Source organism: Idiotropiscis lumnitzeri, chromosome 2 (assembly GCF_059441095.1).
Source record: "Idiotropiscis lumnitzeri isolate Australia: NSW breed Sydney's pygmy pipehorse chromosome 2, RoL_Ilum_1.0, whole genome shotgun sequence".
Taxonomy (NCBI): domain Eukaryota; kingdom Metazoa; phylum Chordata; class Actinopteri; order Syngnathiformes; family Syngnathidae; genus Idiotropiscis; species Idiotropiscis lumnitzeri.
The window spans coordinates 13,042,552-13,105,946 of record NC_142392.1 but is presented as its reverse complement, the minus strand read 5'-3'; the positions used below and the strand labels follow the sequence as shown (position 1 = coordinate 13,105,946).

General features: G+C 43.1%; 1 protein-coding gene and 1 long non-coding RNA gene across 2 annotated transcripts; both read left to right on the top strand.

The window, feature by feature from the left end:
* The first annotated feature begins 15,119 nt into the window (after positions 1-15,119).
* On the top strand, positions 15,120-17,657 carry LOC148341739 (uncharacterized). Its single transcript, XR_015842375.1, has 2 exons — positions 15,120-15,270; positions 16,970-17,657. It is a non-coding gene; the product is annotated as an uncharacterized LOC148341739 (long non-coding RNA).
* Positions 17,658-25,555: 7,898 nt separating this feature from the next.
* LOC148341738 (general transcription factor II-I repeat domain-containing protein 2B-like) lies at positions 25,556-26,539 on the top strand. Its single transcript, XM_088287937.1, has 2 exons — positions 25,556-26,407; positions 26,487-26,539. Exons 1-2 carry the CDS (start codon positions 25,663-25,665, stop codon positions 26,537-26,539), a joined length of 798 nt encoding a protein of 265 aa, XP_088144063.1. The 5' UTR covers positions 25,556-25,662.
* Positions 26,540-63,395: the final 36,856 nt, after the last annotated feature.

Sequence of the window (63,395 nt, the reverse complement as noted above, 5' to 3'; positions counted from 1 at the left end):
CACAATGGAGAAAAACCTTTTTCCTGCTCAGTTTGTGGTAAAAGCTTCTCCCAAAATTCTCATTTAACAAGGCACGCAAGAACACACAGTGGAGAAAAACCTTTTTCCTGCTCGGTTTGCGGTAAATCTTTCTCTGTAAAGTCAAATTTACGAATCCACACAAGAACGCACAGTGGAGACAAGACATTCAGTTGCAGCGTTTGTGCTAAAAAATTCGCCACTAAACAGAGTGCTCAGAAACACGATTGTGCTGGTGAGAATTGCAGCGATCTGAAGCTTAAAAAAAGGACAAAAAAACTGAAGGAACCGACTCTTTGTGGTTTTGTGATTTTGAATAAAATATAATAAATTGAAATTTGCAAAGCTTTTTTATTGACACGAAGCCAATGTGATCATTGCCAGAAGAACCATTGTGTCTGAGTGATGATGATTTTTTTTGTTTTTATACTACACCCTGAACTGGTCACCAGCCAGTCACAGGGCAGACATAGACACCGTCACTGAGTGGGAACTGAACCCACACTGCCTGCACACAACTTGGGCAAGTGTACCACTACACCATCAGTGGCTTTATATCAAACATAAATAAAATTAATTGCCTTTGCTTGGAAGAACATTTGTTAACGTTATGCTTTTCAGTTGTCTTTTTAATCGTACCTAATGGAAAAGGTGTGAGAAGAAACGGTGCTTATGAAATCGGTGCCTTCCACCATCATCAATAAAATCACTTGTTCCACTTGCTCAACTGGCCTTCATTACGCTGTAAAAAACTGAACTAGAAGTTGAACTTTAAATAGAAAATGAAAGATAAATGCAAGTAGTCTCAGTTTCTCTCAAAGATTTTGGAATGTCAAGAGTGTAGCTACACCGGTCCAGCGAAAAGGCCACGATTCAGACTGATGTCCAGATTTTCTTTTTTTATTTCTCTTCCTTTGATGGCGTTAGGAAATCACGTGACAGTGAAAACTACAAATACATACACGCCGAATGAGTCCTTGAGGCTAATGCAAACAATGTACATTAATAAACAAAGTAAAAATGAAGAAAGGCACAAATATCGTGTGCGCCTCCTGAACACAGTGTATTTATCGCTCTGCTGATGCACGGTTTGTTCCTGCTTTCGTAAATCTTCCCGCTTCTTTTTTTTCGTCACCACGGAGGAGAGGATCCGCATTACGCAGTTCGTTGCTGCGCGTCTGAATTGCAAAAGTGAATCACCGTAATTTAATGAATACTGAAACGAATAATTAAATATTTAAGTACCTAAATAAATACAGAAATATTTTTTAACACTCTAACATTTACATAATAAAACAGCGACATATTTCAATTTAAAATTCACAACCACATACTGAGTTAATTAAATTCATAATAAATATAGAAACATTTAATAAATATTGAACGAATTTTGAAAGATAAAAAATAATGAATGAAATTTTAAGTATTAATTATTGCAATAAATAAATAAAATAATTGCACTCATATTTAAATGAACAAATATGTTGACAAATATTCAAGATTTAAATAAAAATAATTAAAAAATATTGAAATAATTTTTATGTATTAAAGAAAATGAATAAATATTGTAGTATTACATAAGCAAGCTTAAATAATTCCATGAAAATCGAATTAAATACTGATAGAGGTAAAGAATAGTAAAAGAAAAAAATACTTAAATAGTGACGTGCAAATAAATGAAAAACAACAGACAAATCCCGAATGAAAAATACAATTTATCAACATTTGACAAACGACAATGTGAAATGTTGTGCTGAGAGATTTCTTTCTTGCATATTCATATTCTTAAAGAACCTTAATTATTTTTTTCTTTAACTTTTTTAGTTACTTAAGAGCTCAATCCACGTGAAATATCCCCTTGGGAGATAAAAAAATATCTCATGCAAAAAATAAAGAGCGACTAATTGTTTTTGAGGACAATCAAGGCACCATAGCACTGGCAAAAAAGCCTGTAAAAAGGCAAAGGTGCAAATATGTTGACATTAAGAAACACTTTATCACGTCAGCTCCAGCACTCTCCCGCGACCCAGTACAGGAAAAGCGGTGTGGATAATGACATGGCATGACATTTGGAATACTGTCCAACCGACAACATGGTGGCAACAACAAAACCAGAAACAAAAGTTAAGTTTAATTCATCTGTCAAGTTTATGTTTGGGAACTAAAATGTTTGTTCATTTGCATACGGTTTAAATCTTAAGTTTTTCCGATGTTTAGAAGAATATGACAATGATTTGCATCGCAAATGGTGACATCTGTCGGTGAGTTGATGACAGTGCCCCACACGGCCAGCAGCCAATCATATCACAGCGGGGTGTGTCCTGTTCTTCCGCTTTCGTGCCGAACAGACTGCCATTTTCAAGCAGGGGATCCATAGTCCATATAATAGGCGAGTCGCATTACAAGGCGCATCATTTGTTTTGGGAAAGATTTAAGACTTTAAAGTGCGCCTGATGGTCGCGAAAATACGATAACCACGATGAAACTATCTCTAAATGCAAAAAGAAATACTTGTAAACATATTTCGCTTGAAGGATTCCTATTCTATCAATGACATTATGTTGCGATGGCCCCCAGTGGCCCCCATCAATATGTTCGGGTCCCACAACAGGTGTTCCATCAGACGCACACAATAGCTTGTGTGTGCTAACTTCGCTTAGCTTCCAGAAACGTCTGTGACTATGTCAGGAATGTAATCGGCATTAGCCGCAACGTGCTTACTTTTTAAATGCTCGTTTATCACTGTTGTGCTGCTAAAGGGAGGTTTACATGGTTGGACGTAATTTTGTGAAATGCCCCCATGGTCCGGTCCAAGTTGGGGTTGCACACATTGCTCCGTATGCGGCAGGCACAAGTCAAGGTAGCACGGTAGAAACAATATAAGACAAAGTCGCCGCATGAGCTTTGACTTGACCAAACCAAATTTGTCTTTTTGTGTCCTGCAGACGTCTGTGAAAACGATCTCTGTTCTGTGAAAGAGGAGCCAGACTTGACTCACATCAAAAAGGAGGAGGAGGAGATTAACAAGTCACCAGTGAACCTTGTCCCTATAAAGACTGAAGATGCAAACAAGGATGAGAGTGAGAACAACAGAGGGGCGGAGCCTCCAAGCAGCAGCTCAAGTCATCACGTGACAACAGAAGTTGATGAAGACCACTGGGGGCCATCACAAGTACATAATGAGGACACATTATCACGCTCTCCTGATGATGATGATGATGGGCAAGCCAAAGGTGAAAGGGCATGTCACACTGACTCATTAACTTCAAAGTTGTCTTTAAAACCGCACACAAAAACACACAGTGGAGAAAAAACATTTTCTTGCTCGGTTTGTGGCAAGCGTTTCTCTCAAAAGTCGCATTTAACCAACCACACAAGAACACACAGTGGAGAAAAACCATTTTCCTGCTCAATTTGTGGAAAATGCTTCTCTCAAAAGTCACATTTAACAGAACACACACGAACACACAGTGGAGAAAAACCTTTTTCCTGCTCAATTTGTGGAAAATGCTTCTCTCATAAGAAGAGTTTAACAGAACACACAAGAACACACAGTGGAGAAAAACCTTTTTCCTGCTCAGTTTGTGGCAAGAGTTTCTTTCATAAGGCAAGTTTCACAAAACACACAACAGCACACAGTGGTGAAAAACCTTTTTCCTGCTCAGTTTGTGGCAAGAGTTTCTCTCAAAAGTCAAATTTAACAATCCACACAAGAACACACAGTGGAGAAAAACCTTTTTCCTGCTCAGTTTGTGGAAAGAGTTTCTATCATAACTCGCAATTACGACGCCACACAAGAACACACACTGGAGAAAAACCTTTTTCCTGCTCAGTTTGTGGAAGATACTTCTCAACAAAGTCAAATTTACAAATCCACACAAGAACACACAGTGGTGAAAAACCTTTTTCCTGCTCAGTTTGTGGCAAGAGTTTCTTTCATAAGGCAAGTTTCACAAAACACACAACAGCACACAGTGGTGAAAAACCTTTTTCCTGCTCAGTTTGTGGCAAGCGTTTCTCTCAAAAGTCGCATTTGACAATCCACACAAGAACACACAGTGGAGAAAAACCTTTTTCCTGCTCAGTTTGTGGAAAGAGTTTCTATCATAACTCGCAATTACGACGCCACACAAGAACACACAATGGAGAAAAGCCATTCAGTTGCAGCGTTTGTGCTAAAAAATTCTCCACTAAACAGAATGCAGAGAGTCACAATTGTGCTGGTGAGAAAAGCAGCGATCCTTGAAGCTTAAAAAAAGAAAACAAAAAACTGAAGGAACTGACTCTTTGTGGTAAGATGTAAATTTTGATTTTGAATAAAATATGGTATATTGAATTTTACAAAGCTTTTTTATTGACATGAAGCCAATGTGATCCGTGCCAGAAGAAGCAATGTGTCTGAGTGATGATGATTTGTTTTGGTGTTTACATCAAACATGTAAAGAAAATAAATTGCCTTTGCCTGGAATAACATTTTTTAACATTATGCTTTTCAGTTGTCTTTTTAATCGTATTTAATGGAAAAGGTGTGAGAAGAAACAGTGCTTATGAAATCGGTTCCTTCCACAATCATCAATAAAATCACTTGTCCAACTTGCTCAACTGGCCTTCATTATGCTGTGAAAAGGTGAAAAACAGATCTAGAAGTTGAACGATAAAAAGAACCAGACCGAGAAACGCAAATCGTCTCAGTTTCTCTCAAAGGTTTTGGTATGTCAGGAGTTGGCAACTTGATGGCGACTGGAGTCAGCGCTGGTTTTCTCGCTGTGTTTGGCTGGCTCGTATATGAATGGTCCATTGAACAAAACTCAAACTCTTCAAATATCCCCTCACATACATTTAATATTACGCTTTCTGAATAAATTTCTGACTTGCTAAATACACTTTCTAGGTTGAGCTCTATCAAGGGTTTGGCGTTTGTTGCTAAGCAAAATCTCACTTTGGAAAAACTATAATTTTGTCAAATATACCAAATATTTTTTTTCATGCTGTATTATATTTTTTATACATTGCATTATTTATATATTGAAATAGGAAAATATTAAAATTTAAAATTGGAAACCACAAACATACTTAATTCAATTAATAATAAATATAGAAACATTTTATAAATATTGAACTCATTTAGAAGAGTCCTGATCTTGAAATAAATATTGAATGATAAAAAATACTTAAAAAATTAATTCAATAACCCGACCCCGGATTAGCGGCAGAAAATGGCTGGATGGATGTAATAATTTAAATTGCATCCAAATTCAAAAGAACAAATATGTTAAGAAATATTCAAGTGTGAAATAAAAAGGTTTAAATTGTTGAGAATTTTACATACTAAAATAATTGAATAAATATTGTATTATTACATAAGCAAGCTTAAATATAAATTGAAATATCCTCCTGACGACCAGTAGTTCAAATTTGTCCTCTGTAGAGGACATTTTTACACCTAAATATCTCCCACCCAGTGCATCCAATTGCATTAACTCTTTTTGTGCTCTATAGAGGACATTCAGAGCTTTCCAATGATACCAAATTTGTAGGGGTGGGTGGTTTGTTACCTTGACATCACCGTAGATGAAAAATGGCTTCCCTCAGTGCAAGCACTTTTTATGGGAAGAGGAAAAGTAAGTGTTTAATACTTTTTATCAAAGACATTTTGCCTTGAAATGCTGTTGGCATTTTATTTATAAGACTCTTATGAACATGTTAAGGTGTTGTTTGAGTTATTTTAAGTCTATTTGAGCCTAGTATTCAAGTGTTTAAAACATGTCCTTTGTAGTGGACGTTTGAAGTTATTTCATCCATTTTGCTCTTTTTTTCCAAATGACAAGAAAGGGTCATTCCCAGAAGCAGAGGAAATTTTACTGCAGATTTTTGGGAAATTCTATTGACATGGGCAGTCTAGGATAGCCAAACATTCAAATGTATTGCGCTTCAAGTACGAGAGTGAAAATTGTGGCGGAAACCATGACCAGAAATCGGTTTTTCAAATTGAGAAACTCCATCAAGCTCGTCAACGACTTTGATGTTTTAGATGAAGAAAAAACAAGTGATCTCTTGTGGAGAATCAGGTCCCTCTTGAGCAAAGTAAGGCAAGGATGTCTGAGTCTGCCAAGAACAGGAAAATTGCGCATTGACGAGCAAGTAGTTCCTTTGACTGGTCGATAACCAGTGCACCAGTATGTACCGGGCAAACCAAACCCAACTGGACCGAAGGCATTTGTCTTGGCGGCTGCACCAACTGGTCTAGTTTTGGATTTTGTGGTCTACCAAGGCAAGACAACTTTCACAGCTACAGGAGGGTCGGGCTTCAGGGAACAAACTGTTCTTCAATTGACAGAGTCTGATCCCCAAGGTACACACCTGTTCTTTGACTGGTACTTTCCGACAATCAGCCTCCTTGACACCCTGATGACAAAAGGACTGACAGCAACTGGAACCCTCATGAATAACAGGGTTCCAAACAACTGCAAGATCATAGGTGAAAAGCTCTTCAAATGGAAAGAAAGAGGGTCATCAGAGATGGTGGTGAGAAGACGCACACCTGAACTTGCTGTCATAAAATGGTTGGAAAACTAGACAAGTGACAGTGCGTGCAGTTTTCCACTTTTTTGACCTGGCAATCACCAACTCATGGCTTCAGTATAAGCGTGACTGCCAGTGTCTGGGGAAGAAACCCGAGAAGATCCTTGATGATCCTCAATTTGCTCCTTGGTGCAGAGTTGATTGCTCGAGCCCAAGTAGGACGTGCAGGACGTGCAGCAAGTGATAGCGAAGATGACTTCACTTCCCCACGTCAAAAATGGAAACCACAGTCAAATGCAGCTCTGAGACACTATGATGAAGTCACTGATGGTGTAGTGGTACACTCGCCCGAGTTGTGTGCAGGCAACGTGGGTTCAGTTCCCACTCAGTGAGGGTGTCCATGTCTGCCCTGTGACTGGCTGGCGACCAGTTCAGGGTGTAGTGCGCCTTTCGCCCGTGGTCAGCTGGGATAGGCTCCAGCACCCTCCCGCGACCCTGTACAGGATAAGCGGTGTGGATAATGACATGACATGATGAGACTTTGATGCTGTGCATCTTCCAGAAATGGTGGATGAAACACATGCATCAGGGTGTCGCCAATCTGGCTGCAACAGTGAAACATTTATGTGCTCCCAGTGCAAAATTTTCCTTTGTATTTCCAAGAAAGGGAATTGCTATTTGAAGTATCATATCAAATAAGCATAATAGAAGCAAAAGTGAAATAAAAGAAAAGAGATGATGGACTGTAATATTTATGTTGAACACTTTGTCAAATAGACTTTTTGATGTTTTTGTTGGACTAACTGTTTCACAATGAAGTTCCGTTTTCCCCTGTATTGAGTTCCGATGTCCACTGTAGAAGACACATCATAGCTTCAAAACAAAAATAAAAATTTCAAAAATTTCTTTTGCAATATTCTAATTACTTCACATAGATTGGGGAATTTCAAAATAAATGTGATTGGAGAACATTTTTTTCCCTGGTAGTCAGGAGGATAAATGAAAAAAAAAGTCGTGTATTTTTAAATGGCCTAATATAGATATGGGAAGTAATTCTCTTTATGAAACTATGAAGGGACTGGAGCTCACAGAAGTGACCAGTCTTGGTTCTGAAGTTCCGATGTAACCAGATACTGCCCTGAGAGAAAATAGGCCTGAGCATTGTTTATGGTGGGGGCAATTCTCTCGCCAGGTCAGTGACCTTCCAGCATATGAGAGTAATTTAAGGTGCCTTCAGTGAAGTCCTACTCTGTCCTACTTGAATGAATCCGCATCAAAATACCATAATTTATGACACCACAGCTGGACAAATAATATCCAGAAACACACTTACGCACCACTGAGTGAGTGTTGGACGATATAGCTTCTCTTGAAAGGTCCGACTTGAAAATGTCCTTTCAAGTGTATCTGAAATTAAGTCCACACTTTTCCCTCCTTCGGCCATTGTGGTTTAAAAAAAGCAAGAATATATTTTAGATTTTCGAACGGTCGCCAGTTACGACTTTTTGGTGTGTTGATTCGGCATAGCGCCGCCCCCTCACGAGTGAGTATCCAATCACAAAACGCGTTCCTCACCCTCAGCATAAGGCCAGCGAGAAGGCTCACTGTAACCAACTCGTGATCTGATTGGCTATCGCAACCGTCTAACAAATATGAAAGCTCATTGACTTTGACAGAAGAGATGCTCGCACAATTGCATCTTAAGGCGTCGGAACGAACAATGCGCGCTCCTCCTATTGTGAAACCTGCCCTGCAACACGAGCTAGCAGAATTCCGATTGGATTCAAAACTCTCACCTAAAAACACAACGCTCAGCTATAATATTGTCATGATCCGCGTCGGGCATGACAGGGGTTTTTGTCATTGTTTTCGTCTGCATGTGCTTTTGTTATTGTTTTTGTCACTTTCCTACCATGTGCACTTTTGTTTATGTTTGTCAGCTGAGTAGGGCGTTTCCCCCCAGCACTCTGTCTCACCAGCCACGCACCTGTTCCCCGTTATCATCAACACACCTGATTCCCATCTGCTCCCCTATTGACTGGACTATTTAAACACCTCACTCCGACAACCCATGGTCGGAACATTACTCCTGCTACTCCGTTTGGACTGTCACGACCGCTCCCTGATCTCCTTCACGGCCATGTTCTTGCTCTCGCTCCCTCTCATGTCCCTGGTTTTTGTCACTGTCTTGTTCCTCGGCTTTTGTTCTGTTTAGTCACGTTTAGTTCGTCTTAGTCTTTTTGCACCCTGCCACGTTTGTTTGTCCACGCCATGTTGTTTGTCCTCATTTGATTAATTTAATAAATTCCCTTTAGTTTACCCTTTTCCCTGCTTCCTCGCACCTTTGGGTCCACCTCCTCCTCGCCTACCGGCGAACCTGACAAATATGACATCAATGTGAAGATTATGATCTTTTTTTTCTTGATTATGTTTGGCCAACAGAGATGTAACAATGGGATTGTTAGTTGGTGGTTGGGTGTTCCCAGGGGGACTGTGTTAGTTGACGCACACCGCGCCAGCAGGGCAGAAGTGGAGTGTATGAGAGCCGTGCAGTTGATGTTACAATAAAGATTCAGTGAGCAAATGAAAGAGCTCTAACCGTCCATTCTGTATAGTCATATGACAGAACAGAACGAAACATGGTGGCAGCGGTCTAGTCGCTAGTGGGGACGCGGGAGAGGATCGACAACAACCGTGTGTACGTGCTGCCGACGAGCTGAGTGAACGGAACGGCGCGGCAGCAGGTGTACTGAACGGACAGAGGACGTCGCGATGGAAGGACTGAACCCTCAGTCGATGTTGTTGTTGGACTCCGGCGACCTAGCCAAGACATGGAAATGCTGGAAGGAGGAATTTACACTCTACACGGACCTCACCATGCCCGGCGCAGAGGAAGGAGCGAAGGCGAAGCTGTTCTATTACCTCGTCGGCGCGAGTGGGAGGTAGCTTTTGGCCACACTGGCGGGTGACGACTCGTCGGCAAGGAGGTCAGTGAGTGCAATGATAAGGTTGCTGGATGAACATTGCACACCGAAAGTGAATGAGACTGTCGAGAGATACAAGTTTTTTGTGCGAAACCAAGGCACGGATGAAACCATTGACAAATATTTTACGGACCTGAGAGTGCTAGCCAATGGATGCAACTTTGGAGACATAAAAGACTCGCTAATTAGAGATCGCATTGTGTGTGGCACCAATAGCTCAGCCATGAGAGAGAGACTCCTCAGGGAAGATAGACTGACACTGGAGAAATGCCTACTAATATGTAGAGCTGCTGAACTGTCAAAAGAAAACAGCAGGACACTGGAAGGACACACTGTGGAGGAAATACATACAATGAAACAAGATACAAGGGAAGGCAACAGTGATGTAGTCGATTGTAGGTTTTGTGGACGAAAGCATGAGCGAAGTAAGACAAAATGCCCAGCTTTTGGAAGGAAATGTAAAAAGTGTGGGAAAGAAAATCATTTCGCTGTGAAGTGCAAATCGAAAATAGGACAAGGAGGGGAATGTAAACCAGTGAATGCTGTCACGGAAGAGGATGGAGAAACATATGAGGATATAATGACAATTGCTGTGATAAATGGCAAGGGGAAAAATGAAATAGTTCACCAAGTGAATGAGCGACTCAACAAGGGACAGCAACTCTTTGCAAGGATGCTGGTAAACGGTACACATGTGAACTTTCAGATTGATTGTGGGGCGACCTGTAACATAATCCCAATAAACCTCCTAAACTCAGACACACAACTGGAGCACACAGAGAAAGTGCTGGTCATGTATAATAAATCCAGGTTGTGTCCGTTGGGGAAATGTAGGGTTAAAGTGAGAAACCCTCGAAACAACAAATTGTACAGGTTGGAGTTTCTCGTGGTGGACCAAGTGGACAAAATCCCCATATTGGGCCGGAAGGCCAGTGAGGCCATGAAACTAATTAAAGTACACTACGAGAACATCCTTACCATTGATGACATTGTGAAAAAAGAATTGGAACAGGTCAAAGAAGAAGGACAACAGGATTGCATAACGTTGGAGAAAATAAAGACTGAGTTTGGCGATGTGTTCACTGGTGATGGCTGTTTGGAGGGCGAGTGTAACATTGAAATAAACAGTGAAGTGCCGCCTGTTAAACTGGCGAAACGCAGAGTACCCGTTTCACTGATGTCTCCACTGAAAGAGGAATTAAAAGATCTTGAGAGAAGAGGCATTATCGCACCGGTTGAGTGTAGCACTGACTGGATAAGTAGCATGGTGACAGTGATGAAACGCAATGGAAAACCGAGAATCTGCATAGACCCAAAACCACTCAATCGAGCGCTGAAAAGAAGCCACTTCCCTCTTCCGACGATTGAGGATATACTTCCGGAAATGGCAAAGGCGAAAATGTTCACAGTGTGTGATGTGAAGCATGGCTTCTGGCATGTTAAATTGGGGGAGGAGTCAAGCTACCTCACCACGTTTGCCACTCCTTTTGGTCGGTACCGTTGGCTGAGAATGCCGATGGGAATAAGTCCAGCGCCGGAAGTATTCCAAAGAAGACTCATACAAGCGCTAGAAGGAATACCGGGAATATACATCATCGCTGATGATGTGTTGATCACGGGTGAAGGGACATCGCTGGAAGAAGCAAGTAGAGACCACGACAACAAACTCAGGTGCTTCCTAAACAGATGTAGAATGCGAAACATCAAATTGAACTTTGAGAAGATAAAACTACGGCGACAGGCCGTGCCGTATATTGGACATTTGTTGACAGCTGAGGGACTGCAGATAGACCCGGAGAAGGTGCGTGCAATCCAAGAGATGCCGAGGCCGACGGATGTCAAGGCAGTACAGAGACTGGTTGGGATGATAAATTACTTGTCCAAGTTTTATGACCACTTGTCTGATGATTGTGAAATATTACGCCAACTTACACACAAAGAGAATGTGTGGGAGTGGACTGACACACAGGAGGAAGCGTTTAATAGACTGAAACACAAAATTGCCAGTGCACCCATTTTGAAGTATTACAATCAAGACGAGGAGTTGACACTTCAATGTGATGCATCAGAGACTGGGCTGGGGGCTGCTCTGACACAAGGAGGTAAGCCTGTAGCATATGGGAGCCGGGCCTTGACACAGACAGAAAGGGGCTATGCCCAGATAGAGAAGGAATGCTTGGCTATAGTCTATGGGATGGAGAAGTTTCACCAATACACATTTGGCAGGCAGGTGACGGTACAGAGTGACCACAAACCGTTGGAAAATATTCACAAGAAGCCACTTTTGAGTGCACCAAAGAGACTACAGAGGATGTTACTCCGATTACAGAAATATAACATGGAAGTGACCTATGTACCAGGCCGTCATATGTTGCTGGCTGACACACTCAGTAGGGCATACTTGCCAGAGGACACTAAAGGGGACATGGAGTCAGAGATAGAAACCGTAAACATGGTAGACTACCTACCTATTTCGCTGGAGAGACTGAGCTCCATTAGGAAGGCTACGTCAGTGGATTGGAAGCTGCAGAGAGTAATTGGCATGATTCTGTCAGGGTGGCCAAAATGCAAAAAGGATATACCCACGGACATTCAACACTATTACTCATTCCAGGAGGAACTTAGCTTCCAAGATGGTATCGTATTCAAGGGAGAGAGAGCTGTGATACCAGATTCACTCAGGACTGACATTACACGCCGTGTACACTCTTCTCATTTAGGAGTGGAAGGTTGTCTAAGGAGAGCAAGGGTGTGCGTGTACTGGCAAGGGATGAATGAGCACATTAAGACCTTTGTCTCCAAGTGTGACATCTGTAGGTCCATGGACCCCAAGCAACAGAAAGAGACACTATGTCCACATGATATGGTGTGTAGACCCTGGGCCAAGGTAGGGATGGACTTGTTTTCCTTTCATGATAGAAACTACCTGATTACAGTGGACTACTACTCCAACTTTTGGGAAGTGGATTACTTGCCCGATACGACAAGCAGCGCTGGGATTAGGAAGGTGAAAGCACATTTTGCAAGGCAGGGCATACCGGACGTGGTAGTGTCAGATAACGGACCACAATTCTCCTCCAAAGAGTTTCGTCTGTTTAGTGAAAAGTGGGAGTTTGAACATAGGACATCGTCGCCAGGATATGCCCAGAGCAACGGGAAGGCCGAGTCAGCAGTGAAAACTGCCAAGCGACTGATGATGAAAGCGGCGGCTGTGAACCAGGATGCATACGTGGCTATATTGGACCACCGAAATACACCGACCCAAGGCTTGGGTACAAGCCCAGCACAGAGACTTCTGAGTAGGCGGACTCGGACGCTTCTTCCAATCAGGGACGCTCTTTTAGAGCCGGAGTTGATCAAAAATGCAGAAGGCCTGTGGAAGAACAGTCAGAGACAGTAGAGATACTACAACCGCACTGCGAAAGACCTGGACATCCTTGAGAAAGGAGACACCGTGAGAGTTCAGCCGTTTCAGCGACATGGAGTCTGGCGGAAGGCGACGGTGCTGAAACCTGCGAGCCACAGGTCGTATGAAGTGGAGATGGAGTCGGGTGGTGTGTTACGGAGGAATCGACGTCACCTCAGGCGTGACCTTTGCCCACCGGCCTCGCCTAAAAAAGCTGAGACTGTGGAGAGTACGGCTGAGGTGGGGTCGGAACTGTGCCGTGCTGGTGACCAAGCGGCTGTGACGACCAGGTCTGGCCGTCGGGTCATTAGACCTCGATATCTGGAGGACTTCACGGAGTGATGTTTGTTTTGGAACTTTGCATGAGTCTAGGGTTGCTTGTCAGTTAAGGACAGAGAAAAAAAAAAAAAAGGAAAAAAAATGTGAGAGTTAATGAGAGTAACGTGTATTCTTTAGTTGTGATTACATTTAAATTCATAATGAGAGTAACGTGTATTCTTTAGTTGTGATTACATTTAAATTCATAGTCTTCGATGCTGTAATATGTTGCTGTCAATTAAAGAAGGTGACTTAAAAGAAAAAAAAGAAAAGATGTAACAATGGGATTGTTAGTTGGTGGTTGGGTGTTCCCAGGGGGACTGTTTTAGTAGACGCACACTGCGCCAGCAAGGCGGAAGTGGAGTGTATGAGAGCCGTGCAGTTGATGTTACAATAAAGATTCAGTGAGCAAATGAAAGAGCTCTAACCGTCCATTCTGTATAGTCATATGACAGAACAGAAAGAAACAAAAGCCACCCAGATATCTGTCTTTGTACTATTTCCTGAACTCCAGAAATGGAAGAAACTAAATATCGGAACTCGAATCAGTTGTTGAGTCTTTATTTGACCCTTTTCTTCTTGAGTACAAAAACCGAACACGCATTGGCGTAAGTTTGGCTTTTAAAAGTTGATTTACTAACTACTTCTCATTTCCACGGTGACTCAACTCCAACAATACTAAAGCTGTTGCTTTATGTTATTCATATAGAATTTTTGTTTAAAATCCCCCTGGCTCTTCTTTTTGTCTTTTCTATATTATGTACGTATTAATAACTGTGTTTGTTAATGTTAATAAAGTTTTTGGCAAAAAACGTATTAGTAAATATTTATCATGTCACTGATGGTGGAGTGGTACACTCGCCTGAGTTGTGTGCAGGCAACGTGGGTTCAGTTCCCTCTCAGTGACGGTGTCTAAGTCTGCCCTGTGACTGGCTGGCGACCAGTTCAGGGTGTAGTGCTCATTTCGCTCGTAGTCAGCTGGAATTGGCTCCAGCACTCTCCCGCGACCCTGCTCAGGATAAGTGGTGTGGATAATGACATGACATGACAAATATTTGTCATCTCATCAATATTTGCACAACAGAGTACTGAGCTTCGAGATCCTCACGATAATAGTTCTCGAAATTATATTTCTTATCAATTTAGTTTAGTTTAGGGATATTTTATTGACAATCTAACATCACTATACAAAGACAGGAAAAAAATGGTGGTGCGGGGCGCGAATCTTTTTCTTCTTGGTAGGGGCGGGCGTGAAATAATTGAGAAGCACTACTAGTATATGCAGACATTATATCCATACAATCTTGCAGCCCGATTTAACCACAGTATTGTTGCAAGTTCGGTAGGAGAAACTTAAACGTCCCACTGCTGATCCAGCAGCGGCTTCTCGGGAAATAGGCGGAAGTGACGTCGGAGCTGAATCGCGAATGCGGCGTGAATGTAGTTATTTTGTTGTTTTTCAACAACCGAATTAAAATATTATATAAAATATATATCAAAACAGAACAGCCAGGGGTAAAAACAAACACAGAGGCAAAGAAATATATTTGAAAAATACGTGCTTAAAGCATGACGTCATTAGCAAGCGCGCAGCTTGCGAAGGGCCTCGACCACATCCACTGACCCGTCCACACCGGAACAAAAACCGTCCACCGCTAAATTCTTCTGATTTAGTGTGGAACTGACTGTAATTTTTTCACAGGATGTCCAGTGCTACTCTAAAGGACGTCGACATAATTCATTAAGTCTTTGTGTCCCGATAATCTCATTTTCGCGCGTTGATGCTTTTCGGCGTAGTTAGCTTAGCTTGTTAGCTAGCTAGCCGCTAACGAAAAGAGGCTCATGACTCATCGCCAAGCAGAGATCAAGTGCGGATTTTTTGGAATTATCATTTGAAAATGTGTGAAAGAACGACACCCAAGTACAAAGAGGAACTTTGTGGAATAAAAGAAGAGAACGAGCAACATCATCAACTGCTGGGCGAAGTTTGCAACCAGCCTCGTGTTGTGCTACACAAAGCAGGTTTGTACCCGTCTGACTCTCATTTGCTTTGTCAAGAACGACTTTCTGTCGTTAAACATATGCATCACAACATTAAGTTGTTTGGGGAAATCGTTCAAGGTTATTGCCGTTTTATTTTTAAATATTGACTTTTACTTGCAGGTCTGCTGAACATTTGTTTATGCCAAATTAAATCAGTGCACAAAATAATTGCCAAAGAATAACCAATAGTGGGGGGTGAACTCCATGTTTTTCCCAGTATAAAATTTGAACTGATTATTTAACATATTACATTTTCTGTTTTTTATATCTTGTTCAAGCAATTCCTTACGGAAGGAATTCTGCTTGAATCTAAAATATGTGCACACTGCGGCGAAAACATCAATGGCGGTTGATCAATTTTAGTGGATAAAACACAAAATACGTTTTTTTTTTTTTAAATCAAGTACGTATTGTTCTTATTTATTTATTAACTTTGTACTGGCTTCGGCGGGTGTAATTCAAGTTTTGTGCACATGTGCGTAGACTCACCTCATCCAAACATTTAAAATACATTTAATGCATCCATCCAGGGTTGCACGGATCTCATCAGTGAACAAGCGCATGCTGCAAGGAATGCATCTGCATCTTTGGCTTACAACGGGCTTAAAAAGGGAGAACGTCACAACCCCCTTTTCTACCAACAAGGCCAGGAACATTTAGTTCCTGGTAATAAAGTTCCTGTGGCCCAGGTGGTTTGGATCTCCACCGCAACTCATAGTTCCTGGTAATTTATCCAAATGGCAATGATGACGTATCAGTGGGAGGTCTTGCGTTACTTTGTTACTCATTACTGACACCCTCTGGCTGTTATGCATCATTGCAGGTACAAAATAATTCAGTGAACTCTAATATTATTATGGTGTATCTTAGTCTAATTTGAATATGTATTGGATAACTTTAATATAAACAGTCATTATTCAAATATGTCAACATTAAAGTCAGAGTGAAAGTGTTGTTGCTTAATGCTTATGTGAAGGGATTTTGTCTCTTCAAACATAATTTTGTTTTAAATTTGATTTAGAAACAGAAATTTTATTTTAAAAAAGGAAAACGGGGAATGTCGGAATGTACTAGCAGGATAAATGTCATTTTGGGTAAAAAAAAAAAACAAAAAACAAACGTAAATCATGCAATAAATAGCCACTCTGATTCCAGGGCCCCTTTAATTCTTTTAGGGATCCAGATTATAATGGAAGCAAAAAGTACCCACGATGAAACTATCTATAAATGCAAAATGAAATACTTGAAAACGTATTTCGCTTGAAGGATTCCTATTTTATCAATGACATTATGTTGCGATGGCCCCCAGTGGTCTGCATCAATATCTTAGGGTCCCACAACAGGTGTTCCATCAGACACACACAATAGCCTGTGTGTGCTAACTTCAGCTCGCTTCCAGAAACGTCTGTGACTAATTCAGGAATGAAATCGGGCATCAGCCGCAACGTGCTTCCTTTTTAAATGCTCGTTTATCACTGTTGTGCTGCTAAAGGGAGGTTTACATCGTAGGACGTAATTTTGTGAAATGGCCCCATGGTCCGGTCCAAATCGAGGTCGCACGTATTGCTCCGTGTGCGGCAGGCACAAGTCAAGGGAGCACGGGAGAAATAATATAAGACAAAGTCGCCGCCTGAACTTTGACTTGACCAAACCAAATTTGTCTTTTTGTGTCCCGCAGACGTCAGTGTATACGATCTCCGTTCTGTGAAAGAGGAGCCAGACTTGGCTCACATCAAAAAGGAGGAGGAGGAGGTCAACAAGTCACCAGTGAACGTTGTCCCTAAAAAGACTGAAGATGAAAACAAGGATGAGAGTGAGGACAACAGAGGTGCGGAGCCGACAAGCAGCAGCTCAAGTCATCACTTGACAACAGAAGGTGATGAAGACCACTGGGGGCCATCACAAGCACAAAATGAGGGCACATCACACGCTCATGATGATGATGATGATACTAATGATGATGATGATGATGATGATGATGGGCAAGCCAAATGTGAAAGGGCATGTCACACTGACTCATTAACTTCAAAGCTGTCGTTAAAACCGCACACGAGAACACACAGTGGAGAAAAACCTTTTTCCTGCTTGGTTTGTGGTAAAAGCTTTTCTCTAAAATCAAATTTAACATACCACACAAGAACACACAGTGGTGAAAAACCCTTTTCGTGCTCAGTTTGTGGTAAAAGCTTCTCTCGAAAGACTCATTTAGTAAGGCACACAAGAACACACAGTGGAGAAAAACCTTTTTCTTGCTCAATTTGTGGCAAGAGTTTCTCTCAAAATTCTCATTTAACAATCCACACAAGAACACACAGTGGTGAAAAACCCTTTTCGTGCTCAGATTGTGGTAAAAGCTTCTCCCATAATTCTAATTTCACAAGGCACGCAAGAACACACAGTGGAGAAAAACCTTTTTCCTGCTCAGTTTGTGCCAAGAGTTTCTCTCAAAAGTTGCATTTAACAAACCACATCAGAAAGCACAGTGGTGAAAAACCTTTTTCCTGCTCAGTTTGTGGCAAAAGCTTTAATGTAAAGTCATTTTTAACAAATCACACAAGAACACACACTGGAGAAAAACCTTTTTCCTGCTCAGTTTGTGCCAAGAGTTTCTCTCAAAAGTCGCATTTCACAAGCCACACAAGAACACACAGTGGAGACAAGCCATTCAGTTGCAGCGTTTGTGCAAAAACATTCTTCACTAAACAGCATGCTGAGAGACACAATTGTGCTGGTGAGAATTGCAGCGATACTTGAAGATTAAAAAAAGAAGAAAAAAAAATGAAAGAACCGACTCTTTGTGGTAAGATGTAAATGTGATTTTCAATATAATATGATGAAATTGAATTTTGCAAAGCTCTTTTATTGACACAAAGCCAATGTGATCAGTGCCAGAAAAAACATTGTGTCTGAGTGATGATGATTTTTTTTGTGTGTTTACATCAAACATAAAATAAAATTAATTGCCTTTGCCTGGAATAACATGTTAACGTTATGCTTTTCAGTTGTCTTTTTAATCGTACTTAATGGAAAAGGTGTGAGAAGAAACTGTGCTTATGAAATCGGTGCCTTCTACGGTCATCAATAAAATGACTTGTTCCACTTGCTCAACTGGCCTTCATTACGCTGTGTGAAAAGGTGAAAAACTGATCTCGAAGTTGAACTATAAAAAGAACAAGAAAGATAAACGCAAATCGTCTCAGTTTCTCTCAAAGGTTTTGGAATGTCAGGAGTTGGCAACTTGATGGCGACTGAAGTCAGTGCTGGTTTTCTCGCTGTGTTTGGCTGGCTCGTACATGTATGGTCCATTGAACAAAACTCAAACTCTTCAAATATCCCCTCACATACATTTAATATTACACTTTCTGAATAAATTTCTGACGAGCTAAAACCACTTTCTAGGTTGAGCTCTATCAAGCGTTTGGGGTTTGTTGCTAAGCAGAATCTCACTTCGGAAAGACTATCATTTTGTCAAATATACCAAATATTTTTGTTCATGCTGTATTATATTTTTTTTTACTTTGGATTGCTTATATAATGAAATCGGGAAATATTAAAATGTAAAATTAGCAACGACATACAGACTTAATGCAATTAATAAGAAATCTAGAAACACTTTATAAATATTGAGCTCATTGAGAAGAGTCCTAATCTTGAAATAAATATTGAAATATAAAAAATACTTATGTATTAAATTCATTCAATAACCCGACCCCGGATGAGCGGCAGAAAATGGCTGGATGGATGGAATAATTTAAATTGCACACATATTCAAATGAACAAATATGTTAAGAAATAATCAAGAGTGAAATAAAAAGGTTTAAATTAATATTGATATAATTTTGCATATTAAAATAATTGAATAAATATTGTATTATTACAGAAGCAAGCTTAAATATAAATTGAAATAAATGAAAAAAAAAGTTGTGTATTTTTAAATGGCCTAATATAGATATGGGAAGTAATTCTCTTTATAAGATAAGATAAGATGTCCTTTATTAGTCCCACAATGGGGAAATTTGAGGTGTTACAGGAGCAAAGATATAGATCACACAGAGTCGGCGGCGTAATGTAGCCGTTAATGTATAACATTAGCAGCAGACATTCATAATAAGCATGCAAATATACACAGTATCAACGTATCTAGTGTAAGGAAACACTCCTAATGTCTGTCCATTATACAGAGGGGGAAAACACTGTAATGATAAAAACTACTGAATGATTGGAAATACTGCAATGATAAAAATATTGCAATGATAAAAGTACTGTAATGGTAAAAGTACTGCAATGATAAAGTATACTGCAATGGTAAAAGTACTGTAATAGTAAAAGTACTGCAATGATAGAAAAATACTGCAATGATAAAAGTACTGTGATAGTAAAAGTACCGCAATGATAAAAGTACTGTAATAGTGAACATCCTGCAATGGTAGAAATGCTGCAGTGATAGAAGTACTGTTATAAGAATACTGTAATGGGAAACAAAATACATCATTGGTCAATATTTAAGTACACCCTTGGCTGAAAGTACAGTAGTAGTTTATATTGCATCCTAGGACTGCACAATTGCACTAATGCCCGCCCGTTTGTAGGCCTGACCCAATGTTCATGTTAAAAAGTCTGACAGCAGTCGGCAGGAAGGAGCGGCGAAATCTATCTTTGGTACAGCGAGGGTGTAACAGTCTATCACTGAAGGAGCTGTGAAGTGTTCTCAGAGTGTCATTGAGTGGGTGGGCTGGGTTGTCCAGCATTGATGACAGTTTTGCCGTCATCCTCCTGCCCCCCACTGAGTCCACAGAGTCCAGGGAGCAGCCCAGGACAGAGCTGGCCCTCCTCACCAGTTTGTCCAGTCTCTTTTTGTCTCGGCCCGAGATGCCTCCTGCCCAGGAGACCACTCCATAGAAGATGACTGATGAAACCACCGAGTCATAGAAGTTCCTGAGGAGTGTTCCCCGAACGCCAAAGGACCTCAGCCTCCTGAGTTGGAAGAGTCTGCTCTGACCCTTCCTATGGAGAGCGTCTGTGTTGTCGCTCCAGTCCAGTTTATTGTTCAGATGAACACCCAGGTACTTGTAAGTTGAGACCCTCTCAACGTCTGTTCCCTGGATATTCACTGGTGCAGGTGGAGAGTGCCGACGCTTGCGGAAATCCACCACCAGCTCTTTGGATTTCCCAGCGTTGATTTGGAGGCGGTTCTGCTGACACCAGTCCACGAACCCCTGCGTAACCCCTCTGTACTCCAGATCGTCATTGTCAGTGATGAGGCCGACAATCGCAGAGTCATCAGAGAACTTCTGCAGGTGACAGGTTGTGGAATTGTATTTGTAGTCCAAGGTGTAGGGGGTGAACAGGAAGGGAGCCAGCACAGTTCCCTGCGGCGCTCCCGTGCTGCAGAGGAGCACGTCAGACACACAGTCCTGTGTTCTCACGTACTGTGGCCGGTTTGTGAGGTAGTCGTAAATCCATGTGATGAGGTGGTGGGCCACTCCCGCCTGCTCCAGCTTGTCTCCCAATAAGGCGGGCTGGATGGTGTTGAAAGCACTTGAGAAATCAAAGAACATGATCCTCACCGTGCCCCCCGCCTTCTCCAGGTGGAAGAGTGAAGTGTGGAGCAGGTAGATGATGGCATCATCCACACTGATGCCAGGCTGGTATGCAAACTGGAGTGGGTCCATTGAGGAGCTGACCAGAGGGCGCAGATGGACGAGGACCAGTCTCTCCAGGGTCTTCATCAGATGAGACGTCAGCGCCACTGGTCTGAAGTTGTTGAGCTCCTTCGGATGGGGGGTCTTTGGAACCGGAACCAGGCAGGATGTTTTCCACAGCTGGGGGACTCTGCCCAGCTTCAAGCTCAGGTTGAACATGTGCTGGACGATTCCACACAGCTGGTCTGCGCAGGATTTGAGGAGCTGGGAGCTGATCCCATCTGGGCCTGCTGCCTTCCTCGCCTTCATCTTCCTCAGCTGGTTCTTCACCTGAGACGTAGTGAGGAACAAGGCTGAGCAGGAGGAAGCGGTGGATGTCTGATGAGGCTGGGAACTGGAGCCTGTGGAGAGAGAGGGTGAAGAGAGGAGAGAGAGGGTCTCGTTCGCAGTGGCAGGAGGGGTTGGTGGGGGCTGCAGCAGGGAAGCCTGAGCAGGGTCAGGCATCTGATCAAACCTATTGAAAAATAGGTTCAACTCATTTGCCCACTGAAGCCCCCCCCACCCTTCTGGGTCTGACCTGGTTGTCCGTGGCCTGAGATGGTCTTCAGGCCCCTCCAGACATCCATGGCATTGTTCCGCTGCAGTTGTTCTTCCATCCGCATCCTGTAGGACTTTTTCCCCTCTCGGATCCTCCTTCTCAGCTGACGCTGCACTCTCTTCAGCTCGTCCTTGTCGCCTGAAACAAAAGCCCTCTTTTTCTCCTTCAGGAGAGCTTTAATGTCCGGTGTGATCCATGGTTTGTTGTTGGAAAAACATCTTACAGTCCTGGTGAGAATGGTGTTCTCCATGCAGAAGTTAATATAGTCTGTAACTGTGTCTGTTAGACCATTAATGTCCTCACCGTGAGCTTTGCTGAATACCTCCCACACAGTTGTGTTGAAACAGTCCTTCAAGGCCTCCTCGGCTTCTCCGGACCATCTCTGTACTGTGCCTGTCACAGCTGGCTGCCTGCGGACGAGAGGTTTGTACACAGGCAGGAGAGCAACCAAGTTGTGGTCAGCTTTGCCCAGCGGGGGGAGGGGCAGTGACGTGTACGCCTCCTGGGTGTTGGCATAGAAGAGGTCCAATATTTTATTGTCTCTGGTTTGGCATGTTACATATTGTGTGAATGAAGGCAGAGAGGAGGAAGGAGAAGCATGATTGAAGTCACCAGAGATAAGGAACAAGGCATTTGGGTGCTGTGTTTGTAGCCTGCTCACAGCTGCATTCAGTACATCACAGGCTGTCTCACCGTTAGCAGAGGGAGGCACGTACGCCGCCACCGCGATCACATGACTGAACTCTCGCGGTAAATAGACCGGACGTATGCTAACAGCTATCATCTCAATGTCCCGACTGCAAAGTTGATCCTTAACAGTTATGTGCCCAGGGTTACACCATCTATCATTAACAAACACATCCAGCCCTCCCCCTTTTCTCTTACCGCTCTCCAGTGTCCTGTCCGCGCGTAGTATTTGGAAGCCGTCCAATTCCACGACGGCGTCCGGCGTTAGCTCTGTTAGCCACTAGCCACGACTCCGTGAACACCAGCAAGCTAGCCTCCCCGACAATCCTCTCGTGCCGGGTTAGCGCTGTTAGCTCGTCCATTTTGTTGGGGAGGGATCGAACATTCCCCATAATAACGGACGGAAGGACGGGGTGATATCGTCTCCTCCTTGCCTGGCGTTTAGCCCCCGCACGACATCCCCGTCTCTTCCTCCTCAGCTCGCGGGGGATATCGGGTCTCGCTCCGGGAGCACACGCGGGGTTAGCACGGAGTGCTAACAGCTGATCTCTTGTGTACACGATCGATCCGTAGCTCCGAGTTTCGTCTCCGGACACGATCGCGCAAAAAACAGCCCCCAACAGTAGTAAAACCACCGCAAGTTGGATGTCCATTGCTGAGGTGAGGTAAAAATAAAATAAAAAAGGGTAAAGGGAAAAAACACACGAAAAAGGCTCAATAGTGAGCCACGCTGCTGTAAACAGGCAGCCACTCGCGCGGCGCCGGAACCGGAATATGAGCTTCAAGGATCGCTGCTATTCTCACCAACACAATTGTGACTCTCAGCACCCTGTTTAGTGAAGATTATTTTAGCACAAACGCTGCAACTGAATGGCTTGTCTCCAGTGTGTGTTCTTGTGTGGCTCGTTAAAAGCGACTTACGAGAGAAACTCTTTCCACAAACTGAGCAGGAAAAGGGTTTTTCGCCACCGTGTGTTCTTCTATGATTGGTTAAAGTTGATTTTTGAGTGAAACCTTTCCTACAAACTGAGCAGAAAAAAGGTTTTTCTCCACTATGTGTTGTTGTGTGTTTTATTAAATGAAACTTTCCAGAGAAGCTTTTGCCACAAACTGAGCAGGAAAAAGGCTTTTCTCCACTGTGTGTTCTTGTGTGGCTTCGTAAATTAGACTTTTGAGAGAAACTTTTGCCACAAACTGAGCATGAAAAAGGGTTTTCTCCACTGTGTGTTCTTGCGTGACTTGTTAAATTAGGCTTTATAGAGAAACATTTGCTACAAACTGAGCAAGAAAAAGGTTTTCTCCACTATGTATTGTTGTGTGTTTTGTTAAATGCGACTTACGATAGGACCTCTTTCCACAAACTGAGCAGGAAAAAGGTTTTTCACCACTGTGTGTTCTTGCGTGACTTGTTAAATTTGCCTTTTGAGAGAAACTTTTTCCGCAAACTGAGCAAGAAAAAGGTTTTTCTCCACTGTGCATTCTTGTGTAGACCGTGAACGTTGACTTATGCAGGAAGCTTTTGCCACAAACCGAGCAAGAAAATGTTTTTTCTCCACTGTGTGTTTTTGTGTGCGGTTTTAAAGTCAACTTTGAAGTGAATGAGTCAGTGTGACATGCCCTTTCACCTTTAGCTTGCCCATTATCATCATCATTAGTATCATCATCATCGTCATGAGCGTCTGATAATGTGTCCTCATTATGTACTTGTGATGGCCCCCAGGGGTCTTCATCACCTTCTGTTGTCACGTGATGACTTGAGCTGCTGCTTGTAGGCTCCGCCCCTCTGTTGTCCTCACTCTCATCCTTGTTTTCATCTTCAGTCTTTATCGGGACAACGTTCACTTGTGACTTGTTGATCTCCTCCTCCTCCTCCTCCTTTTTGACGTGAGTCAAATCTGGCTCCTCTTTCACAGAACAGAGATCATTTTGTCTGACGTCTGTAGGACACAGAAAGGCAAATCTGGTTTGGTCAAGTCAAACCTCAGGCGGCGACTTTGTCTTATATTGTTTCTACCGTGCTACCTTGACTTGTGCCCGCCGCACACGAGCAATGCGTGCAAACCCAACTTTGACCGGACCATGGGGGCATTTCACAAAATTACGTCCTACGATGTAAACCTCCCTATCGCAGCACAACTGTGATAAACGAGCATTTAAAAAGGAAGCACGTTGCGGCTGATGCCCGATTTCATTCCTGACATAGTCACAGACGTTTCTGGAAGCGAGCTGAAGTTAGCACACACAGGCTATTGTGTGCGTCTGATGGAACACCTGTTGCTGGACCCTAACTTATTGATGGGGGCCATCGCAGCATAATGTCATTGATAGAATAGAAATCCTTCAAGTAAAATATGTTTACAAGTATTTTTGGGGGGATTTAGAGATAGAACTAAATGTTCCTGGGCTTGTTGGTGGAAAAGGGCATTGTGACGGTCTCCCTCTTTTAACCCATAGTAAGCTAAAGATGCAGATGCATTCCTTAGAGCAGACCTGGGCATTGCACGGCCCGCGGGCCACATCCGGCCCGCCGGGTGGCACTGACTGGCCCGTATGACAGACCTGGGCATTGTATGGGCCGGGCCACATACCTTTGGTTGACTCTGACCGCGAGTGTAAGGTTAATTGGAAATTTCAAAATAAACATACTTTTTAATTTCACCTCATTCATGGGCTAAAGCTGCACTGCTTTTATTCTGAAATTGTTTTTTTTTAATTCCCGCACAATGTGCGTCGCACATAATGACGTAATGCGTATATCAAGACATGCGCGCGATTGAATCACAACAAGACGACGTTCGCCCTCAAAAATGTCCGCTCAGGCTAAAAAAAGAAAGGTAGATGCCGAATGTAGAATTTTCAACAAAAATTGGACAGCGGAGTATTTATTTACTGAAGTTAGAGGTAAAGATGTGTGTTTAGTTTGCGGGGAGCAGATCGCCGTGTTGAAGGACTACAATTTGAGTCAGCATCACCAGACGAAACATGCAGAGAAATATAAAAACCTAACTGATCCTGAAAGAGCGCAGACATCGGAAGCTTTGCTAGCTAAGCTGCAAACGCAGCAAGGCTTTTTTACCGGGCTTCATGCATCCAGGGATGCAGCAACCAAGACCAGCTTTGTGATATCCCACAAAATAGCCAAAACCAGCAAGCCATTCTCAGAGGGGGAGTTCGTGAAAGAGTGCTTGGTAGACTCGGCAGCACTAATATGCCCTGAAAAAAAAGCGGCATTTGAGCAAGTCCCGCTGTCCAGGCGAACCGTGACGAGAAGGGTCGAGGACATTGCGGGGAATCTGGAGCTACAGCTGCAACGTGAAGTGCCAAGTTTTGATTTTTTTCTCCTTGGCTCTGGACGAGAGTTGTGATGTCCGCGACACAGCCCAGCTACTCGTATTTGTCCGCGGGATAACGCCGGACTTCAGGATTACGGAGGAGCTGGCAGCAATGCGGTCGTTAAAAGGGACGACGACAGGGAGCGATCTCTTCACTGAGGTAAATGCTTGTATGGACACGTTGGGACTGAAATGGGACAGACTGGCAGGTGTCACCACGGACGGTTGTCCAAATCTTACCGGGAAAAATGTCGGACTTTTAAAACGCATGCAGGATAAAGTGACTGAAATGGACCCTGATCAGAAATTAGTATTTTTACATTGTATTTTACACCAACATGTGTTGTGCAAATCAGTGCTAAAAATTAACCATGTTATCGATGTTGTTACTAAAATAGTTAACTTCATCAGGGCGCGGGCACTGAATCACAGACAGTTTGTCACACTTCTGGAGGAGCATGAGATTGAGCACAGTGACATTGGCTACCACACTTCTGTGAGATGGCTCAGCCTGGGCAAAGTGTTAAAAGGAGTCTGGGATCTGAAAGCAGAAATCCAGGAGTTTTGTGAGACAAAAGGCAAGGCCATCCCAGAGTTTGCAGATGAGGTCTGGATGGCAGATTTCGCATTTGCTGTTGATGTGACTGCACTGATGAATGAACTGAACACCAAGCTGCAAGGCAAGGGCCTTTTTGTACATGAAATGCACACCTTGGTGAAGGCTTTCATGAGAAAGATACAGTTTCTTTCAAGACAACTGGAGAGCAACACTCTCACTCACATGCAAACCCTGAAAGAAGTCACACCATCAGCTGATAACCTCTGCAGGTACTCATCCATGCTAGGAGCATTGCATGGTGAGTTTGCAAGGCGATTTGAGGATCTAAGAACAATGGAGGATGAAATCCACATGATTTCCCCTCCCTTTACCTTCAGTGTGGATGATGTTCAGCTGGAACTCATTGACCTGCAGTCTGATGGAGTACTAGCAGAGCACTTTAAGTCAGGATCTCTGCTGGATTTCTACTCTTCTCTCAAGGAGGAGAACTTTCCAAACATTAGGAGACATGCTCAGAAGATGTTTGTTCTCTTTGGCTCTACCGACATTTGTGAACAAACATTTTCAATTATGAAGTTTACAAAATCCAGGGACAGATCCTCTCTCACTGATGATCATCTGTCAGCTGTGCTTCGCATCTCCACTTCAGACATTCAGCCTGACTTTGATGCACTTGTTAAAGCCCAGCAGAGATTAGATTTCTCTCACTGAACAAGAAAAATGAACATTGAAACACCAAATGAGGCAGTTAGACCACAAATGTAGGCATGTTACTGTAAGGCACCAGATAACAATGAACTGGGACACTTTTTCTCAAAATCACAGTTCAGTGACAGTCAATATGTTGTATCTTGCTAAATGTTTGGTGCAAAAAGACAATATTGTGATGTCTTTAAAATGCTCAGAACCTTTACACAACTATCCAACAGTATATGGAACTCAAAATGTGTTTTGAAGTGAATGTGACAGAATATGTTTACTAATATGAGTCACAAATAGTAAAAAATGTTAATATTTTGTCTACCATTGTGTTGAGAATTTTGAATGAATAAATCTTTGTAAGGCAACCTCATTTTTTCAGTTTATTTGGTATTTAGTTTCATTGCTTAACTTTAATATATACTCTTGCCAGCTTGTCAAAACAGTGCTATTTACTGCTTTTTAAAAAAGAAATACAATTAATATTATGCAGAATTGAGTTCAGCCTTTTGGCCCGGCCCTCCACAATATTTTATGTTTCTTATGTGGCCCCATGGAAAAAATAATTGCCCACCCCTGATCTAGGTAGACAAAAACAAACCGGTTCAACATGTCTCTCAGGATGTCATTCATGAGGGCTTGGAACACCGCAGGGGCGTTTGTGAGGCCAAAATGACCCAAGGGAGTGTTGAATGCCGTTTTCCACTCATCACCCTCTTTAATCCGGACCAAATGATAGGCGTTTCTGAGATCCAGTTTGGAGAAGACCTGGGCCTCGCAGAGAGGTTCAAATGACGGATCGATGAGTGGAAACGAGGACTTATTTTTAACTGTGATATCATTTACGCCCTTGAAGTCTATACAGGGGCGGAGTGAGGAATCTTTCTTCTTAACGAAGAAGAATCCTGGAAGAGGGCCGAATGAGACCGGAGGCGAGGGAATCTCGAATGTACGTCTCCATGGCATCCCTCTCTGGACGGGAGATGTTGTACAGTCGGCTGGTGGGGAGGGAAGCTCCAGGGAGAAGGTCAATGGCGCAGTCGTAAGGGCGGTGAGGAGGCAAGGTGAGAGCGAGGTCCTTACTGAACACCCGGGAGAGGTCATGATAGTTGGAGGGCACCGAGGAAAGATCCGGAGGAGTCGTAGCCGGAGGGGAAGATCGGGGAGCCGGGTCAGCGGACAACAGGCACTGCGAGTGGCAAAAAACACTCCAGCTGGTAATGGAGCAGTTTCTCCAGTCGATGGAGGGGTTGTGTTTTTGGAGCCAGGGGAACCCCAGCACTAGGGGAACATGGGGTGAATTGATGAGGTACAGCTGAATGGTTTCTCTGTGGTTACCTGAGATGATGAGTGTAAATGGTATAGTTTGCTGGGAGACCAAGGAAATGAGATGTCCATCCAGGGCCACCACTCTTCGAGGGGAAGTAAGGGGTTCCCAAGAAACCCCCAACTGTTTAGCCAGGGCTTGATCTATGAAGTTGCCATCTGCTCCGGAGTCGATTAAAACAGGGATTGAGAAGGATTTGCTTTGCCATAAGATACTGGAGGGAACAGACATGCGAGGGGAAGAGATGCAATTTGGCTCACCAATGTGCTCTCCTTCATTGGCAAGCACCGTCTTTTGGCCTAGATGGACAGGCAGCAAGATAATGTCCGGGGTTTCCACAATAAATACACAAGCGATTAGTCAAACGTCTATGGCGTTCCTGAGCGTCCAGACCAGTCCTTCCCAGTTGCATAGGCTCCTCCTGGCGAGCAGAGGGCAGAAATTGGCCGGGTGATGACGGCTCAGAATGATAGACAGGCGGAACGGCTTTTCCGTCCCCCCTCCGCGATTTTTCTGCGCTTCTCACTCTCAGCCGATTGTCAATTTTTATGGATAGTGAGACCAACTCCTCGAGGGAGGTGGGCTCGTCACGGACCGCCAGCTCATCCTTTAATCGTTCGGTCAAACCATTCACAAAAATACCTCTCAGAGCGGGCTCGTTCCATCCACACTCGTTCGCCAGGATTCGAAACTCGATGGAGTAATCCGCTACGGATTGTGTTCCCTGCCGAAGGGCTAGCAATCTGCGGGTCGCTTCGCGTCCTTTGACTGGGTGATCGAAAACCCTCCTTAGTTCCTGGCAAAAATCTGCATAAGAGGACATCACTGGCGAAGACGCCTCCCACAGCGCCGTAGCCCATTTTGCGGCTCTTCCGCGAAACAGGTTAACCATAAAGGCTATTTTGGATCGATCAGAGGGGTAGCTTAGCGGTTGTAAGTCAAAAACTAACGAAGAATTCAGGAGAAACTGACTACATGATCCTAGATCCCCGGTAAACGGCTCGGGAGTAGGAACAAAAGGTTACTTGCTGCCAAGAGCGGGCATTGCGGAAGCAGAAGGGACCGGGGGAGTGTTTACGGGAGGATGGGTGGAGGGAGAGAGAGATAGGACCTGGGTGGAGAGGTGCGTGATCTTATGGTGTAGATTTTGGACCGATTCCATAAGCTCGTGAAACATTTTTTCGTGGCGGCCGAGCTGCCTACCTTGGATAGATAGGGCTTCTTTGAGGGGATCCGGGGTCGCTGGGTCCATTGTATTGGCCGGATTATTCTGTCACGGGTTGAGGAACCGTAATGGAGAGAGAAAAGGAACCCAAGAGCAACCTGGATATGAGATGGGATTTTATTTGTGCGGAAGCGGGTCCGGAGTTCTGCAGGGCAGGCGAGGGGGCGGTAGACGCGGCGGGAAGCAAGCGCAGGCAGCGGGTCCGCAGGGCGCAGGTCGGGCGATGAGGTGAGAGACGCGGTCTGGTCTTCTCGGGAAGGCGGTGGTGTCACGGGCTTGGACGGGCAGGAAGAAGGCTTGAGGAAGCACATAAGAGAACGGAGTTATTACGAGCACCAAGGACAGCGCCAACAATGCCAATCTGTGTCGTGCAACTGCGGCCAAAGTACCACGGGTATAACGGGATAATCCGGCGCCTGACTCCTGGCTGCGCTGATCTTTTATGCTGTTGCTGATGATCTGCAGGTGCACAGGGGCCGGCGCCAGAAATTGCAGGGGCGTGCCTGGGCGTAGAACCAGGAAGTTACCCAAGCCCTGCAAGACAAGTCATAGACTCCACCAAACATTAAAAGCACAGGACATCACAAAAATCGTGTCATATGACGAAAGCGATGTGCAACAACAAACTATAGGAGACCCAGAGCATGCTGTTAATGCAGTAAAAGAAGATAAATGGATTGCACCACTGCTTGTCAATGGGACACTAGTTACTTTTAAAATTGACACAGGAGCAAAAGCAAACAAAATTAATGAAAAAGACTTGAAATCACTTGAAGAGAAGGCCGTGAAATTGAAAACCGACAACAATCAGCCAAAAAAAACAAAGGGATGTTGTAGGCTAAAAGTGACAGCAAAGGGAAGACAACACAAGTTAACGTTAACAATTGTGCCAAGTGGACTGGAGTCAATCCTTGGAGACAGGACATCTGAAGATCTTGGATTGGTAAAAAGAATTTACCAAATCACCAGCAAGGATGTCAATAAGAAGAACAAAGTGTTGCAGAGTGAAGGTAGTAAGAGTATAGTGAACAAATACTTTTCTGTCTTCAAAGGACAAGGTACGCTACCTTACACTTATAAAATACAGCTCAAGGAAGATGCTAAACCTGTAGTACATGCCCCGAGAAGAGTTCCAGACCCTCTCAAAGATAGATTAAAAAAGGAACTGAACAGAATGACACCAATAAGAGTCAGAGAGAAAGTGAAAGAAAATTCCATCACGTGTGTTAAAAAGAGGAACTCCCCAGAGTTACGTGTTTGCCTCGACCCCAAAGATCTGAATGAAAACATTAAAAGAGAACATTATCAGATTCCCAAGTGTGAAGAAATCCTGAGTGACATGGCAGGTGCTAAATTCTTCAGCAAATTAGATGCATCGCATGGATTTTGGCAGCTGAAGCTGGACACCGAAAGCAGCAGGTACACCACCTTCAACACACCATTTGGGCGTTTCTGTTTTCTGAGACTGCCATTTGGCATAAAGTCTGTGCCTGAGATCTTTCACAGAGCTATGGAGTCAATCATAGAAGGTCTGGAAGGAACCTGTGTGTTCATTGATGATTTGGTTGTTTGGGGAAACATGGAACAAGAACACAATGAAAGACTTGAGGAACTGCTACAAAGAGTTAAAATGAATGGACTTAAACTAAAACGAGAGAAATCTCTAATCTCGTTGCACACTTGAGTACAATGTCAATAAAGGGATTTCTGATTTCTGAAATGTCTGTTTGGAGTTACAGAATAGACATTCTTGGGAGACAAGCTCACAGCAGATGGAGTGGTGCCAGACAGAACCAAAGTGCAAGCAATACTGGACATGCCAGTTCCAACCGAAAAAAAAGGACTTCTGCGAGCAATGGGGATGATAAACTTCCTGGGCAAGTTCATTCCAAACCTCTCTTCAAGAACAAAGTCCCTAAGTTTGCTGCTGCATCACAACGTAGTCTTTGAGTGGACAACAAAACATGACGAAGAATGGCAAGATCTAAAGAGAACTGTGACAGCTGAGCCAGTCCTTGCCTCCTTTGATCCATCAAAACCAACCAAAATTTCCACGGATGCGTCGAAAGATGGGCTAGGTGCCGTACGGCTGCAAAAGGCGAGAGACACATGGCAACCTGTAGCCTATGCATCCAGGTCAATGTCAGAGACTGAAAAACGCTCTGCTCAGATCGAAAAGGAGTCACTGGGTTTAGTGTTTGGATTTGGCAAATTTAGTATAGTTTATGGACTGCCCACGTTCATAGCAGAGACTGATCATAAGCCACTGATTTCAATTTGGAAGAAAAATCTCAATGACATGACGCCCAGAATTCAACGCATGATGATGACATTGCAGCGCTATGATTTTGAGCTAATATACACGCCTGGAAAATACATAGTGCTTGCTGATGCATTATCCCGAGCGCCGCACCATAACAGTGACATCAAGGACTGCGTTACGGCGGAGGAGGCTGAGGCTCACATCATCACTTCAAGCCCTTTAATAACCACAGGCAAATGGGCAGGCTGAGAAGGGAGTGCAAATCATCAAGAGACTGCTAAGGAAGGCCAAGGATGATGCATCTGATCCTTACCTTGCCCTATTGAGTTACAGAGCTGCACCTGTGGAGTGGGGAGCTTCTTTGTCTGCTGACCTACTCATGTGCCGTAAGCTTCGCACCACGCTTCCACAAATACCACTAGGACATGACAACAACATTTGGATTGAAAATAAGAGAATGCTCAAACTCAAACAGAAAATTGCATATGACAGAGCTACAAAACATCTGGAACCTCTTTCTGAGAAAGACACTGTAAGGATCGAGGGACCTCATTGGGACAGAAAAGTGACTGTCCTTATCGAAGCCGGACCGAGATCTTACATTGTGGAAACAAAGCATGGACAAAGAGTGAGGAGGAACAGGAGGAGTCTTCTGAAGGTTCCCGGGAACTGTAAGAAATCTTCTGATCCGGCTGAGGCTGCAAAGCAGGTGGATACATCGAAGGAGCACAGACCAAAACCACCAGCAACTTCTGGGATGACTGAACCTCTGCGAAGATCAACAAGAGTTAGACGACAACCGGACAGGCTGATTGAAAATGTTTAATGTTGTGTTATTGTTGCTAAAATTGTTGTAGAGCTGCTTGTTGTCAGAAAAAAATGGGTAGATATTGAAAAGAAGTGAAAATAATTGCGAACAAAACAAAATTATTATAATAATTATAAAATAAAAAAGCTTTATTAAAAAAAAGGCATAGGCATTGATTAACGTTTGAAAGGGAGATGTAATGATAGCAGTTATATCATTAGTCACTAGTTGGCAGTATTGCCTGATGTGTGTGTGGTTACCAGACGAACTCGTGTGTACGCACATAGACGAGAATGCAAGTCAATAAATAAAGAGACACAAGCCTGCAGCATCACTGTACCAGCGTGACTTCTTCAGATAGAAGACGGAACATTACAGTAACCATTAAAAAAAAACGTATAGTAACCATAAAATTGTTTTTTAAAAAAACGTATCGTAAACATACTAAAGCTGTTGCTTTATGTTATTTACAAAGAATTTTTGTTTAAAATCCCCCTGGCTCTTCTTTTTGTCTTTTCTATCTTATGTACGTATTAATAGCTGTGTTTGGTTTGCAAATGTCAATAAAGTTTATACAAAAAACTGAGTAAATATTTATCATCTCATCAATATTTGCAAAACAGAGTACCGAGTTTCGAGATCCTCACAATAATAGTTCTCAAAATTATATTTCTTATCAATTTAGCTTAATTTATGGATATTTTATTGACAATCTAACATCAATATACAAAGACAGAAAAAAATTGGTGGTGGTGGGGCGCGAATCTTTTTCTTCTTGGAAGGGGCGGGCGTGAAATAATTGAGAGGCACTGCTAGTATTTGCAGACATCATATTCATACAATCTTGCAGCCCGAGTGAACCACAGCATTGTTGCTTCGTTCGGTAGGAGAAACGTAAACGTCCCACTGCTGTTGCAGCAGCGGCTTCTCGAGGCATTGGCGGAAGTGACGTAAGAGCCGACTCGCCAATGTGGCGTTAATTTAGTTATTTTTTTTTTATCAACCGATTTAAAATATTATATAAAATATATATTGAAATAGAACAGCCAGGGGTAAAAACAAACACAGAGGCAAAGAAATATATTTGAAAAATACGTGCTTAAAGCATGACGTCATTAGCAAGCGCGCAGCTTCCGAAGGACCTCGACCACATCCACCGACCCGTCCACACCGGAACAAAAGCAGTTCACCGCTAAATTCTTCTGATTTAGTGTGGAACTGACTGTAATTTTCTCAAAGGATGTCCAGTGCTACTCTAAAGGACTACGACATAATTCATTAAGTCTTTGTGTGCCGATAACCTCATCTTCGCGCGTTGATGCTTTTCGGCGTAGTTAGCTTAGCTTGTTAGCTAGCTAGCCGCTAACGAAAAGAGGCACATGACTCATCGCCAAGCAGAGATCAAGGGCGGATTTTTTGGAATTATCATTTGAAAATGTGTGAAAGAACAACACCCAAGAACAAAGAGGAACTTTGTGGAATAAAAGAAGAGAACGAGCAACATCTTCAACTTCTGGGCGAAGGTTGCGAGCAGCCTCGTGTTGTGCTACACAAAGCAGGTTTGTACACGTTTTACTCTCATTTGCTTTCTATCGTTCGGAATATGCATCACAACATTAAGTTGTTTGGGGAAATGCGTTCAAGGTTATTGCCGTTTTATTTTTAAATATTGCCTTTTACTTGCAGGTCTGCTGAACATTTCTTGATGCCAAATGAAATCAGTGCAGGAAATAAATGCCAAAGAAAAAACATTAGTGGGGGGTAAACTCACTAAAATGTTTTTCCCAGTATCAAATTTGAACTGATTATTTAACATTTTACATTTTCTGGTTTTTATATCTTGTTGAAGCAATTCCTTCCGGAAAGAATTCTGCCTGACTCTAAACAATGTGCACACTGCGGCGAAAACATCAATGGCAGTTGATCAATTTTAGTGAATAAAACACAAAATATTAAGTTTTTAAAAAAAAATATGTACGTATCGGTCTTTTTTTATTTATGAACCTTGTACTGTCTTGGTCGGGTGAGAGTCAAAGAACCTCGGGTGGCCCTGCACTGTTTTGTGCACGTTTGCATAGTTTCACCTCATCCAAACATTTAAAATACATTTAATGCATCCATCCAGGGTTGCACGGATCTCATCGGTGAACAAGCGCATGCTGCAAGGAATGCATCTGCATCTTTGGCTTACTATGGGCTTCAAAAGGGAGAACGTCACAACCCCCTTTTCTACCAACAAGCCCAGGAACATTTAGTTCCTGGTCATAAAGTTCCTGTGGCCCAGGTGGTTTGCATCTCCCCCGCAACTCATAGTTCCTGGTAATTTATGCAAATGACAATGTTGTGTTACTTTGTTACTCATTACTGACACCCTATCGCTGTTAAGCATCATTGCAGTTCTAAAATAATTCAGTGAACTCTTAAAATATTATGGTGTATCATAGTTGAATTTGAATACATATTCCAGAAACGTCTGTGACTATGTCAGGAATGAAATCGGGCATCAGCCACAACATGCTTCCTTTTTAAATGCTCGTTTATCACTGTTGTGCTGCTAAAAGGAGGTTTACATCGTCGGACGTAATTTTGTGAAATGTCCCCATGGTCCGGTCCAAATCGGGGTCGCACGCATTGCTCCGTCTGCGGCAGGCACAAGTCAAGGTAGCACGGTAGAAAATAAGACAAAGTCGCCGCCTGAGGTTTGACTTGACCAAACCAAATGTGTGTTTGTCTTTTTGTGTCCTGCAGACGTCAGTGAAAACGATCTCCTTTATGTGAAAGATGAGCCAGACTTGACTCACATCAAAAAGGAGGAGGAGGAGGAGCAGATCAACAAGTCACCACTGAACGTTGTCCCTATAAAGACTGAAGTTGAAAACAAGGATGAGAATGAGGACAACAGAGGGGCGGAGCCTACAAGCAGCAGTTCAAGTCATCACGTGACAACAGAAGGTGATGAAGACCACTGGGGGCCATCACAAGTACATAATGAGGACACATTATCAGACGCTCATGACAATGATGATACTAATGATGATGATGATGATGATGGGCAAGCTAAAGGTGAAAGGGCATGTCACACTGACTCATTAACTTCAAAGCTGTCTTTAAAAGGGCACACAAGAACACGCAGTGGAGAAAAAACATTTTCATGCTCATTTTGTCGCAAAAGCTTCTTTCGAAAGTCACAATTAACAAGGCACGCAAGAACACACAGCGAAGAGAAGTCTTTTTCCTGCTCAGTTTGTGGCAAAAGCTTTTTTTTAAAGTCATATTTAATAAAACACACAACAATACACAGTGGAGGAAAACATTTTTCCTGCTCAGTTTGCGGGAAAAGTTTCTCTCAAAAGTCACATTTAACAGACCACACAAGAACACACAGTGGAGAAAAGCCTTTTTCTTGCTCAATTTGTGGCAAGAGTTTCTCTCAAAAGTCGCATTTAACAATCCACACAAGAACACACAATGGAGAAAAACCCTTTTCCTGCTCAGTTTGTGGAAAATGCTTCTCTCATAAGGCAAATTTAACAAGCCACACAAGAACACACAGTGGAGAAAAGCCTTATTCTTGCTCAATTTGTGGCAAGAGTTTCTCTCAAAAGTCGCATTTAACAATCCACACAAGAACACACAGTGGAGAAAAACCCTTTTCCTGCTCAGTTTGTGGAAAATGCTTCTCGAAAAAGTTTAATTTAATAAAACACACAACAACACATAGTGGAGAAAAACCCCTTTCCTGCTCAGTTTGTGGCAAGAGTTTCTCTCGAAAGTCACATTTAACAATCCAAACAAGAACACACAGTGGAGAAAAGCCTTTTTCTTGCTCAGTTTGTGGCAAAATCTCTCAAAATGCAACGTTAACAAGTCACTCAACAACACATAGTGGAGAAAAACCCTTTTCCTGCTCAGTTTGTGGCAAAGGATTCTCTCAAAATGCACATTTAACAAGGCACACAAGAACACTCAGTGGAGAAAACCCTTTTTCCTGCTCAATTTGTGGCAAGAGTTTCTCTCGAAAGTTGCATTTAACAATCCACACAAGAACACACAGTGGTGAAAAACCTTTTTCCTGCTCAGTTTGTGGAAAATGCTTCTCGAGAAAGTTTAATTTAATAAAACACACAACAACACATAGTGGAGAAAAACCCTTTTCTTGCTCAGTTTGTGGCAAAGGATTCTCTCAAAAGGCACATTTAACAAGGCACACAAGAACACATAGTGGAGAAAACGCTTTTTCCTGCTCAATTTGTGGCAAAGGATTCTCTCAAAAGGCACATTTAACAAGTCACACAAGAACACATAGTGGAGAAAACCCTTTTTTCTGCTCAATTTGTGGCAAGAGTTTCTCTCGAAAGTTGCATTTACGGATCCACTCAAGAACACACAGTGGAGAAAAACCCTTTTCCTGCTCAGTTTGTGGCAAAAGCTTCTCTGTAAAGTCAAATTTACGAATCCACACAAGAACGCACAGTGGAGCCAAGCCATTCAGTTGCAGCGTTTGTGCTAAAAAATTCTCCACTAAACGGAGTGCTGAGAGACACGATTGTGCTGGCGAGAATTGCTGCGATCCTTGAAGCTTAAAAAAAATAAAACAAAAAACTGATGGAACTGACTCTTTGTGGTAAGATGTAAATGTGATTTTGAATAAAATGTGATAAATTCAATTTTGCAAAGCTTTTTTATGAACATTTAGCCAATGTGATCAGTGCCAGAAGAACCAATGTGTCTGAGTGATGATGATTTGTTTTGATGTTTACATCAAACATGTAAATAAAATTAATTGCCTTTGCCTGGAATAACATTTGTTAACGTTATGCTTTTCAGTTGTCGTTTTAATCGTACCTAATGGAAAAGGTGTGAGAAGAAACTGTGCTTATGAAATCGGTGCCTTCCACAATCATCAATAAAATCACTTGTTTTACTTGCTCAACTGGCCTTCATTACGCTGTGTGAAAAGGTGAAAAACTGAACTAGAAGTTGAACTTTAAAAAGAACAAGAAAGAGAAACGCAAATCGTCTCAGTTTCTCTTCAAGGTTTTGGTATGTCAGGAGTTGGCAACTTGATGGCGACTGGAGTCAGCGCTGGTTTTCTCGCTGTGTTTGGCTGGCTCGTATATGAATGGTCCATTGAACAAAACTCAAACTCTTCAAATATCCCCTCACATTTAATATTATGCTTTCTGAATAAATTTCTGACTGCCCAAATACACTTTCTAGGTTGAGCTCTATCAATCGTTTGGCGTTTTGTTGCTAAGCAGAATCTCACTTCGGAAAATGTATCATTTTGTCAAATATACCAAATATTTTTTTTCATGCTAAATTGTATTTTTTATACATTGGATTATTTATATAATGAAATAGGAAAATATTAAAATTTAAAATTGGAAACCACATACAGACTTACTTCAATTAATAACAAATATAGAAACATTTTATAAATATTGAGCTCATTGAGAAGAGTCCTAATCTTGAAATAAATATTGAATTATAAAAAATACTAAAAAATTAATTCAATAACCAGACCCTGGATGAGTGGCATAAAATGGCTGGATGGATGGAATAATTTAAATTGCACACATATTCAAAAGAACAAATATGTTAAGAAATATTCAAGTGTGAAATAAAAAGGTTTAAATTGTTGATAATTTTACATATTAAAATAATTTAATAAATATTGTATTATTACAGAAGCAAGCTTAAATATGAATTGAAATAAATGAAAAAAAAAAGTTGTGTATTTTTAAATGGCCGAATTTAGATATGGGAAGTAACTCTCTTTATGAAACTATGAAGGGACTGGAGCTCACAGAAGTGACCAGTCTTGGTTCTGAAGTTCCGATGTAACCAGATACTGCCCTGAGAGAAAATAGGCCTGAGCATTGTTTATGGTGGGGGCAATTCTCTCGCCAGGTCAGTGACCTTCCAGGGTATGGAAGTAATTTAAGGTGCCTTCAGTGAAGTCCTACTTTGTCCTACTTGAATGAATCCACATCAAAATACCATCATTTATGACACCACGGCTGGACAAATAATATCCAGAAACACACTTACGCACCACTGAGTGAGTGTTGGACGATATAGCTTCTCTTGAAATGTCCGACTTGAAAATGTCCTTGCAAGTGTATCTGCAATTAAATTCACAGGACCTTTTCAAACTTGTCTTTATCTTCGGGTTCATCATAAACAAAGGTGTTGAATACAGTGAACCCCCGCTACTTCGCGGTTCACCTTTCGCGGGTTCAGTGCTTCGCGGGTCTAAAAATAATTCGGGGGCATTGTAGTTTCGCCGAGCGGCACGACGGGGCGCTGGAGCGGTTAGACGGCCGGCGTGCGCCGAAGAAGAGCGTGGGCGAAGAGGAGAGTGGACGAAGAAGAGCACCTTCCCCGGGCACGGGCGGTGTCAAGCGGCCCCTAAGTTTAACCGAATGGAAGCTCCGCAGGAGGAGGGCGGGCGTGTGTCACAGTTATGCCAAATAGGAGCACCTTCCGCCCGGGGCACGGGCGGGGCGCGAGGCTGTCAGTTATGAATGAATAAATAAATAAATAAATGAAGAATGCCACCTTTCATTTCACTGTCACGATCCGTGCCTGTCATGCCGCGTGTGTTTTTGTTTTTTCAGCTGTGTGGGCGTTCCTCCAGCGATCGTCTCGTCAGCTGCTGCGAGACGAGCTGATTACACTGACTATATTGTGATAATAAATATCTTTGTATCACCACCTTTTTTCCCGTGTCTGCGTTTGGAGAGTCCTGCTCAATCCTCCAGCTCTGCTGGAGGATCATAACATTCACAGGGCACACCGGACGGCGTACCAGCAGGTAAAAGTCGAAGTAATTAAATACAAAAAGAAGTAATTGAATAAATACAAAAATAATGGCTGGGGAATAAAAAAATGTTTTAATAATAATTTTTTTTTTTTTGTTATAACATGAATTTCACTCTCTCTCTCTCTACCCATATACGTATATATATATATATATATATATTTATTTATTTTTTTTCTTTTAAAGTATTTTTGAAGGTGCGCCGCTACTTCGCGGATTTTCAGTTTTCGCGGGTGGTCTCGGTCCCCATAAACCGCGATAACCGAGGGTTCACTGTATAACATATTTGATTCAAAATCACATTTACATCTTACCACAAAGAGTCAATTCCTTCAGTTTTTTGTTGTCTTTTTTTAAGCTTCAAGGATCACTGCAATTCTCACCAGCAAAATTGTGACTCTCAGCACCATTTTTAGAAAATAATTTTTTTAGCACAAACGCTGCAACTGAATGGCTTGTCTCCAGTGTGTGTGGCTCGTTAAATGCGACTTACGATAGAAACTCTTTCCACAAACTGAGCAGGAAAAGGGTTTTTCGCCACTGTGCGTTCTTGTGTGGATTGTTATATCAAACCTTCGAGAGAAGCTTTTGCCACAAACTGAGCAAGAAAAAGGTTTTTCTCCACTGTGCGTTCTTGTGTGCCTTACTAAAGGAGACTTTCGAGAGAAGCATTTACCGCAAACTGAGCAGGAAAGAGTTTCTTCTCCACTGTGTGTTCTTGTGTGCCGTTTTAAAGACAACTTTGAAGTTGATGATTTCCCACACTGAGAACATACCCAATTGTCAGTGTGACATGCCCTTTCACCTTTGCCATGCCCATCATCATCATTAGTATCATCATCGTCATGAGCGTCTGACAATGTGTCCTCATTATGTGCTTGTGATGGTCCCCAGTGGTCTTCATCACCTTCTGTTGTCACGTGACTACTTGAACTGCTGCTTGTAGGCTCCGCCCCTCTGTTGTCCTCACTCTCATCCTTGTTTTCATCTTCAGTCTTTAAAGGGACAAAGTTCAGTGGTGACTTGTTGATCTCCTCCTCCTCCCCCTCCTCCTTTTTTATGTGAGTCAAGTCTGGCTCCTCTTTCACGGAACGGAGATTGTATTCACTGACGTCTGCAGGACACAATAAGACAAATTTGGTTTGGTCAAGTCAAAGCTCAGGCGGCGACTTTGTCTTATATTGTTTCTACCGTGCTACCTTGACTTGTGCCTGCCGCATACGGAGCAATGCGTGCGACCCCTATTTAGAATTAGAATTAGAAATCCCTTTATTGTCATTGTACTCAAGTGTGCAACGAGATTAGAGAGCTCCCCTCTCCAGTGCAATACAACAATAATACAGACAAATATATAAATTGGATAAATAAGAGAGTGCAATGGAAAATAATACTGAATAGGGTATATAAAAAAACACATCACGATGCTGTTCTGCAAGGTAAGGGTGGTCTCGTGTGTGTGTGTGAGAGTTCAGAATAGAGATGGCTGTCTGAAAGTAACTGTTTCTCAGTCTATTGGTCCTCGATTTGATGCATCTGTAGCGCCTGCCAGAGGGCATCAGGTCGAACAGGTGTGAGTTTGGGTGGGTATTGTCTTTGACGATGTTGAGAGCCCTTCTGAGGCACCGGGCGGTGTAGATGTCCGACAGTGAGGGGAGAAGGCAGCCAATAATCCTTTGCGCTGTTTTGACTGTCCTCTGGAGCCTCACTCTGTCCGCCTCAGTGCAGCCGCTGTACCAGGTGGAGACACAGTAGGTCAGCAGGCTCTCGATGGACGAGTGGTAGAAGGCCAGCAGCAGCTTCCTGTCCAGGTTGAATTTCCTGAGGACCCTCAGGAAGTGCAGACGCTGGTGGACCTTCTTTACCACTGCTATGGTGTTGTGTTTCCAGGAGAGGTCATCGGAGCTCTGTACTCCCAGGAACTTGAACGTGTGGACCCTCTCCACACATTCGCCTCTGATGTAGAGGACGTGTGGCACAGTCTTATTCCTCCTAAAGTCGATGACGATCTCCTTTGTTTTTGAAATGTTAAGTTGCAGTCTGTTGTCCTCACACCAAGCCGTTAGTCTCTGGACCTCCTCCCTCCTGCCTCGTCACCTTTCGAGATCAGACCGACCACTGTCATGTCGTCGGCAAATTTGACGATGGTGTTGTTGCCGTGGGCTGGGCTGCAGTCGTAGGTGTAGAGGGCGTACAGGAGAGGACTCAGCACGCATCCTTGAGGGGAACCGGTGCTCAGCGTTCGGGTGGAGGACATGTAGGGGCCGAGCAACACAATCTGGGGTCTGTTGGTCAGAAAGTCCTTAATCCAGATGCGTGTGAGGGCAGGGAGACCGAGAATGTCCAGTTTGGAGATGAGGATGTCTGGTATTATCCTGTTGAATGTCGAGCTGTAGTCCACAAAGAGCATCCTGGCATAGCTCTGCTGTTGTTCCAGGTGGCCCAGCACACATGCAGAGCAGTGTCGATGGCATCCTCAGTGGATCTGTTAACCCGGTATGCAAACTGGTAGGGGTCCAGAGTGGGAGGAAGGCAGTCCTTGATGTGCTGGAGAACCAGCCTCTCGAAGCACTTCATGACGACTGGCGTGAGAGCAACAGGGCGGTCGTCATTCTGGTGGATTGTGGGTGACTTTTTGGGGCCAGGAATAATGGTGGAAGTTTTCAAGCAGGAGGGGATGACTGCTTGAGCCAGGGAGCGGTTGAAGATCCTGCAAAAAACATGTGATAGTTGGCGGGCACATGCTCTGAGGAATTTGCCTGGTATTCCGTCGGGTCCAGTAGCTTTCCTGGGGTTAATAGCCAGGAGTGCACGCCTCACATCGTGTTCCTCTATGGTGAGTGAGGGGGAGTTGAGGCATGGAGTGCGGGAGTGTGACGGTTGGAGTGAGTCAAAGCGAGCAAAGAAGGGGTATAGCTCCTCCGCCAGCAACGTACTCAGGTCTACAGACGTTATGCTACTGGCTCGGCAGTTGGTGATGCTCCGTAGACCCTGCCACACCTCCTGTGGTCTGTTGCTGGCAAGGTGGGACTCCAGCCTCCCTTGTAGTCTGTTTTGGCTCGCTTAATGCCTTTTTTCAGGTCAGCACAGGCCACACTGTACATGTCTCTGTCACCTGACCTGAAGGCAGTGTCACGGGCCGTGAGGAGTTAAATTTGACTTTTGAGAGAAACTCTTGCCACAAACTGAGCAGGAAAAAGGTTTTTCACCACTGTGTGTTCTTGTGTGTTCTGTTAAACCTGCCTTTTGAGAGAAGCATTTTCCACAAATTGAGCAGGAAAAAGGCTTTTCTCCACTGTGTGTTCTTGCATGACTTGTTAAATGTGATTTTCGAGAAAAACGCTTGCCACAAATCGAGCAAGAAAATGTTTTTTCTCCACTGTGTGTTCTTGTGTGCGGTTTTAAAGACAACTTTGAAGTTAATGAGTCAGTGTGACATGCCCTTTCCTCTTTGGCTTGCCCATCATTGTCATCATAATCATCATCAGGAGAGCGTGATAATGTGTCCTCATTATGTGCTTCCGATGGCCCCCGGTGGTCTTCATCACCTTCTGTTGTCACGTGATGACTTGAACTGCTGCTTGGAGGCTCCGCCCCTCTGTTGTCCTCACCCTCACCCATGTTTTCATCTTCAGTCTTTATAGGGACAACATTCACTCGTGACTTGTTGATCTCCTCCTCCCCCTCCTCCTCCTTTTTGATGTGAGTCAAGTCTGGCTCCTCCTTCACAGAACGGAGATAGTATTCACTGACATCTGTAGGACACAAAAAGACAAACACACATTTTGTTTGGTCAAGTCAAAGCTCAGGCGGCGACTTTCAGTGCTACCTTGACTTGTGCCTGCCGCACACGGAGGAATGTGTGCAACCCCAACTTGGACCGGAGCATGGGGGCATTTCACAAAATTACGTCCTACGATGTTAACCTCCATTTTCTAGCAGCACAACAGTGATAAACGAGCATTTAAAAAGGAAGCACGTTGCGGCTGATGCCCGATTTAATTCCTGAATTAGTCACAGACGTTTCTGGAAGCGAGCTGAAGTTAGCACACACAGGCTATTGTGTGCGTCTGATGGAACACCTGTTGTGGGACCCTCACATATTAATGGGGGCCACTGGGGGCCATCGCAACATAATGTCATTGATAGAATAGGAATCCTTCAAGTGAAATATGTTTACAAGTATTTTTTTTTTGTATTTAGAGATAGAACTAATGTTCCTGGGCTTGTTGGTAGAGAAGGGGGTTGTGACGTTCTCCCTTTTTAAGCCCATAGTAGGCCAAAGATGCAGATGCATTCCTTGCAGCATGCGCTTGTTCACCGATGAGATCCGTGCAACCCTGGATGGATGCATCCAATGTATTTTAAATGTTTGGATGAGGTGAAACTATGCACATGTGCACAAAACTTCACTTACACCCGACCAAGCCAGTACAAAGTTCATAAATAAGACCAATACGTACTTGATAATCCTTTGTGTTTTATCCACTAAAATTGATCAACCGCCATTGATGTTTTTGCCGCAGTGCGGTTTTAGAGTCAGGTTGAATCATTCCAGAAGGAATTGCTTGAACAAGATTTGTCAAAGAAGTTTTTGTCAAAAACGAGACAAGTCTGCACAAATGAATCACCCAGCCAAGATTGTCTTTGTCACTTGCGAGGAGCAGTCCGGCAAAGAGAAAAGCTTTCCCGCTCCGGTGCGGCGTTTTATTGAAGCACAGCATAGCAATTTGTATATGTCAACTCATAAAGAATGGAAAAACATGAACACTTTGACTTTATCACACCCGTCCACACTCTTCCTGTTGTTCGAACGGTTTCAGCTTACAAGACATGTTTGGGTCACACTTCTGTTCAATGCGAGCTAAACGGTTTCCTGTCAAACACGGTTCAAGACGTGCATCTGTTTTTGTGGCTTCCTGCTAAACTGCCAGCATAGACACAACTCTGTTACCACTGAACTCACGTTTTCCTGTTTAAGAGGTCCATGTTTTTGTGACCTTCTATTAACCTGTGTGGTTGATGTGTGGGTCTGTCTCAGCTTCCCTCCGGACAGGTCGTGGAGCATGGCAGAATTGGTGATGGAAAAAGATTCTCTGACACAGTCATTTTGGTTAGAAAGAGATTTTATTCTCGTCACATGTTGATGTCAAAAGAAGTCTCCCCAAAAAGAAAAAAGGGAAAGGTGTCCCCTCTCTCCGGCCTTCCCTTCTTATAGGGAATGGCCACACCGGACATGAATATTGAAGGTTTGTATTACGATTGCTGGCATTATTTTAAACACTTACGGGACAGAAGGTCAATTATTTAATTTAGCAGGTTCATATTTACTGAATACGTTCAACATTGATTAAACAAAAAGCATTTCTCAAATGAATGTAGAAGTGCAGTGCATCGATAAGATTGACTGGGATTGTAGTCATGGTGTTTACTGATGCATTCATATGCTTAATTTCTATGACTTAGTTTAAATGTAAGACCTCAAAATTGCACACACGGTATTTTCATGACCCACACTCTCATTCAGAACAAACAGATTCAGTCGGCTCGGGTCAAACTGATGACAAACCAGATAGCACTTCATGGACAAATACGACAAAACACATTCTCCACATAGGCCATCGAAGATTCAAACATATCAAGTTGGGCCGGGGAGGACGACACAGGGACGCGATCAAGAACACCAAAAATACATAATTTGATCTGTGAAAATTTACACCACACAATCTGTACACTGACAAGAATACAGGGGAATGTGAGCAGGAGAGACGGAGAGACTGCCGCCTGCCTGAGAAGGTCAGCCTTGGACCTGGAACGTGGGCCGGGCCGGGGGAAGGAGCAAGGACGACCGATTCAACCTACATGACCCTTGACATAAAAAACCTCCTATAAAATGTGAGGCTGGGCTGAGATCAGCCCGACATTTTTTCGATTGTGCTCGTCCGAGTACAGTTTCTCGTCAGATTAAGAAAAAGCCGCCCAGATATCTGTATTTGTACTATTTCCTGAACTCCAGAAATCGAAGAAACTAAAATATCGCAACCCTAATCAGTTGTTGTTGAGTCTTTATTTGGTTCTTTTCTTCTTGAGTACAAAAAACGAACACGCATTGGAGTAAGTTTGGCTTTGAAGATTCATTTACTAAATGTTTCTCATTTTCTCGGTGGTTCAACTCCAACAGTGGATATAAAAATACACTACATCTGTCAACATGGTTTTGAAACATGATGACATGACAAACTTAATTTCTTTCACACCATTTAAAAACCGGAATATGTAAAATGTTAAATAATCAGTTCAAATTTTATACTAGGGAAAAACACGGAGTTTACCCCCACTATTGTTTTTTCTTTGGCATTTATTTTCGGCACTGATTTCATTTGGCATAAACAAATGTTCAGCAAACCGGCAAGTAAAAGGCAAGAATTAAAAATAAAACGGCAATAACCTTGAACAATTTCCCCAAACAACTTGATGTTGTGATGCATATTTTTAACGATAGAAAGTCGTTCTTTACAAAGCAAATGAGAGTAAAACGTGTACAAACCTGCTTTGAGTGGCACAACACGAGGCTGCTTGCAAACTTCGTCCAGCAGTTGAAGATGTTGCTCGTTCTCTTCTTTTATTCCACAAAGTTCCTCTTTGTACTTGGGTGTCATTCTAGCACACATTTTCAAACGCCAATCTCAACAAATCCGCACTTGGTCTTTGCTTGGCGATAACTCGTAAGCTTCTCTTTGTTCGACGAGACGAATGAAAGATGGCGTCGTTTTTTTCCTTCGAGAAAATGGCAGTCTGTTCGTCACGAAGGCGGAAGAACAGGACACACCACGCTGTGATATGATTGGCTGCTGGTTGTGTGGAGCACTGTCACCAACTCACCGACAGATGTCGCCATTTGCGATGCAAATCATCCTTATCTTCTTTTAAACATAGAGAAAAACCTAAGATGCACATGACCAAATATTTTAGTTCCCAAATATGAACTTGAGAGATGTATTGAATTTTATTTTTGTTGCTGGTTTTGTTTATACATCTGACACCATGTTGTTGGTTGGACAGTATTCCAAATGTATTTCTCTATTATTAACAGTTGACATGATGAAGTGAAACTTTATGTCAACATATTTGCCTTTTTACAGGGTTTTTCGCCAGCGACGTGGTTGCGAATTTTAAATTAAAATACGTCACTGTTTTATTCTCTAAATGTTAGAGTCTTAAAAAATGATTTCAGTGTTTATAACTTAACTAACTTAAATATTATTCATTTCAGTATTCATTAAACTACGGTGATTTTTTATTTCAAGATTCATTGAACTGTTTTAGTAATAATTTAGTATTCAATGTTTAATCGTGACTAAATTTACTTTTTAAATATTTGTGTCACTATTTTGTTCAATTCTTATGTGATGGAAAATTATTTAGCAAGTCAGGTTTTTGTTATTTATTGTGGCCACCTGCTTTTGAAGAAAGTGACTTTCGCATCTTGTACAAGAGGATTCTTTGTGAAGCCAAAACAACACGACCTTGACTGATAAGTAGGCTCAATGCAGAAAAAGTATCTTTTTGTTTTAAGATTACGCAGTTCCTGTCAAATAAATCTTCATCTTCCTGTGTGCGTCAGTATCTTCCCACGCACTTCTCCAGCTGAGATCACTCAGCAGACTGACTCAAAAGCCAATTTATTTTCCAGACTATCTCATTGATCTTCCCTTACTGCTGAAAATTCCACAACAATCTGGGGTCAGACGTGGGATAGCTGAATATCCGCCGGTGAAATTCAGGGACGCTGGCGGGTGGCCTACAGGGTCTGTGATGACAAATAATCGCTGACTCCAGTCGCCATCAAGTTGCCAACTCCTGACATTCCAAAACCTTTGCGAGAAACTGAGACAATTTGCGTTTCTCTTTCTTGTTCTTTTTATCGTTAAACTTCTAGTTTAGTTTTTCACCTTTTCACAGCGTAATGAAGGCCAGTTGAGCAAGTGGAACAAGTCATTTTATTGATGATTGTGGAAGGCAGCAATTTCATAAGCGCCGTTTCTTCTCACACCTTTTCCATTAGGTACAATCAAAAACACAACTGAAAAGAATAATGTTAACAAATGTTGTTCCAGGCAAAGGCAATTAATTTCATTTACATGTTTGATGTCAACACAAAAAAAATCATCACTCAGACACATTGGTTATTGTGACAATGATTACATTGGCTTAGTGTCAATAAAAAATCTTTGCAAAATTCAATACATCATATTTTATTCAAAATCACATTTACATCCTTTTAAAGGAGTCAGTTCCTTCATTTTTTTTGTCTTTTTTTAAGTTTCAAGGATCGCTGCTATTCTCGCCATCACAATCGTGTCTTTCAGCACTATGTTTTGTAGCGAATTTTTTATCACAAACGCTGCAACTGAATGGCTTTTCTCCACTGTGTGTTCTTGTGTGGATCCGTAAATGTGACTTTTCAGAGAAGCTTTTTCCGCAAACCGAGCAGGAAAAAGGTTTTTCTCCAGTGTGTATTCTTTTGTGGTATGTTAAACTTGAATTTTGAGAGAAACTCTTGCCACAAACTGAGCAGTAAAAAGGTTTTTCTCCAACGTGTGTTCTTGTGTGGATTCGTAAATATGACTTTTCAGAGAAGCTTTTACTGCAAACCGAGCAGGAAAAAGGTTTTTCTCCAGTGTGTGTTCTTGTGTGGCTTGTGAAATGCGACTTTTGAGAGAAACTCTTGCCACAAACTGAGCAGGGAAAACGTTTTTCACCACTGTGTGTTTTTCTATGTTTTGTTAAAGCCGAGTTGTCAGAGAAGCATTTTCCACAAACGGAGCATGAAAAAGGTTTTTCGCCAGTGTGCGTTCTTGTGTGATTTATTAAATCAGACTTTCGAGAGAAAAGCTTTTACTGCAAACTGAGCAGGAAAAAGGTTTTTCTCCACTGTGTGTCCTTGTGTGCCTTGTTAATCGTGACTTTAGAGAAAAGCTTTTACTGCAAACTGAGCAGGAAAAAGGTTTTTCACCACTGTGTGTTTTTCTATGTTTTGTTAAAGTTGATTTTTGAGAGAATCCTTTGCCACAAACAGAGCAGGACAAGGTTTTTTCTCCACTGTGTGTTCTTGTGTGCCTTGTTAAATGTGAGTTTTGGGAGAAGCTTTTACCACAAACTGAGCAAGAAAAAGGGTTTTCTCCACTGTGTGTTCTTGTGTGCGGTTTTAAAGACAGCTTTGATGTTAATGAGTCAGTGTGACATGCCCTTTCACCTTTGGCTTGCCCATCATCATCATCATCATTAGTATTATCGTCGTCATGAGCATCTGATAATGTGACCTTATGTGCTCGTGATGGCCCCCAGTGGTCTTCGTCACTTTCTGTTGTCACGTGATGACTTGAACTGCTGCTTGGAGGCTCCGCCCCTCTGTTGTCCTCACTCTCATCCTTGTTTGCATCTTCACACTTTATAGGGACAAAGTTCAGTGGTGACTTGTTGATCTCCTCCTCCCCCTCCTCCTTTTTGATATGAGTCAAGTCTGGCTCCTCTTTCACAGAACAGAGATCGTTTTCACTGACGTCTGCAGGACACAAAAAGACAAACACACATTTGGTTTGGTCAAATCAAACCTCATGTGGCGACTTTGTCTTGTATTGTTTCTACATGACTTGTGCCTGCCGCACACGGAACAATGCGTGCGACCCGGTGTGAAAGAAATTACATGTCATGTCATCATGTTTCAAAACTATGCTTACAGATTAATAGAAGGTCACAAAAACATGGACCTCTTAAACAGGAAAACGTTAGTTCAGTGGTAACAGAGTTGTGTCTTTGCTGGCAGTTTAGCAGGAAGCCACAAAAACAGATGCGCGTCTTGAACCGTGTTTGACAGGAAACCGTTTAGCTCGCATTGAACAGAATTGTGACCCAAACATGTCTTGTAAGCTGAAACCGTTCGAACAACAGGAAGCGTGTGGACGGGTGTGAAAGTGTGTCCATTTTGTATGAGTTTGCATATTCAAATCTGCATCAATAAAAAGCCACATGGGAGAAGAAATCTTTGGCTTTCACTCTGGGAACTACCATATTTTCCGACCCATAGGGCGCTCTTTAAAGTCCCGAATCTTCCCCAAAACAAACAAAGCGCCTTGTAAGTCGACGCGCCCATTATATGGACTAAGTATCACTCGCGACCATCAACCCTTTTACTCATTGGGCTGTTTGGAGTGCATGTTAGCACACCCTGCTGGACAAAGTGTGAGTCATCTATGCTTCTTATTGACCGTGACTTATACATTATGTGACTATGGTGTTTGGGTGATGGTGAAGGAGAAAGCTGGACAAAAGGGCAGCTGTCCACAATGTTGTAGTCTGTCTTATCATTTATGTTATAGCAAGCAAGAAACGTCCCAGATTTAGATGACAGACAAAAAGCCCAAAGCACATCTCTCTAAACAGTCATGTGATTGGCTGAGTCTGAGTGGCTCCCAAGAAGCCATTGCTATAATCATTTTGTGTTATTTTTATTTATTTTGGGTTTATTGATGGCATGAGAGATACATGTTTTGTTGTTAATTTTATTTCTTTGTTTCATTGTTTGCTTGTATGCTGAGTTTTTTTTGTTTTGATTTGAAACCGTGACTCTAAGGAGTGTGGTGACCAGTGAAGTCCCTCCCCTGACTTTGTCTTGTAGACTTTTGCCAAGACACCTGTTATTGGTTAGAGTCATTGTTAATGACAGTGATTCCCAATGGATTAATGGCATCTGTCATTGAAGTGGGGCAATTCCTTATGGTATTAAGTCCAAGTGAGTTGCCATCGGCTGAGTTAGCGCGAGCAGCTGAGCTGTAGCTGAGCTAACAGCAGCCGAGCTCGCCCCAACAGGTGATGCGCCCTTCGAGGCAGCGCGTCCTATGGCCGTAAAAATACGGTAAATGTTCCTGGCCTTGTTGGTAGAAAAGGGGGTTGTGGCGCACTCCCTTTTTAAGCCCGTTGTAAGCCAAATATGCAGATGCATTCCTTGCAGTATGTGCTTGTTCAATGATAAGATCCGAGCAACCCTAGATGGACGCATTCAATGTATTTTAAATGTTTGGATGGGGTGAAACTACGCACATGTGCACAAAACAGTGCAGAGCCACCCGAGGTTCATTGACTCTCACCTGACGAAGCCAGAACAAAGTTAATAAATAAATAAGACCAATACGTACTTGACTTTTTAAAATAACGTAATATTTTGTGGTTTATCCACTAAAATTGATCAACCACCATTGATGTTTTCGCCGCACTGTGCACATTTTTTAGAGTCAAGCAGAATTCCTTCCCTAAGGAATTGCTTGAACAAGATATAAAAACCAGAAAATGGAAAATAATCAGTTCAAATTTTATCCTGGGAAAACACGGAGTTAACCACCCACTATTGGTTATTCTTTGGCATTTATTTTCTGGACTGATTTCATTTGCCAAAAACAAATGTTCAGCAAACCGACAAGTAAAAGGCAATATTTAAAAATAAAACGGCAATAACCTTGAACGCATTTCCCCAAACAACTTAATGTTGTGATGAATATTTCTAATGATAGAAAGTCGTTCTTTACAAAACAAATGAGAATAAGACGTGTACAAACCTGCTTTGAGTGGCACAGCACGAGGCTGGTTGCAAACTTCGTCCAGTAGTTGAAGATGTTGCTCGTTCTCTTCTTTTATTCCACAAAGTTCCTCTTTGCAATTGGGTGTCGTTCTTGCACACATTTTCAAATGATAATTCCAAAAAATCCGCACTTGATCTCTGTTTGGCGATGAGTCATGTGCCTCTTTTCGTTCGCGGCTAGCTAGCTAACAAGCTAAGCTAACTACGCCGAAAAGCATCAACGCGCGAAGATGAGGTTATCGGGACACAAAGACTTAATGAATTATGTCGTAGTCCTTTAGAGTAGCACTGGACATTCTGTGAGAAATTTACAGTCAGTTCCACACTAAATCAGAAGAATTGAGCGGTGGGTGTTTTTATTTCGGAGTGGACGGGTCGGTGGATGTGGTCGAGGTCCTTCGGAAGCTGCGCGCTTGCTAATGACGTCATACTTTAAGCACGTATTTTTCAAATATATTTCTTTGCCTCTGTGTTTGTTTTTACCCCTGGCTGTTCTGTTTTGATATATATTTTATATAATATTTTAATTCGGGCTGCAAGATTGTATGAATATAATGTCTGCATATACTCGCAGTTGCTCTCAATTATTTCACGCCCGCCCCTACCAAGAAGAAAAAGATTCGCGCCCCCCCACCACCAATTTTTTCTGTCTTTGTATGTTGATCTTAGATTGTCAATAAAATATCCATTAACTAAGCTAAATTGATAAGAAATATAATTTTGAGAAATAATATAGTGAGGATCTCGAAACTCAGTACTCTGTTGTGCAAATATTGATGAGATGACAAATATTTGTCATGTTATTGTTGGAGTTGAGTCATCGTGGAAATGAGAACTAGTTAGTAAGTCAACCTTTAAAAGCCAAACTTCCTCCAATGCGTGTTCGTTTTTTTGTGCTCGAGAAGAAAAGGGTCAAATAAAGACTCAACAACTGATTAGAGTTCCGATTTTTAGTTTCTTCAGTTTCTGGAGTTCAGGAAATAGTACAAAGACAGATATCTGGCCGGCTTTTTCTTAATCTCACGAGAAACTGCACTCGGGCGAGCACAGTCGAAAAATGCGCCCCATCTTTCAGCCCAGCTTCAGTTTTAATAGGAGTTTTTTTATGTCAAGGGAAATGTAGGTTGAATCGGTTGAATCGGTCGTCCTCGCTCCCTCCCACGGCACGGGTCCACGTCCAAAGGAAGGTCCTCCCCAGGTTAGTCATCGTCTGGATAAGTTGATTCCCGTCTGGTCCCCAAGACTGACACGCCAAGGCTGGCCTTCTCCGGCGGGCAGTCTCTCCAGCTGCCATTGCTCTGGAATCTTGTCGGTGTGCATGTGTATGTGCACGTGTATATGCAGGTATACGTGTATGTACATGTGTATGTGCGTGTGTATGTGCAAGTGTATGTAAGTGTTTGTGTGTGTGCATGCGTATGTGCATGTGCTCCGATCTCCAATTGTTCTGTCTTTCGGAATGTGTTTTTTTTATAGCGTCTGTGTGAGTCCTCCAGTGCCCAATTTGGTATGTTTGCATCTCTACAGCCAATGTGGAGAATGTGCTTCGTCGTATTTGTCCATGAAGTGCTGTCAGTGTGAATGCAAGTCATGGAAATGCTATGTGTGCAAATTTGTTCTCACGACTGAGAATTTCAATAAAGTTCACACATTTAAACTAAGTACTATAAATTTAGCATATGAGAAAAATATAATAAATCAGAAAACATCAGGACTACAATCCCAGTTATTCTTGTGAGCCGTGCTTCTACTTTCATCTGATAAATGCTTTTTGTTTCATCAATGTTTAACATATTCCGTAAATATGAACCTGCTAAATTAAATAATTGACCTTCTGTCCTGTAAGTGTTTAAAATAATGCCAGCAATCATAATACAATCCTTCTGTAAAATATTTGCTTGTCGGACAGATTTTCAGGAGTTGATTAGAACACAATATTGTCCAGGTGAGGAATAATCAAACCAGTTTAGTCCATGTAATCTTTAATTTGGTTAGACATGGATGTGTGTGTATACTGGCCTCACAGAACCTTTCTGCTAACCAGTTAGTTAAACACCTCCACACAATCAGTCACTGACGCCAGGATGGGTTTAGACCTTCTCTTTATATGGCAGGTGTGAAACGGTAACAAATACATCACAACAATAAACAAAATGGCGGAACAGTCGGCAATGCAAATAGTTCACATCCTAATTTGCGATTTACAAACTCTACTAAATAACATCAATCAATGGTTAAATATTTGGAAAACACTTACAGGGAATGCCGTTTTATGGACTTAAGCATCAGACACAACCTAACTGCTAATTGGCTTCGTGTATAACAGACTTTGTGTGAGCAGGAAGCGCTTGTTCCCGCGCTGACTTTTGACACTCTCTTAAAGGGACAGTGCACCACCAAACTGGGACTTAAAGGGGAATGGCATGCAACAGTCTCTTAACTATAAACAATTGAAAAGATAATAACGGCCAAAACAGTAACAGAACTGTTCATTAATTATTATTTTCTCTACCTTAACATGATTTGTTAGGAATTGGATATGAAATAGGCTATTAGAATATTTAAGACACATATATTTCAATAGTAGGGAGCAAAACAAAGAATTAAAACTGCCTTTGTTGAATCGAACTCATGAAATAAGACTCTACAAACGGGATTTAGAAATGTGGACACAAGAATTGTTGAGACAGAGGTTGGCAGAGGAGAGAAGAGCAACTGAGAGGAGGGAGACGAAGGTTTTTCAGTTTAATGGAAAAAATGATTGATCAAAATAAAAATCAATGCTTGGTGTTCAAGACTAAAATTGATATAACATTCACTTAAAAGTAAACAAAAACCGGGGTACTTTCAAAACAGATGAACTAGTTTGTATCGCTCAACAATTTATTTCACGTGTTTACATGCATTTGTCCCAGTCATAGCTTTAGATCAGCTTCTTCAAACAAAAGTGAAAAAGCCCAGGTTTGTAAAAGACCAAAACTTTTACAATAATATGAAGATGCCATCATGTGTCTGTTTTGCTTGCAAACTGTTGGGAACAAACAAAATGGATAAATTAAGTACATCATAACTCACAGTAAATTCACAGAAATAACTATTCACAGTAAATAAATAAAAAGCATTCCCCAGTTCATAACAGTTGCAGGATAAACCTGAGTGTTCCAGGGCTATTTTTTTAATTCTCGCCTGAGCAGGGACTCATTTGGTGCATGTCTCTGCGGCCCGTTTATTCACCACTGCCGGTTAATTTTTGACCAACAGCCGCAGACGTACGCGCACGAGAGTACAAAGATAGCATTCATGATGAGTCTCTTGACTGGCCCAGCGAGTGCATGGGCCATGGCCGTGAGCAATGCCCGTCCGGAAATCCGGTCCTCGTTCCCCGCGTTTTTGGCCGAATTCCAACGCGTTTCACCACCCCATTCGGGGAAAGGAGGCTGGAATGGAATTACTGGACTGCACCCAGGGGAATCGGTCGGTGGCCGATTACTCCATCGCCTTCCGCATTCGCGCAGCAGAAAGCGGCTTCGACGACTGCGCTCTACGGACCGTGTTCCGCAGGGGGCTAAACTCCTCCCTAAAGGACGAACTGGCCGCCCGCGAGGACGCCGCGTCGCTGGAAGAGCTCATCACTCTGGCCATACGACTCGACAACCGCCTGCGGGAGCGACGTCGAGAGAGAGCGGCCGAGCAGCGAGTTTTCGAGCCAACGACCCCCGGCGCTGGGAGCTCCCGCCGGTCGACGAACCCATGCAGCTAGGAGCCAATTGCTTGGACGACGGCGAGCGCCAGCGACGACGCCGATCGGGAGCGTGCTTCTACTGTGGATTACAAGGTCATCGAGTGGCCGCCTGCCCGGGACGACGGTCACGCCGGACTTTCACCCCGCTCCGCGGGGACCAATGTGAGTCGGCAGCTGCTGCCTCCGGCGATCCCCCTCATTCCGGGGGGGGGGAACCCCCAGCTCAGAGACGCAAGGATTACTTCGCCGAGACTCTAAGAGCGTCACGAGACTGGTGGTCCAGGGGGAGGTAATGGGCCTGACGGCCAGCATCCGCGTCCGGGCACTGATCGACTCTGGGGCCGACGACGGCTTTATCGACTCCGGCTTAGTGGAAAAACTAGGTTGCACGGTCTCGGAGCTCGGCAAGTCCGAGCGGGTTTGCGATCTCGACGGGCGTCTCCTGGCCGATATCAGACGGGTAACGCAGCCACTAACCCTAAAGCTATCAGGAAATCATATCGAGACGCTCGTTTTTTGTTATGCCGTCCAGGGCGGCGCCCATCGTCCTCGGTATCCCCTGGTTGCAGGCACACAACCCCCTGATCGACTGGGGACGGATGGCCATTCAAAACTGGAGCCCGTTCTGCCATGCCCAGTGCCTCCGTTCGGCGGAGGAGGGTCTCCGGATTCCGCCCGCGTCGGTCGAAAACGTTAACTTGACTAACGTTCCCGCGATTTACCGCGACCTCCGAGCTGTATTCAGCAAGGAGAGGGCGAAATCGTTGCCGCCGCTCCGCCCCGCCCGTACGATTGCGCCATAGACCTCGTTCCGAACGGTCCGCTGCCGTCCGCGCGCCTGTATAAGGTCTCCCAGCCGGAGCAAGCCGCCATGAAAGAGTACATCACTGAATCTCTGGCCGCCGGGTTAATCAGACCTTCCACGTCCCTGGTAGGGGCAGGACTTTTCTTCGTTGAGAAAAAAGATAAAACTCTACGGCCCTGCGTAGATTACAAGGCCTTAAACGAGATCACGGTCAAAAATCGCTACCCGCTCCCCCTGCTAGACTCCGCTTTCGCCCTTTTGCAGCAAGCCGTAATATTCACCAGGTTGGATCTTCGCAGCGCGTACCACCTCGTGCGAATCCGCGCGGGGGACGAGTGGAAAACGGCGTTTAAGACCCCGCTGGGGCATTTTGAATACCTGGTCATGCCGTTCGGGTTGTCCAATGCTCTCACCGTATTCCAGGCCTTTATTAACGATGTCCTGCGGGACTTGCTTAACGTCACCTGTTTTTGAGTTCCACCGGAACTCAATACAGTTTGTGGGATTCATCATAGAGGACGGGCAGATCAAGGCCGACCCGTCCAAGACGCGTGCCGTGGTGGATTGGCCACCGCTGGGGTTCGCGAACTTTTATCGGAGATTCATTAAGAACTACAGCCGCCAGGCGCTTCCTCTCACCCGTCTTTCTTCCACCAAGATCAAGTTCGCATGGGACGACCAGGCCGAGACCGCGTTCCAGAGACTAAAGCAAGCATTCACGAACCCCCCAGTACTACGTCAGCCTAATACCGAATTTCCTTTTGTTGTAGAGGTGGACGCGTCCGACTCGGGAGTGGGGGCGGTGCTCTCCCAGCGCTCTCCAGTCGACCAGAGACTCCATCCCTGCGCCTTCTTCTCCCGCCGACTCAGCGCCGCCGAGGCTAACTACGATGTGGGGAACCGAGAACTGTTGGCGGTGGTGTTAGCCCTGCAGGAGTGGTAAGCTATTTGCGTTTGGTTTACTTTCCCTTGCCTTTTTCAAGCGCTTTTCGTTCCTCCTTTCTGCCTTCGCTCCCTGGTGTGATTTTCCGCCAGCGCCCTTGATTATCTCTCGTTCGATAGTTAAGTTCCATAGTCGTTGATAAAATCCTTGGTCATGGTCGCAGCAGAATGAATAATTCTGAGATCTAGACAACTTCTGTCGTTAGCCAACTGGCGTAGTTTATTTCAGCAACACACACGAACTGCTCTTCTCGAGAGCCAAAAGCAGAGAGAAAGAAATAAGGCTTGAACACCCGCCTAACATTGCAGTCTGTTAGCGACAGCACCCCTTGTGGCAAATAAGCACATTACAGTAACAAGCAGTCATACAATAACACTCAACACTCCCACTTATGAATGTCTTGTATACTGTACAACTTTCACAAAGGCAAAAAAAAAACAAATAACATGACATTTGAATGTCAAATATTTACATGCCAAACAGGACCCCTGTAAATTTCTTCAATTTAGATTTGGTAACAGGCTTGGTCATAACATCTGCTGCCATGTCATTTGTGGGACAGTAAACAAGTATCATCTTCTCGTCTTTTATAATGGATCTAATGAAATGATATTTGATGTCCACATGTTTACACCTCTGCCTGTACACAGGGTTCCTCGCAAGTGTGATAGCCCCTTGATTGTCCTCATGAATGATAGTTTTCGTGTACACAGAGTCATCAATACCTTTCAATAGTTGTTCCAAATATATACACTCCTGTATTGTTAAGGCTAAAGCCATGTATTCTGCCTCACAGGTAGATAGTGCTACTGTTTGTTGTTTCTTGGTTCTCCAAGAGACCAATGCACTGTCTTTACACATGCTCACACAATACCCTGTGGCACTGCGTCTGTCAGTGGCGTCCGACGCCCAATCTGCATCACTGTAAGCTCGAATACCAAGACCCTCGCTGCTCTTTCTAAAACAGAGCTGTCTGTCGGTTGTACCTCTGAGATAACGCAAGACATGTTTGACCGTGATCCAGTTCTTATCTGTGGGTTCAGAAAAATGCTGCGATAGTCGGCTCACCACAAAACATAAATCAGGGCGTGTGCAGGTGGCCAAATATATGAGACTGCCTACCGCTTCTCTGTACATTTTCACGTCAGTCATTCTAGGCGCAACTCCATGAGTCAGTAATAAATTCAAACTATTTTGGTAAACTTTTGGTACATTTAAAGTTAAAAACTCCAACAATTTCTGGTGACCCCGACATGATCAGAGGGAGAGGACTACAAAAGAAATCCACAGACTTCGAATAAGAGAACCACAGGGTCACAGGGACCCATATCCACACCAAGTGACGACTTGTTGAACGGAAAGGAAATCCCGACTTCGACCTGTTTTCCTCTGATGGTACCACATCTAAAAGGTAAGCAGAATACCTGTTACTACATGTCTGAATTCTGCACAATTGGGGAAAAATAAATGTAACAGAGGAAAACGGGGATAAGTGGGACATTAAATAGTAAAAGTGTGGATTGTGACACAGTGTAAAATCTGGGATTTACGTGTCACGGTAATAAGGTGGAAAATCTGAGATTTACGTATCGCAATTTGTGTGTAAGTGTAAACAGTGTGATGTGGTATTGATACGGTGTAAAATCTGGGATTTACGTATCGCAATTTGTGTGTAAGTGTAAACAGTGTGATGTGGTATTGATACGGTGTAAAATCTGGGATTTACGTATCGCAATTTGTGTGTAAGTGTAAAATTGATACGGTGTAAAATCTGGGATTTACGTATCGCAATTTGTGTGTAAGTGTAAACAGTGTGATGTGGTATTGATACGGTGTAAAATCTGGGATTTACGTATCACAATTTGTGTGTAAGTGTAAGCAGTGTGATGGGTGTGATTGGTATTGATACGGTGTAAAATCTGGGATTTACTTATTACAAAAATAGTAATATATGTGGTATTGATACAGTGTAAAATCTGGGATTTACGTATCGCGAAGTCGTAATAAGGTGTAAAATCTGGGATTTACTTATTACAAAAATAGTCTGAGACTATATGTGGTATTGATACGGTGTAAAATCTGGGATTTACGTATCACAATTTGTGTGCAAGTGGAAGCGGTGGGACTGGTGTGATATAATTTGGTCTGTTTTGTTTGATATTTGGCTGGGACGCACGGGAGTGGATTGTTCAGGAGGAGTGGAGATAAGTGTGATATGGGGCTCGGTTCCGATGAACCGTATGAAAGCGATGGTGTGAGACAAGAAATTGATGGACATTATGTGAAGTTGGAGGCGCAATTAATGAGTGGGATTGAGGAGAGGAGGATAAAGAAAGAAAAAGAGAGATATCGGAAGGTGTTTTTGAAATTACAGGAGGATGACCTGTTCCGCGGAGAACCGGGAACATGGGATATGATGAAACTGGCTAAGCAGTTGCAAAAGAAAGAGAGGAAAATGTTGAATGACCTTGAACAATTGAGCGAGGCAAAAGATAAAGCTAAATGGATTTGGAAAGGTAAAATAGAAAAAAAATTGGCCATGGTAGAGGAGGACAGACGTAGAGTGCATCAATTGGCGATAGTGGCGACGGCATTGGCAAATATAAAATTTGAAAAAAAGGTTGAGAAGGAAGTGAAGGAATTGGAGAAAGATAGACGAGGCATTCACCAATTGGCAATCGTTGACACTGCGCGGGGCGCGATAAAAGAGGAAGAGAGTGTGAATGAGGTGCAGGTAAGTGTGAGAATTGATCCGGACATTTTGGCTTGTCCGGAACCGAGATTTAAGAGGCATTTGATATACCATTGCCGCATCGACATGGAAAAAGCAAATAAAGATCAAAAGCGATCTGACGCTCTGGCGACTAGTTTGGGTAAACTACAGTTGGCGAAGTTGCATGGTGAGGCAAAACAAGAAAAGGTGAAACAAAAACAGATGTATCAAACTCCAGTGGGGGCTGGACGGCACCAAGGTCAAGGGTTCCATGGTAGATACAGAGGACGTGGTTGTGGCGCCCCCCCAGACCGGGGGCGGAATGGGTTCGCTCCAGGGACTTGCTTCAACTGCGGGTCCTCTGACCACTGGGCACGTGATTGTCATGGCAACCCACCACCAGGGGTGGAACAGCAGAACAGCGCCCTATTGCATTGACGTATGAGGAAGGCCTGCAAAAAGAACTATATATGTATCGATATTTAATATAACGTTATGAGTGTTCTGTGTATGACCTATTGCATTGACGTATGAGGAAGGCCTGCAAAACATATTGTCAGTCAATTTTTACTTTCCAAAAAGGGCCATAAAAGAATTAGTAGGAAGCAATATCGAGAACCACTAAATCCACTATTTATTCAATTAATTAATAAGGTTTTGTGAATTGGAAGAGAATATTATTCATTTTGCTTATGATTTTTTGTGAGTTAATATTTTTCCCTTAATAATTCCAGACAAATAGGAGTGGAAAACACTGAGGCCCGGAGAGGCCCGCGGCCCCCGTGTTTGTTTCCATACAACCCAGCTCTTCACAGCCCAGTTTGTCTCTTTTCCTGACACTCGTCTCCTCGTTTCATTGTGTGTGTGTGTCTGTGTTCCCTTTGGCTGATAAACATAGCTGGTTGTTTGGTCTACTATAGTTTTGTTTACTTTCTTTGCTGCCTACTCTCTGAAGGTTATTGTTAATCTGATTCTTCTTATTGTGTTGCATGATTTTTTTTTAAGGATCCACTGGCATAAATAAAGGTCAATAAAGGAATTTGTGTTCCCCATAAGAAGATATGAGCCTTGATTGGGTCAGAGTGACGTCATACTGCAGGTTCCTTGCAAGTTTGATGTGCCACCCGCTGTTAAGGACTTTTTAGTGACACAAGCACTGGCCACTTATATAGCTCCCGATAAGACCTGTTGAATTTGTAGCATTAATTAGTCCTATAGAAAACGAACGTCTTTGTTCGGAGGCGTGCATCTAAACATCAACTCAAAACATTAGGGCCCGTTTCGATTTCCCTGCCCCTAACTAACTCTCTCTCTCTCTCTTTCTCTCTCTATTTCTCTCACTCTTTGTGTGTGCGGGCGAGTTGGGATTTAAAATTTTTGGACATAAGAACATACAACTTAATTGATACAGCGCATTCCACTTTCAATATTAGGTAATAAAGTAATTAATAGAAGATGAATAAAATTAGCAGGAAATTAGAAATAAACTAAAACACAAAAACATACAAGAGACACCTAAAGAACAGCAGAACAGGGACATTCTTATTGAAATTTAAAGCAAAGGTATTATGGTTTTGGGATAGGTTTAAAGTGAAATATTCTATGAACGTGTTGAAAGAAAATCCCTGTAACAGGAAATATCTAGCAATTGGAAATTAGAAATAGAAATAGAAATAGAAATCCCTTTATTGTCATTGTACTCAAGTGTGCAACGAGATTAGAGGTTTGGTTTACCAAATATAAAGTTGGATTAAAAGGTTCTGAAGAAGATTTATTAACTGATGTGTATTAAATGTGACAAAGGTAGACGACAGATGTTTTATGACAGTACGACGCGAACTCTGACATGACAACTTTTGAGGGATATGACAGCATTCCATAAATGCCAGACTGCTAACATCCGCATCTATGAGGTGTTTGACGTCACAGGTGCAGTATCATCAGCTACGTCCTGGAGATACAGGAGAAGCGACCTCACGGGGACTGAATGGGAAAATCCACAAACACACAGTTGTAAATTTTGGCATACGCTGGCTAAATTGAGGCAAAATTAAGGTTCTGCCAGCACAAATCTCAGTGTAATCAAGGCGGACGCGCCAAGGGAGGGGTCTCTGTGTGGAATTGGAAAGTATCTTTTTGGTGAATGAAAGTGTGACAGAAAAAGTGTTTGTATGTCTAAGTGGTTTGAGTGAATGTTTAAGGGACGGGCCTCAGGAAAGAAACCTGATTGAGGGCACCAGTAAGCCCTTACAGCACGTAGGATGCAATGGGCGGACAGGTCTGATCAACCTGAATCCCTATTGCACTCCCAAGTACTGATTTTCAAATTGTTACTGGAGAAAGATTGGACTAATCAAATTCAAGCATCAAGTGAATGATTGATTGACGTTATTACACAAAATTTATGCAAAACTGAACGTTTCAGAAGGGAGGTAATTTACCCCTTCTCACTGGCAAGTGCCACTCCTCCAGTTCTCTCCACAGGTTCTAGGTGACATGTGACCTGTGTGACCAGAAGGTCGGAGAACGCTTCAAATAGCGCCGCATCACGCCCATCCCGGAGTTTCTCCTCAACAAGGAGGGAGATATAAGATATTCTAAGTTAGGTTCCATGAAAACAGATTAAGATATAGTTGTTGCTTTAGCCTGCTCATGTGCTCCGCAGGTTTTATTAATATTCACATTGGGTGCGCGACTAGATAACACACACCCAGTCCAGGATAGAGCAGAATTGTGTTGTATTGTTAAGACTTTTCCATAATATACGGCACCACAGCGGTGATACTTGAGGTTAATTTCAGTTAAGTTGGCGGTGGCGCTGTTTTTATGAAAATTACTCACTTAACGCAAGGGTAGGTTCTTCGTAGAGGGGATTACAGAGTTACATGCGGGACAAAATTTACTTGTCAGGAACTGTCCTTACTTGAGGCCGAGGCCAGACCTACAGACCAGCATGACGGTCACCGGCTGAATGGGGACACCTCAGGTGAGATTGGCCGTGCCGTGCATCAGATATTTCTGGCCCGTTGGGGTCGATGTTGCTGTATCTTTCAGGTGGGGAAGGGGGAGACAGGCCTGGTCTATGTGGCCAGGGCGAGACGTGAATGGAGTGAGACTTCCGGCAGTGACCCATCCAGTAATGTCGTCATTCCGCAGCTGTTCCAGTTGGCCGTCCTCAGGGCGTGTCCTTCCGGTTACGGACATCATGTGAAACAGTCCATCAATGACAAAATGCTAATCAGTCTCAGGAGAACACATTTTTTTTTTACATCATTTTGCACGACATCAGAAAAGGAAAACGTGGGATTGGATTAAGGAGCGTGACTAAAAATTGTTGTACTTGCAGGTTCAGGTGGCCAAGAGGGCTAAAAATTATAAAATAAAAAAATGAAAAAAAAGGGGTGGGGCAGCTAATGCATGCAGCTCCCATTGCACCTGCGCGTTCCGCTTCTGCTGCTCCTAGGCAAGGTTCGGGTGACGCGGCACCACAGTAGATTGGCTGTCCGTACCCGGCCGGTCAACGAGGTCAGGATTGCGGTAACAGAGGTTGGGGTGGTTATAGTCGGGGGTTGTGAGTGGGGTGTGCTCTTGCTGCGGGGTGTGGGGTCACTGGTGATGAGCTGTCCATACTGAGCCAATTCCTGAAATGTACCATTCTGTGGTCCAGCGCCATACCTGTCACAAAGAGCTCCACCAGCAAAGGGGGCGCCACCATATCCACTCCTCCAACTACGCATGCATTGCCTCCCAACGCACTTTTGAACACCAATCCACTGGTACCCCATTCCACAATAGGGGGCCCGCGGAGCTTCAGCGTACGAGGACTGGCAGGTCCCAGCATTCTCGGGACGGTGGATGGACAACAGTTTGTCAATGGTGCTTGATACTCGGGTGAGCTATTCCACGCTCTGTGAGCTCCTTCCGCATCTCCCAATAGGCAACAACACTATCCTCCTTGTGGATTCTCAAGATTGCCTGAGTCACTGCCGTTGACTGAACGAACACTGCAATTCGAGTGGCATTTCTGGATGGGACTGAACTTGACTGTGCACATCCGTTGGGGGGAGCATATGTCGTGCTCTCCTCCATTCCAGTGGCTGAACTGAAATATCTGAGGGCAGCTCCGAAACCTGGTTCTCCATCCTACCGCGGTGGGTATGCCCTGTTCCTGCTCTGGTCTGAGTGGTTTAGCAACCCCCACCCATTCAATTCACCAATTGACACATTACATTGTACATGTGATCACACACAGGATTTGGTTTATCAAGATGCATTCATCTAAATTTAGTCAGGAGTACTTCTT

Excerpts from the sequence above, each read along its gene's own strand:
- LOC148341738 (XM_088287937.1), top strand. The coding sequence starts at position 25,663 with ATGCGGTCGTTAAAAGGGACGACGACAGGGAGCGATCTCTTCACTGAG. Across the intron at positions 26,408-26,486 it reads CATGCTAGGAGCATTGCATG|TGTGGATGATGTTCAGCTGG; the intron begins GTGAGTTTGCAA and ends CTTTACCTTCAG.